This window comes from Nuphar pumila, chromosome 11 (assembly GCF_984573655.1).
Source record: "Nuphar pumila chromosome 11, dmNupPumi1.hap1.1, whole genome shotgun sequence".
NCBI classification, from domain to species: domain Eukaryota; kingdom Viridiplantae; phylum Streptophyta; class Magnoliopsida; order Nymphaeales; family Nymphaeaceae; genus Nuphar; species Nuphar pumila.
The window spans coordinates 104756461-104828549 of record NC_143259.1 but is presented as its reverse complement, the minus strand read 5'-3'; the positions used below and the strand labels follow the sequence as shown (position 1 = coordinate 104828549).

General features: G+C 38.8%; 2 protein-coding genes across 2 annotated transcripts; both read left to right on the top strand.

Annotated features, from left to right (window-relative positions):
- The first annotated feature begins 26713 nt into the window (after positions 1-26713).
- Positions 26714-32899, top strand: LOC149822675 (putative vesicle-associated membrane protein 726). The gene is made up of 5 exons (XM_089979966.1): positions 26714-27007; positions 29512-29653; positions 29740-29860; positions 32350-32412; positions 32504-32899. The coding sequence occupies exons 1-5, from the start codon at positions 26818-26820 to the stop codon at positions 32654-32656; spliced, it is 669 nt and encodes a 222-aa protein (XP_089836092.1). The 5' UTR covers positions 26714-26817; the 3' UTR covers positions 32657-32899.
- A 3037-nt stretch (positions 32900-35936) lies between these two features.
- On the top strand, positions 35937-48564 carry LOC149822674 (vesicle-associated membrane protein 721-like). Its single transcript, XM_089979967.1, has 5 exons — positions 35937-36162; positions 39380-39521; positions 39612-39735; positions 48064-48123; positions 48209-48564. The coding sequence occupies exons 1-5, from the start codon at positions 35967-35969 to the stop codon at positions 48290-48292; spliced, it is 606 nt and encodes a 201-aa protein (XP_089836093.1). The 5' UTR covers positions 35937-35966; the 3' UTR covers positions 48293-48564.
- The last annotated feature ends 23525 nt before the right edge of the window (positions 48565-72089 follow it).

The window sequence follows — 72089 nt, the reverse complement described above, 5'->3', positions numbered from 1 at the left end:
GTTCAACAGTGCATTTTGTGATGTAAAATATATTTAAAATATATAGCGTGTTACTTAGCTAGCTTGCACAGGAACTAAGCTGAATGCGTACCTGCTATTCATGTTTGGTTCACCAAACCTATTTTACGAGTTTGAACGAGCTCTTTACAAACTGTGCACAAGCAGCTGGTACAGTTTCTCAGCACCATCCAATCATTTTTCTTTGCTTGATATCTACCATGTGCAGCACCACTCTCAGGGGTAGGATTAGGTAGATCCAACTGTTTATCATACAAATACTTTTAATTTGTTCATCTGATAGGGGTGACTTGTGCATGTCACTAAGTTGATGAGACATCACAAGTTTGAAACCTGCTGATGTTGTCTCTTGCCGTAAGGTAGAAGCTTGGTGTACTCTCAAGTGGGTAGAGAGACTTCAAGGGTTTTACCAACCGGAGGCCAGTCAATGTGCGGTTGGTGATTGAGGGTTTTTCCTTTGAATTATCTAAAAATAAATAAATAAATGAACTTAATAAGTTTGTCCTAGGATTCTCTTTGTCTAGAGCAAATCGGGATCTGTTTAGCAAACTCTATAATTTGACAGTATGTGCCCAATGGGACAGAAGCTGTCTTAACAAAAATCCAATTACAGATTCATTAACTGCCAAAAAAAATTATAGTCACCAGAAAACCCATTACTATATATATATTGTTTATTACACGGAGAAACTGCACTCGGAGTGGCTGTGAAAGCCTTAATTAGCCTTCCCAATTTATGTCCACCATTGTTGCGGAGTAAGTCCATGGTGCCTCTTTGCACCACAACTCACAAATGCAATGTGCAGCTGCACCTGATCACCCTTTATCTTCTATTGTACAACCTGTCAGAGTGGGGCCCAACTAGGAGTGGCAAAAACTGACCCGACCTGCCAACCCGACCCGCCAACCCGCTTCTTAGTGGGGTTCGAGTTTGGCTTAAATGGGTTCGTGTCATAATTAAACGGGTCAACCCGTCTAACCCATTTATTAAACGGGTCGGGTTCGTGTTAGGGGTATGCTAACCCACCAACCCGGCTGACCCGTTTAATAAATGGGTTAGGCGGGCGGGTCAACCCGTTTACTAGAACCCAATCCGCCAACCCGTTTACCCGAACCCGACACACCAACCCATTATTACCTGACCCGACCCGTTTATTAAACGGGTTAACCGTGTCGTGTCGGGTTACCCGTTTAATAAATGGGTCGGGTTCGCGTTGAGGTATGCTGACCCGCCGACTCGAGCCGCCAACCCGACCCGATTGCCACCCCTAGGCCCAACAGTAGATTTATGTTGATAAGTTGAGTGGCATATTGCAATTGTGAAATGTGATTGCACTTGATCTCCACACTTAATCTCATACTTTGCCTTGTGGGAGGCAGGAGGGCTTGAACTCATCAGAGGAAGACCTCCCTGTGCATAAGCGCCATAGGTATGAGAGATTTTTGGGTCATATGTGCTTACGGTATCAAACTGACAATGAATTGAAACTCATATAACAAGTTCTTTTAAATCAACGTGTCCCTAAAGATGTGTTCAACATGGTCAATTTGTTAGAGATCAACCTTTGAAACATGTTTTTCCCAACAAAAAAGTACATTTTTTTAAGTTGTAAAAATCTGGTACATTTACAGTTATGAAATTTTGAATCACCAAAAAAAACTTGACGCTAGAGATTCTAGTGACTGGGTGCCAGCAAACAGACCATCTAGATCATCTCTAAGCTTAGATTCAATTAAAAAACATGAGCAATAAGAATATAGATGTGAAAAAAACTGAAAAGAATAAAAATATTATAAATTTTAGCTAGGGTTTCCTCTCTCTCTCTCTCTATATATATATGGGTTAATCAATAATTAAATCAGTTAAGTTTAATATTAGATAGATTCAACCTTATGCACAAAAAGGCAAGGTTACTTTTTTGAGGTTAAAAAGCTAGCTTTAATAGCTTGGTTAAGTTATTTTTTGAAAAAGGTGTTTGACTTTTCAATTTCCTTCACGTTAAAAAATAATGCTAAAAAAAGTAACCTTAATTTTTTAAAAAATATCATTATTTTAAAGGTGTTTTAATCATTTTCATTGAATCTATTTAATATTAAATTTAACTGATTTAATGATTGATTAATATATATATATATATATATATGTATCGAAGTAAGTTATATGTCCCCCCCCCCCCCCCCCCGAACAGGGCAGTTAGCTACATCTCATGATCGGGGGTCCCAAAGAGCACCACGTATGTAAGCATGTGCGTCTCGTATCCCCATGTTTGTCAGCATTAATTAGCGTTGGAGTTTGATGCGATTGCAAAGACTTAAGTACCCTCTCCTCCATTGGTGCAAAAAAAATGACGGTTCTTGAAAAGGAGTGGTTGTAAAGACTTAAGTGCCCCGAAGATGATTATTTAAGACACAGTCTCTACACTGCCGGATTATCCGAGAAAGAAATCTCCCCTGGAGGAGGCCATGAACATCAACCCTTTCACACTCTCTCTCCCTTCTATTTCTGCTTCTATGCACATCCAACAGAAGATCTTACATTGCTCCATCAAGCACCGACTGACCTGCACATTTACTGTTGTGGAGCCTGATTCAGAGTTTTTAGCCTTACAGGAGGAGGGTATGGGGGCTCCTCTCAGTGTGGGTAGCATCATTCAACTTGAAGAGTTATGGAGTCTGATTCAGAGCTTTTACCCTTACAGAAGGGGGGTCTGAGGGCTCATCCCAGCGTGTTCATGGCCTTTTGCCCTTACAGGAGGGGGGTCCGGGGGTTCATCAACACTCTCTCGCTCTCTCTCCCTTCTATTTCTGCTTCTGTGTACATCCATCACAAGATCCTATATTGCTCCATCAAGCACCGACTGACCTGCACATTGACTGTTAAGGGTCCTTACTGATGAGCTGCCTCTAAATTTATTCGACTCTGGGTCCTTACTGCACTTGAAGTTGAGTCGTTGTATTTTTTGTTATTCGGTGGGTGGTGAGGCCCTCCTCTACTCTCTCAAGACTCTTAGCTTGGACAATCTTTCTTTTGATGATTGTGGTTGTAATGTATCGTTGAAGTTAAAATGGGGAATGAAATGACAATAGAAATCGCTGAAAATTTACAGAAATAAATGCCCTCCTTCTAGAAAACTGAATAGTCGGTTCCTCTTCCTCGGACGGACATAAATGCCCTCCTTCTAGAAAACTGAATCGTCGGTTCGTGAAAATGACAAAACTGCCCTCCATCGATATCGCGGGAAAACGTTCCGCAGAGTTTGCGTATGTAGCAAGCGTTATGTTGTATGATACAAATAGTTCAAAAAAATCCTTTCTCGCTCTAAGCACTCTACCGGATATTCTTTGCTTTCATCTCGAGTTGCCGGAGCATCCTTTCCTTTTTACCAGAGCATCTGTTTCCGTCTTACGCGCAGTCGCAGCATCGTTGCCACCTTCTGTTGCGTATTAGTTGTTACTGTTGCTTACTCTACAGTTGGAATATCCAAATTCCCATCGTTTCGGTGAGTTTCGTGTAAGTTTTCTTTCTTCAATCTGAAGATTGGTTCTTATACAAGGATTTGTATTATGAACCCAAATATTCCGACGATTTCTAATGATGATGATCGTGTATTGTGTTGTGGAGGTTAGCAATGTCTGCGCCTTATCAGATTAGAGATACCCCATCGTTCTATGGGTTGTCTATTAGAGAAGTGATCCGCCAGTCTCATCTATCTAAAGTTTTTGAAAGATACCAAAATATACTTAAGATTGAGAACGATGAAGACAGGGAAAAAGCCTTGGAATCGTATTTTGCGGAGGATTATCCATCAGATATCGAGGCTGCGGACCAAAGGAAGAACTCTGAAGAACGAAAGATGCAGAACAAGGATGACGAAGAGAAGGCAAAGGCCAGAAATATTGATGAGAATATAAATAGAAGGCGGAGGATTAACGCGCAACAGATGGAAAAGAGGAAGAAGAAGGCGGAGGAGTGGGAAAGGGATGTTAGCAATATGCTGGCGGAGGCTCATAGGAGAAACTTGGAGAGTAGAGCAATGCGACACAAGGCAAGGCTACTGAAGGAGGCGGATGAGAGGCGAAGGCAAATGAATAAGGAGGAGGAAGAGAAGGAACAAAATATTTCTCAGTTTGAGGAAGAAAAGGAAAGGCGAATGAGGGAGTTGGAGTTCGAGGAAGCTAAGGAAATGCAAAGGCAGCAGAAGGAGAATGAGGAAAAGAAGGAAAGGCAACGGAAGGAGAAGGAGGAGGAGGTAGAGAAGGAAAGAGAAAGGAAGAAGCAGGAGGAAGAATTGCAGGAAAGAAGGAAACAACAACTGCAAGAGAAAGAAAGGCGGCGGAAGGAGAAGGAGGAAGAAAAGGAAAGAGAAAGGAAGAAGCAGGTGGAAGAACTGCGGCAAAGAAGGAAACAAGAAATCGAAGAGAAAGAAAGGCGGCTGAAGAAGAAGGAGGAGGAAGAAAAGGAAAGGGAAAGGAAGAAGCAGGAGGAAGAGGCAAAAATGGAGAGACAAAGGAAGCAGAAGGAGGAGGAGATAAAGGAGAGAGAAAGGAAGGAGAAGGAGGAGGATGCAAAAAAAGAGAGAGAAAGGATGCAGGAGGAGAAAAGGGAGAGAGAAATGAAGGAGAAGGAGGAGGAGAAAAGGCAGAGAGAAAGGAAGCAGAAGGAGGATGAGGAGAAAAGGGAGAGAGAAAGGAAGGAGAAGGAGGAGGAGAAAAGGCAGAGAGAAAGGAAGCAGAAGGAGGAGGAGGAGAAAAGGGAGAGATAAAGGAAGGAGAAGGAGGAAGAGAAAAGGCAGAGAGAAAGGAAGCAGAAGGAGGAGGAGGAGAAAATTGAGAGAGAAAGGAAGGAGAAGGAGGAGGAGGAGAAAATGGAGAGAGAAAGGAAGGAGAAGGAGGAGGAGAAACGCGAGAGAGAAAGGAATCAGAAGGAGCAGGCGGAAAAGGAGAGAGAAAGGAAGCAGAAGGAGGAGGAGGAGAATAGGGATAGAGAAAGGAAGCAGAAGAAGGATGAGAAAAGGAAGGCGAGAGAAAGAAAGGCGAGAGAAAGGCATGCGACGGTGGAGCCGGTAGAGATGGAGATTGAAAGGCAGTTGGAGGCAGTGGACCCACCAGAAAGTCCCAGGTTGGAGGGAGAACAACAGAAAATAGCGACCAAGGTAAATATATCTGTCCTGTCTGCGAAGATTTAATAATATGTTTAGCGATTTTGGTATAGCGATTACTGTGTTAGGTATTGATATTTATAGCGATTACTGCGATAGTATGTCTGCAACCGATATTATTTATAGCGGTTAGTAGAATAGTATTTATAAGTACAAATGGAAGTAATTTATAATTTGTAGGAATAATATGTTATTTTGTGTTACAGGGAGGTCACAGGAGAAATAGAGCACTAGGTGAAAAGCTCGGAGGTCGCTGTCAATGGCCTGTAGTTCTGTCTTGGTATGGTCAACTGAGTGCATATCAGAAGGACCGACTACGAAATATGCACTTCGGTGGCCTTTTGGACCAACAATATTTTGAAACTTGCTGGAATACCATGACTCACCTGGTAAATAAGTGGAATGATAATACTAACACATTCCAGTTTGATTCTTTTGAGATCACCATGACTCTAGAAGATGTGGCGAGGATCACTGGACTTAAGTGTGATGGCAGTGCTGTCCTATTACGACATTCAAACTATAACGCAAGGGAAAACTGCACTGCCCTTCTAGGAATGTCGATGGACGAATGGAGTCAATGTATTTCTGGTGGAAGCAATTCCACATCAATGAAGGTCTCAGTTTTTCGTAATAAATGGGAAGGCCACTCCGCTACTTGTGCATCTGAAACAGCTGACCAAGAGTTGCGCGGCTTTCTTCTATATTTTTTTGCTCTTACATTATTTTTCGATTGTTCTGGTTCGAGAATAAGTTCCATGTGGCTGCAGTACCTGGCAGACTTAGACGAAGTCGACAACTATGCCTGGGGTGCCGCTATGCTTGCACACCTGTACAGTCAACTCCACCGTGCGAGTAATGGTACAAAAACAGTTGGCGGATTTCGGCCATTTGTTCAGGTATTTGTTGATTACATACTTAGTATTTGTAGACAAATCTCATTGCAGTCTGTGGCGTTGCTAATAATATTTTTTTTGTTAGGCCTGGGCGTTGAAACATATTATCCCATTGCGTCCACGGTGTGGCCCTCCGATTTGTAGTTTTTCAAAGATCGGTCGCTGGGCCAGAATAAACGTCGCAGTTTATAATGCTAAGTCCATTTTAGATGGGCTGCAATTAAACGAGGTAAACGTTCTAAAATTGTTTACAATCGCGTCAGCATTTACCATTGAGTATTATAAATCGTTGTAATGTTCAGCATTATTAAGTATACATCGCTGCAGGATTGTCTTTCGTAGTGCATATCGTTGTTGCCATATCATGCGTAAATAAATTTTAATATATTTGTCATTCGTTATTAAAAATAATTACCAATGTACAGGTTTTGTGGAGACCTTATGGAGATGGGGGCGATGATGAAGACGTTGTTGCGGAGGCTGCCAGATTGTCTGACCGCGATTTGTGGCTATTCTGTAATTTTGAAGCCGAGTTGCAGCAAGGTAGTCGAGTTCTCCTACAATCTGGCTTGGGGCAGTCTATCCCAAATAAGCCTTTGGAGGTGAGAAGGAAGATGAATATTGGTGGGGGCAAGCACGTGAATTGGAGCGATCGCTACAGGGACAAATTATTAAATTGGAACTCATGTGGTTTCTCTGTCGTACCGTATGATCATGAAGGACGACAATTTGATCCCTTCTATTTCGAAAGCTATTGGGAACCAATGCGGTGAAATCGGAAGATTGAGAAAATTGTCAACCCATGCCTCCCAACTGTCCCTTCTCATGTTGTAGCCCAGCCTCTACAACCAAAACGTCGTCTCGCTCTGGTTAATATGACTAGTCCATCAGTAACAAATCATGAGGAAGACCGAACACTTGCTCCAAAAGAGAAGACTGTCTCTGCCGCAAGGTTCGAACTTATTGAGAGGGAGAATAAGAAATTAAGGACAGAAGTAAGCACTATGGGCATTCAATTGAATGCAGTGGTGGACATGATGACCAGTCTTCTTAGGCAAGGTTTCGCAACGAAGAGGCCACCCAGGATAGACAGTCCACCAATAAAAAGTGAGAGACAAGTCCATGAAATTTCATCAGATTCGTCCAGTAACTCGGAATAAATCCTAGATTTTCATTTTTATCACGCTATACATTTGTTGTAATTGTATAATGAGTTGCGGTAACGTGAAATTCTTTTACTGTTTAATTCTTTATTATTACATCTTTCCGACTTTGGGTCTCGGTAATAAATAAACTTTAAACGAAAATAGATGTTTCTTCAAAAATCGTGGCATTGCCTAACCTCTTTGGCATCGCTAAGATATAGCATTTCTGTTTAGCAATCGCTATATTTGTCTTCGCCTCGAAAGAATAGCGCACAAAGTATTAGCGATCTAAGCCATGAACAATAATTTAATGAGTTCTGACGGCACAAAGGTTTGTATCCATATACGATAATCGTGAAAAGGTATTTGTGTTAAATAATCAATAGATAAGGAAAGGATTTGTTGCCATCGCTGGATACTTCGTGCTTTGAGTCGGAGAGCGATCTGTGGCATCGCAACATAGTGATTTGTGGGTATTGTTCGAATGTCAAATCACATGTGGAAAACGTATTTTTGAATATTTAAAACTTAATGAGCGGCATGGAAAGACGTATTTTTGAATACTTCGAACGCAAGCATTTAATTTGGCGGCGGTTATAAAAAAAAGGCGGCATGCGAAAAGCCGTATTTATATTTTTTTTAAACGCAATCAATTAATTAGCTTCGTGCTTTGAGTCGGAGAGCGATCTGTGGCATCGCAGCATAGTGATTTGTGGGTATTGTTCGAATGTCTAATCACACGTGGAAAACATATTTTTGAATATTTAAAACTTAATGAGCGGCATGAAAAGACGTATTTTTGAATACTTCGAACGCAAGCATTTAATTTGGCGGCGGTTATCAAAAAAAGGCGGCATGCTAAAAGCCGTATTTATATTTTTTTTAAACGCAATCAATTAATTAGCTTCGTGCTTTGAGTCAGAGAGCGATCTGTGGCATCACAGCATAGTGATTTGTGGGTATTGTTCGAATGTCTAATCACACGTGGAAAACGTATTTTTGAATATTTAAAACTTAATGAGCGGCATGGAAAGACGTATTTTTGAATACTTCGAACGCAAGCATTTAATTTGGCGGCGGTTATAAAAAAAAGGCGGCATGCGAAAAGCCGTATTTATATTTTTTTTAAACACAATCAACTAATTAGCGGGCTGTTTTCAAAAAATGGCTGCACGTTAAAGGACTTTACCTTTGTTGGTAAGGACGGCGTTTCAGTATCTCCGTTGCAAAGGTGTCATCGATATCTCCGTCCAGGCATGGCGCCGAAGAAGGGGACAATCGGAGCAGTACGACCAGCCATGGCGTACAAGAAGAGGACGAGTGGAGCAATACGACCCGGCACGACGCCCAAGACGATGGGAGCACTACGACCGGGCACGGCGGCAACGGAGAGGACGATGGTAGCAAAACGACCAGGCACGGCGCCAGAGGAGTGGACGAGGGGAGAAAAACGACCAGGCACAGAGCAAACGGATAGGAGGATGGGAGCTAAACGACCAGGCACGTTGCCAATGGAGTGGATGATGGGAGCAAAACGGCCACGCACGGCTTTGAACAAGAAGACAACCACATTCACAGTACCAGGACTAGCGCTTAAGAGGTATATTTTTTGAAACGCCTAAACAGTTTAGTGAACATTTGCCTTTTCATGTCGTATTTGGACTAGTGTTGTTTACTGTAGACAATAATTTCAATGTCCAATCCTGAATACCACGCTCATGGTGCACTCAGTGCAACATCCACAGTCTCGGGTGGGCGGCAACGCCCTGACGAGTTCGTAGATGACATCGAGCAGATGCAAGATGAATTTGCAGATGGGAACAATATCAGTAATTTTGTAAGTATTTGTCCACTATCAATTTCTAGGTCATCGGTTTGCATGTTCTGAAGTTCGTAACTTTGTGCAACCAGACAATGTATGATTTTGTCAATTACATTCAGAGCAACCCAACGAGCAATACAGTACGCATCATCAGCCCGTATTTCATGGTATGTCTGAGCCGCTGTTGTTCTGTTTGCTTTCATGACGTACTCACATTTCTTGGTGGTTAAACCTTGCTATTTCGTGCAACAGATGTACGTCCGGCGAAAGCCATACGGCATAGGATTCGAAGATGCACTACCTTGTTGGAACAACGATGATGAGTGCATAGACATTTCGAAATTTGGAAAGGTAAGTGAACAAACCTCTTATCTAAGGTTTATTCGTAACATCCCCATCACGATAAGTCTCTGGAACGAAAAATGATTTTATCGATTCGCAGATTTTACTTCCTACACTCTGGCAACATCCAGACCATTGGGTCCTATACGAGATGAATTTTCAGCTAAAACAACTATGGTGCTACAACTCATTGGACTGCCACAGTGGCGTAGAACGCGATGCTATGCATTTGGTAAGCTTGTACCCAAAGGTGAAGTAGCTATTCGAGGTGGACCGGACTGTAATATATTATCCTTTTTTCACAGACGGGATTCCTTAACGGGCAAATGGGTGTCGACATTGGTGAGTGGATGTTGCTCTGTGCTGACGATGCTCCGTTACAAAGTAATGGGGTCGATTGTGGCATATTCGTAATGAAGCATATTGAAGCAATATACAATGGAGAAGAACATTGTTTCTACGCTGTATGAGCTTCGTATCCGATGTTATTGGGTATTCCTGTTATATATTGGTTTCACATTACCTGTTTTGTTGCAGGAATATATGCCGGGAATACGCGACGAAATATGCGGAAAATTGATTGAGTTTAAAACGAACGACAGACAGAATAGTATAAAGTGAAACCTATCGATTGCTCTGTCTGTACAACCTAACGAGCCCCTCCATCACCGTTCTCGTCGTCCTCCTCGACAGCAACCCAGTCGGTGCAGTCGCGCTGAGGGTGGCCAGCAGGAGCTCTGCCAAGTCCTCTTCCTCTCCCTAACGAGGTCTAAGCGGATTTGTCATTCCGGTGACGGGTGTTCATCTCGTTCCGTTGACGGGTGTTCTATGAAAAGTAAATTGTATTCAGAAATAGTTTTGTGTTGTATACGCATAACCAATGCTGGTAAAATTGTTCTTAAGCAATGAAGAATACTGTACGGCGAAAGATATTTCTAAATATCGCATTACGTGAACTTATCAATAAGAAAGGTTTGTTCTTAGAAATCGCTGTATTGATGAACCGACGGTAATGTACACCTAAGGCGATTTCTTGAGACGTACTTGTGGATTTATTTGAGACCCAAAGATTTGGTCCAATCGCATTGACTACGATTCAGAATAGCCCTCTGGCATGACATTGTTTTCATTAATGCGGAGTGCTTTTTTATTTAAGATTTGCTTTTGGTTTAATGAAACTGACGTATATACTCAAAAACTGACGGAGGGTGATAGAACGTTTCATTAATATTTGAATGACACAACACACAGTTCCACTTTGCTTCGCGAATAAGGAACCGACATAATCGACAATTCCTGCATAAACGACTTATTCTTGAATCGAGTGCATAGGCGGCTTCGACGCAGTTGTCGTATCCGTCTATACCTTTTTCATAGGTCTGTAAGATCATAATTGAAGAAACCGTCGTTTAAAATTCAAGCAATTTTCAAATGCTGGCACAGGTTTTCATGGTCGTAGCAGTGTAGTTTGACATTAGACCACCAAGCGTATGGCTTTGTACTATTCGTAAAATACGAACGCGACATTAAAGCGATGTTTAAGCATACAACATTTCATAGCGATGTTGAATATTATCATTTCGAACATTAGAAGTCTTTGTTCATTACACACATCGCAGTCTCACCCTGCGACTGTCAATCATGCGGGTTGAGCGCGCATCTTTTATCAATTACAAGCCTTTTAGATTTTCGCCTCCGTCAGTTTTTCCTCCGAAATTAGAAAGGACGTCAACTTTTTGCAGAGTTCTTCGCGGAATCCGGGTATATCAACCTGCAAAAACAGATTGTAAACTAGAAGCAATAGACATGCCCTTAATTCCCAATAACAGAGGTCAAGGAATGACATACAGCGTCGAAACAGGGTTCTGCACCATTGTATATCACTTCAATGTACTTCATTACAAATACGCCGCAATCAACGCCATTATCTTGTATAGGAGCATGGTATGCCGTGCGATAGATCCACTCGCTGACATCGACTCCCAAAATGGCTATGAGGAAACCGATCTGAGAATAATGCGACCGAAAGTAAATTCATGACCCCAATACACTACACGATACTCATATAGATGGAATCTTACGAGATGAGAAATGTCTAGCCATAAACCACTGTCAACTTCCAACGAATTGTAACACCATAGTTGTTTTTCGCGTAAATCCATCACGTATAAGACCCAATGCTTTTCAGACTGCCAGAGTGTAGGAATCAGTATCTGCAAATAGATCGAAAAAATGTTGTTACCACTGTCACGCTGTAATATTGCACTGTAGGTTTGTTTGCTTACCTTTTCACTTGTCATAAGGTCTCTGCAGTGATTACCGTTAACCCAATAAGGTTTGCCGTCTTGAAATCCACTGGAGTATGGCAAACGGCGTAATATAGTCTGCAAACCGAAAGAAACATTGCTAACACCAACGTTAACATACGAATCAATTGGACTAAATCAATAATGAAAAGCAACATAAAATACAACCGATATACCATGAAATATGGGTTGACGACTCTCACAGTCTGGCTTGGTGCGTTGCTTTTAATATAATTTACGAAATCGGATATAGTCTGTTTTCAGCAAATATGGTGTTGTATTGATCATACGTACACATGGCTTACGTTTATAGACAACTACTACTAGTTTCATACTAACAAAATTACTGATCATGTTGCATTGTGCGAATTCACTGCGCATTCGGTTGATGTCCTCCAGGAGTGATTGACTAAGTTTTCGCCCAACTTCGTCGATGGATGTTCGACTGAAATGAATGCGGACATTGCAACGACCGATATTTAAATTATATTATATAGTACACAAAAACAAATCGCAAAAAACGCATGAAAGAGACAGATTTTGCTGAACATGTAGACTATGTGTAGACAATATACCCATGATTCGCCATTGTTGGTCGTGTAGCTATCTTCGTCTGCCTCAACGACTATAATTTTCTATGTTCGAGGGCGGATCTCCAGGTTTATGAAGGAACCGTTGGTTTGGTTGTTGCTGGTTCACGAAGTAGAAGACAAACACACCTTCCAGTGCTGGTGCGACTATTTATGACCTAAAAGATGTACTGCTCAACCAACATGATCAATGAATACTGTACGACAACTCAAACATTTATGGGTATCCGTTGGAAAATACACATTGAGTAACCTTTTATTTATAATATATGGATACAACTTTTCACAAGATAACAATAATGATTTCAAAAGGCAAGTGGAGGTGTCGGGAACGCGAAAGATTTGCTGGAGAAGAAGTTGTCTGGAGGTATATGGCGATTTGTGGTTATCGTTGAATAGCGATCTGTGGCATCGTAGCACAGTGATTGACAGTCCTACGCTGCGATGCCACACATCGCAACACACTTGAACAATCCTTTGCATCACGCTAAGATTGACAGTCCAACAATAATCAACAATGTTCTACGCTGCGATGCCACATATCGCTATTCAACGATAACCACAAATCGCCATACAGTGATGTCATCATTCGCCTTCCTGCAGAAGCAAAAACCCGCTATCTATCGATTTGAACAAATTCAACCACGAACCGCAAGTCGTCAATGACAAACGACTATAAACTCTCAAAAAATCTGGCATTGTGGAGATCGGGTCATGCAAAGAGGCATGACAACTAAGTTAATAGCCCACACGAGATTCCTGTGTCCCAAACCTATCTGTCGACTGCATCATAGCCTGTCATGAAAGAGAAAATATTAAACACTGAATTAAGTTTCACAAGAAATGCATACCTCCTCGCAACATCGATTACATACCAAAAGCCTTGTAAAACTGTAGCGATCGTTGCCGGAAATCTGGTCGGGAGGAATGTAGGTTTGAACGTTTGCCGGTACTTCTGCAGGGTATTGCTGCATGATGGACATTACACGAGTTAGCTATTTGACAAGCTTCACGCAATGGGAAGCAATATAATGTTTTACATACCTGTTCATTCGAAGGGCTTTGTTGTTTTTTATTACAGGTTGGTTGTTTCTTAGTCCTTTTCTTGCCAACCAATTCTAGTGCACCCTTTGCCCTCCGACGACTGCGATCAGAGGCAGGTTTTCTTTTGATACCCTGCGCTTCATGAATATGTCCATCATAATCAACAACGTTCACTATTGACTTGTTGAAGATAATGTTTACGCTTCGGCGCAACTTCTCGAGAGTGTCAAGCGAGACATGATTTTGACCTACGTTGTTCGATCCCATTATCTTCGACTGGTATTCATTCGCTGCAACAGACTTAATGTGAATTAACTCCATGTTTTCAAGTAACTCCGTTACAGCTTTTCTCACACATGCATAGCCTTCTTCGCTTCTCGATGCCAAATCAGCAACATGCATGAATGACCTACACAGTTGTTGGTAACGGAAGGCTATGTGGCACTTCTCGTCAACACCAGATTTACTCGCATTGTCCATAACGAGCATTTCAATCTTCGCGCGTCTCGTCCATCTTCGCATTACGTAAGACTCAGGTATTTCTTGTATCTTCTCTTGATTGAGTGCCTTTAATGCATGACAGCATAGGATACCTTTGAATTCATACATTTTGCACGAACATTCTACCCTTCCGTTGTCGACATTGTACGTGACATGCGCTTCTTGCCTTTCCTGATGCTTTTCGCCCTGACAAAAAATATGGTATTTGTGCATATTCTCGGTTTGCACCAGTTCTTCTATTTTGCAATTCATGACATGCAACATGTAAGACCCGCAAATTTTCAGATAACTCTGAATAAATTCCTGAGGCATTCTTCAATAAAAAATAGCATTTTTATCGTAAAGCGAATCAAACTGATTCCTGCGTTCCAAATATACTTAGGATATTCGTATCTTCACGAATATATGCTCAAACGCTCTAGAGATCATAACTTCCTCCCTGATCGAAATCAAGAGATTCCTGCGAGCCAACTTTCTTAGTTGCATCAATACGAAGATAATGGCCTACTCAGATTTTTCGGAAAAAAAAATGCCGAAAACTCAACTTTTTTGTGGGACCCACGAAAATGTTGGTGGGACCCACAGAAATATTCTTCAGAAAATATCCGGTGGGACCCACGAAAATATCTCATGGAAATATCTCAGATGGATAAGATCAAACAGTCAGATGGATAAGATCAAACAGTCAGATGGATAAGATCAAAGGGAATTTCTGAAAAAGCTATGGACTAAAATGGAAATTCTGAAACTTGGGGCTCAAGTTTCAGAATCTATAAATAGAGGAGCCCCCCTCCTTTGAAAAATCGTCTAGCCCTCTCTCTCTCCTCCCTTTCCAAACCTCCCCTACATAGCCTAGCCCACCTGAGCCCACCTGACTTAGCCTGAGCCTGCCTGACCTGGTCCTAACCCACCTGACCTAGGTCTGAACCCACCTGACCTAGCTCAAACCCAGTTGACTTGACTTGAACCTAGTTGGGTTTGAAGTTAAAGTCAAAGTCCTTTTTGGTCCAGCTTTTGATTTGGATTTCTGAACCCAGACTTAGCCTACTTGAGCTGAGTTCAAACCTGCTGAACCCAGTTGACTTGGATCGAACCCTGTTTGGTTCAAACCACTTAGGTTGAGTAGCTTGACCTGCTCTACCTCTTTCTCAACTAAGTCAGCTTCATCTGACTTAGTCTGACCTCTCGAAGGAAGGCTCGAAGCCGAAGAAGCAACCCGGAGCCGTTTCTTCCACGATTTGAAGTAAGTTCGCTTCATTAAACCATCTCTCTCAAGTATTTGATTGTTTGTATATAGCATATACTTTTTGAAGTAGTATCTTGCTTTAGTTCTTGGTTGAGCCCTCTAGGACGCTTCGGTGTTCACGCGCTCGCCTCGTAACTATCGTCGGATATATATGTTCGAATACGCAGTATATGCGTTCTTCAAAATAGTATCTCACCCTAGTTCTTGGTTGAGCCCTCTAGGACACTTCGGTGTTCACTCGCTCGCCTCGTAACTATCGTTGGATACAGATCTAGGTGTATATCTGTTGATACTGCCGACGCGTCTTATATCGCACAGGCCATGTAATTTACCTTTGCCGTCGCGTCGTATGATGCCAAGGCTCCCTGCTTTCTGTACTTCCGATTACTGCACTTCCGATTATGCATTTACTTACGCCGTCGCGTCGAACGATGCCAAGGCTCCTGCTTTCTGCAATGTATTTACTTACGCCGTCGCGTCGAACGATGCCAAGGCTCCTGTTTTGTTATATATGTAGAATATTTCGTTCAGTTACACACCCTGAACAATAGTATATGCATTTCCTTTACGCCGTCGCTGTATAAAGCACAGGCTTCTGCTTATATTACATATATGGCGCGTAAGTGAGCGTTCAAACGGAGATCAACTCCAAAATCGCCCATGTGATTCCTTTACCGCTCCTCGTACAAGATTCTGCTTGACGAATGAAGCCCCTATTGGAAAGGCTTCGCCTTTTGGCAAAATGCTCTTTACGTAAAGACTAAATCAATTACGTATGGCCTGGCTATGGCCCAAGGTTCCTGCAACCTTGATGGATGCAAAGTACGCACAACAGTGCGCATCCATTTCCCGAGTTAAGCGTAGCGATTTCCCACCAAAGAGGGGAGATGCCGCTGAAACGAATAAAAGAAACGCACGCTTTCTCCGTAAAAGAGAGGAAGTGCTGCTGAAATTCCTGAAGGAGCTAAGAATGGCTCAGAAAGAACGTAGCAGAAGTACTACCCAGTTATGGAACGCCTTCTACGATGTAGAAGGGTTCGTCGCACCACTGCCGGTAGAGCAGAGAAGGTGTTGACAGAATGGTTGGCAGAAGAGCTGCCAAAACCAGTTAAGTGGCACAATGATGTCCTTTGTGTGAACGATGTCAGAATGACTCGTCTCCCTGACACCTGCAAGGGCATCATACTTGTAAGAGCCGTTGCACCAAAGTAGTGGTAGCGCCTTGACAAGGTCCTGAGCTCGTTGCATAAAAATACGCCGAGTAGCCGATCCGTAGTGATCGAGTCATGTGCATGCTCATTGAGAATTATCAGACAACCAGACTCGTAAGGGCCGCTGAGCCGGAGTGTGTTGTTTCCACCGAAAGAGGTGAAGTGCTCGTCAAGGCCGAAGTGCCGAGAGCATAGTTAAGCATGCATATGAATAAAACCTTTGTTCCACGGTGAAAACCGTATGGTTGATTGGGGTCGGGTACATACTTCTCAAAGGCTGCCCTATAGGCATGCAATGTTCGTCAAGTAATTGTAAGACCGGCAGGCCCCTTTCAGAATTTCTCACCGAGGAAGACGGTGATGGCGCAGCCTTGAGTGACATATATTTCACCCGAACCTGATAGAGTTCATTGATGGCCTTCGTCACTCAGAGGTATGGAGGTCGTGGTTATCCTTAAATATCTAAGGATTGAACCCAACTACTGCAGTAGCAGAATGCATTCGGATACCTAGTAAGGATCTCTTCCGGTATGCTGTACCGTCCTACTAGGGGGATGGGGTCAACAGGCCTCTGGGGTATCTAAAATACATAGAATAATCAACCCCCAGATCGTCGCGTTGTCGCCCAGATATGAGTCCCCTAAGCCCAGGGGGAGGTGCAATTATCGAAACAAAGCATTAGTTTAGGTACGGCGCTACTTTGAATGTATGAGTGGATGACGTTGTTGAGTCAGTCCTGCATAACCTTTGTGAAGGTGTCATGGTCGGTATACTACTGGACCGATTGGAAAAGAACACCATTGATATCCGTACGACTAAGTGAAGCTCGGAGAGCTGTCCTTAGATTCGTAGGATACGGATGTGCCAAGCATAAAGGCTTGAGCTAGACATCCATTCGTGACTCTGAGGAAGTCAAGGCTAAGTCGTAGAGACTTGAGAGGTTATTCTAACTCACAGCCCTGAAGAGGCTTATGCGAAGTCATGACTACTTGCGTGGATGTTCAACTCATAGCCCTGATGAGGCTTTTGCGATATACGCTAAGTCATGGAGGCTTGAGCGTCGTATTACGAACTGCGACCCTGAGTGGTCTATGCATTTACTTGAGTTGAATAAATGTATAACTGCATGCTTACCAGACCATCAGTGGCTCTGACCCCGTTTTATGGGGATTTCAGGTGTTGAACCTGCGTGGCGATATGCGGAGCAAGGCGGCATCGAGTTCCAGGGTTTCTCTAGACAGAGTTGTACTGCTTCCTTTTTATTTGAACCTACACTGCTTTTCTAAGCAGTAGTGTTGTAATAAACATGTGGTTTTCGATAAAATGGAACACTTTGGTGGTCAATGAGTTGCTTGGCCACATACCTGCAACGTGCTTGGAGTTTTCTAAAACCGACGACTCATTATCGTCTTATTCTGCTGCTAAAAGCTTTCTAAATTCCGCTGCAAAGAAAAAAAAAAGAAATTCATGAAAATTTTAACTTAGCTTTGTTTTGGAAATCCGGGGCGTTACACAACACCTCTTTCTTGATCCATTCAAATACAGTTAGTGTATACAGAGCTGCAGGTCGCATCAATATTTTCATGCCAAAAGTTAAAGGTCGTGTATTGAAGCATTTCACGTCTTGTTCAAACTCATTCTGTCTTAGACTGTCTACAAATAATTCATATTGTTCCATGAAACGAAACATTGTTAAACATGAATACAGGGTTTTCTTCAGCGTGACATGCATAGATTCGGCTCTTTGTGTGCTTATCATACCTGCACAAAAGTATTGTCTTCCATATACCAATGCCCACTTCTCTTTTTCTGCATATAAATTTTGTAACCACAGACAGTCAACAAGGTCGTATGTCTTAATCATTTTGTTCCAATCTGACTTAAAGGTGACCTCGTCTACGCTATGAAGTACTCACCTTGTAAAATGTTTGTCAAACCTTGTATTATGATTAAATATGTGTCCTATGTTCTTTGTTGCATTTTAAAAGATATGCCACAAACACAGGCGATGATGTGCATCTGGCCACACATGAAGCACTGCAGCCGCAATTGCGTGATCACCATCTGTAAGTACAGTTTCAGGATGCTTCCCGTTCATTGCCTGTGTAAATACTCTGAACAACCACTCAAAGGTCTCCTTGGTCTGGTCATACACAAAAACACCGCCTAATATACAACTCTGTGCGTGATGGTTCACTCCCACAAACTGCGCAAATGGCCACTGTTCAGTGTTAATCTTTACTGTAGTATCAAACACAAACACATCATTGAAGCATTCATAATCTAATCTAGACCTTGAATCTGACCAAAACATATTCACGGTATATCCATCTGCCTCCACTTGCATTGCACTAAAGAAACCATGTTCATTGCTTGATTTATTCTGTAAGTAACGAACCAAACAACATATTTCTCCGTTCTTCATGTTATCTGTCCTCTTCCTGCTCAAGTGGTTTCTAAGATCCAAAGGTGTGAATGGCACATTTTCGCGACCACCATCAATGCGGGTAAACAAATTGTATATCTTCCTTGGTGCAATGCCGGCGCTATAGGCTATTTCAGCCATTGCAGCATGAGCTACAGTTACTTTACGATGTGACCTTAGCATAGGAGTCATAAATGATGCAGATAAATCATGATTATGATCACTGATTAAAGTACGCACGACAAATTTCCCATTCGGATGTCTTCTCAAAACCAATCTCGCCTGACATCCACATCTTGATTCTGGCGTGCTCCTAGTTGGATTTCCCATTGATTTCTTCCAACCTTGCTTGGAACAGACATATGTCTTTCTAACCAAGACACCCTGTTCATTTTTTGACCAAGAAAACCTTCTCACACTGAAGCCAACTTTTAAGGCATAATCATTGTAAAATTTATATGCATCTTCTTTGTTATTAAAATGCATTCCTTCTACAGGAACATAGTCAAGTGCAATTCCATGTACATTCCCAGTTCCTACGGTTTTATTAAGTGTACTGACATCAAAATCAGGATCATTATTGAATTGCATTTCTTCTCCTGGAACATTGAAGTCAGGTGTACTTCCGTGTACATTCCCGGTGCATACACTTTTATTATGTGCGCTGTCATGGTAGTCTACCTCATCATTGAATTGCATTTCTTCCACTGGAACATTCAAGTCAATAGTGGGTCTAATGCCTGCACCCTTCTTTTCATGTGCATCGTTAGTGCAGATGTTCAATTCTTCAGTTGGGACATAAGTATAGATATTCAATTCTCCAGATCTTTCTATTGATTGAGCTACATAGTCTTTATTACAACCTGATGATAAGCTCAATAATGTTTTAAGCAATATATCAATTTGTGTTTGCAGCAACATGGCAAACAAGTCGATATTATCTCACAAAAACGAGAGTCTGTTACTAATACAGCGGTTTGAGATACAATGCATATGATGAGTGAATGTAGGATACCTGATGGGGTAGAGGCCCTTCCTAGCATCTGCAAACAAGCATTCCTGTCAACAGGTCCCAGCGTCTTACAAATATCGATAAGTTTCCAACCTTCGTAAGAACAAGATCTACCTGCAATAACCAAACAAAGCCTTAATGACACACAAGACGACATGCCTTCTTCATCGATAGCATGATGCTGGGAAGCTACTCACGCCGCCTTGATGGAACTGGTTGGAATGTTTGTGCATCATTGCTTTCTTCCTTAATGCCTAACAACAACGACAAATAAAAGAAGACAGTGGAATGTTTTGTAAGCAATATATCAATTTCCGTTAGCAAGCGGCATAGGTTTACTACGATTTAATCAGGATGCATATAAGAACGGATACCACTAGGGTTACGCAAGTCAAAGCAACGATTTAATGAATGAAAGTATCAAAGCAAGTGCGGTTTGATGTTTGCTTATGCTGAGCATCGACGTGTCGCTTACCATGCCAATAAAATAAACATGTCGTACATGTGTGTTGACGATAACGCTCTCATAATATCCACGAGGCTCTAAAGCGAGTTCAATAGAAGTCGCTGAGAGAGCAACGATATGCATGCGAAAATCGCCCCGCCATGCGTGTCAAGATGTGTTTCTGCACCCAAACGTTTTCAAAGTCTGTGTACAAATATCTTACAAATACATATTACAAAACATATAATATCTTACAAAACGATATGTATAGCGATTTGTCAGATATTGAAAATCGATACGGCAGTTCAGTATTTATAACTTATAACTCGACGATACAAAAACATACTATCTAAAAGGTCGATAAATATATCACACAATAAATTACAAATCGATAAGGAAGAACTTGAACATAATAGCAAACAAATCGATATTAACTAACAAAAATGTATCTCACAAAAATGAGAGTCTGTTACTAATACAGCGGTTTGAGATACAATGCATATGATGAGTGACTGTAGGATACCTGATGGGGTAGAGGCCCTTCCTAGCATCTGCAAACAAGCGTTCTTGTCAACAGGTCCCAGCGTCTTACAAATATCGATAAGTTTCCAACCTTCGTAATAACAAGATCTACCTGTAATAACCAAACAATGCCTTAATGGCACACAAGACGACATGCCTTCTTCATCGATAGCATGATGAGATGAAAAGCTACTCACGGTGCCTTAATGGCACTGGTTGGAATGTTTGTGAATCATTTCTTTCTTCCATGATGCCTAACGACAGCAGCAATGAAGAGAAGACACTGGAATGTTTTGTAACACAAGGCTGGCACGAGAAGGCGACAATGTGTTGTACAACAGGATAAAAAACAAGGCGGAAAGCTCGACTGGAGACGAAGGCAAAGTTTGTGTTGATAATGGGAGCAACTGTTACAGCAGATGGCGCAGGCGAACGTCTCCACTTTAAATGGTTAACATCAAACTTTCTAGATGGAGGACTTTTTTGTCCTTTTCCCCACCCGTCGTTTCACAACTTTTGAATGGAGGATATTTTTGTCATTTCCTCGAACCGTCATTTCAGGGCAAGAAAAGCAAGTAAGGGTGATTAAGTCTTTGCAACAACACCAGAGTCCGATGCAAAGTTATGTCAACATACACGGGAATACGAGCCCCATGTGCATGAATACGTGGCGCTCATTCGATCCCCCGAACACGGACGTGGGATTCAGTGAATCATCGGGGGCGAACATACACAACCCTCTCTATATGTATATATATAAAGTAGAATATGCATACCAACAAATTGTGTTTACTGGTATAAACCAACATGAGTTATCCAATCTCTAGATAGGATGACTTCTGTGTTGCCCCTTCTTTCCCCTCCCACCACCACCACCTGCACAATTCCACCGCCCATCGTTCCTTCCCCGGTGCCCCTTCTCTGCCTCCCCACCCTCCTCTACCTCCCTTTTCGCTGCCCCAACCTCCTGCCTCTGATCCACCAAATCTATCCTTGCCTTCCTCACTTTTTGTCCTCACCTCCAACCTTAGTAACCTTTAGTCCTTACCTCTAACTCGACCTTTACTGTGTTCTCTTTGTCCCAACCTCCTCTCCTCGCCTCGAGCGGGTGGGAGCCATCTTGCTGCTCGTCAGGCTTCTTGGGGCGGCAGCCTCCGGGGGAAGCCAACATCAGCCTTGTAGCTGGGTTGTGGGTGGTGTGGAGGAAGGTGGGGGCAGTGTCGGGATCAGGTGGGGTGGGGTGGAGAGAGATATAAATAGAGAGAGAGAGAGAGAGAGAGAGAGAGAGAGTTGAAAAAAAACCCATAACATCGAAAGAGTTTTTCTTGAACGAGCATTGAATGACGCTCGTTTGTTGATGTATTGAAAAAAGAAATTAATGATGGTCCTTTATCACCGCTAATTTTTTGGGTGAAAAAATAACCTTTAGTGACAATCACTAACCGTCGCTAAAGGTCATTTTACTCAAAACTAGTGTGCATCAGTGGTGCATGGTCGTTGATGTTAAAAGTCTCTCTCTCTCTCTCTCTCTATATATATATATATATATATATATATATATATGTTAACTGCGGTGTGAACTAAGCCATGTCACATGGACACCATTTTGGTGGTGTGTTCCTAGTTACATGAGCAAACACGTTCTGACATCTCCAATGAATATTTAAAATAATATTTTAATAATTTTTTGTTTTATTTTGAAAATGTATTTTTAATGTTAAAAATATAAAAATAGTTTTTTATTGATTAAAAAAAATCAAAACCCTAATCCTAACTAACATCATTTATAGACATGCTAATTGAAAAATAAAAAATAAAACTTCAAAATTTATGACAAAAAATCAAGTATGCATTCATGAAATAATGTTTAACGTTGATTAAAAAAGAACATAGAAATACCAAATTAAACATGTATGTCATTTCATTCATTAATAGAATCATGCTTAATGATAATTTAAAAGAAAAAGAACACAAAAAAAACCCAAAACAGTAATTAAGCATTTACATCATTTGAAAAAGTTCAAATCAATACCTTAATTCCTAAAAATATTCAAACCAAAATCAAGCATTCATTGCATACCTATTGCTAATTAAAAAAATGCATAAGACCTTAAAACCTTAATTAAATATTTATGCTATTTTAAAAGTAAACTAAATAAAAAACTTAAACCCTAACAAATATCATACATTATGCCAATTGAACAAAACATATAAAACCCCTAAAATTAAAACATTCATGGTATTATCATACACTACGATAATTGAAAAGAAAAAACTACATAAAAAAATGCAAAGCCCTAATTAAACATTTATGTCATTTGAAAAAATCTAAATCAACACCCTAATTTAAAAAAACTCATAGATTTATGCTAATTAAAAAACCCTAATATTCTAACTAAAATCATGCATTCATTACATGCCTAATGCTAGTTAAAAAGTACAAAAAAACTATAAATCCCTAATTAAACATTTATGTTATTAAAAATAAACTAAATAAAAACCTAAACCCTAAATTGAAAAAATAAAACCTACTAAATCAAAACATTCATTTGATTATCATACATTATGATAATTGAAAAAAGGAACACAAAAAAACCCTAATTAAACATTTACGCCATTTCAAAAAATCCAAATCAGTACCCTAAATCTAAAAAGATTCATAGATTTATAGTAATTTTGAAAAAAAATAACAAAACCCTTAACATTCTAACCAAAATCAATCATTCGTTGTAAGCTTAATGCCAATATAAAAGAAACAAAAAAAAATCCCAAAACCTTAATTAAAGAGGTCGTGTCCCGAACTTTTACTGGGTGGTAGTAGAGTCAGAGTATTTATTTTGAGCCAAAATGTTGATCCTCTGTCTTCATGTATGACAGTGAGGGCCCAATTAAGATGTGTTTGCTGCAGTCTTTCCAAATCACCTGTCAAAGTTAATAACCAACAAAGGGGTTTGGCATAGTGGGATGGGGCCTAGGCCGTTAGGCCGGCAGTTTAGTTTCAAATCTCAAAGGCATCACCTCTTGCACAAGCCGAGGCGTGGCGACTTCCTCGAGGTAAGAGGTAAGCCCACAGAGTTTTACGCTGTCAGGACTGTGATCGTAGGTGCGGCAAACAGAGCCACCGCGGCTAGGTCTTTGTTTATGGGGGCGGTTTCTCTGTGTAAATATTAAAAATAAACCACCACAATAATCCATGACCATTTTTTACTGTTAAACTGCTTCCATAATCCTAGTAAGAGGCCATTTCAATTGGAAGCATATTAGGTCATGCTGAACATGAGCCTTTTTGCTCATGCGGACATCATGGCCCTCTGTTTGCATTTTGGATGAATGCCACGTGGTTTTGTTGACTTTTGAGCTTTTTAAAATGCAAATCGGATGGCCGCGATGTCAGCACGAGCAAAAACGCTCATGTTCAACATGACCTGATCTGCTTCCCTTTCAATTGGACAGTTAGGATGGAATATCTCCCTCTTCCAACCATGTGTAATCATTGAAATGACCAAAGGGCAATGAGCATAAGCTTAGGTTTTTTACTCTATGTCACCAAAACAAACCATACAGCGGCCCACAAGAAGGTTTCTTAATGGATAATGGTTTGTGATATGGATTAGCCAAGAAAACAACAAGATAAAGGATCATAGCTCCAATAGCCTTTTTCAAGGAGGCGATCTAGCAATAGTTCAATAGAACAGAGTAGCAATATTTAACCAGCCTTCAATCAACTTTTCCCTCCCTAAGAAGTTCTTGAAGACTGCATCAAATTGTAATCAGCCCTAGACACTAATCATTTACTTTTGTGCTTTTGCTGTTGTTGTTGCTGCTGCTGTGACTTGGCTGGTATCGATGGTCATGTCAATGATTTTGAATCGGCCAAAAAGTAATTAAAAAAATATTATCTGTCAATTAGAACGTAACACATGTTAAAGCCAATAAAGTAATATTAAAATAATATTTAAAAATAATTTTAAGTATTTTTTATATTTATTAAAAAATAACCAATTCCAGGATGAATGATATCAATTTTCTGCCGATACTAACTGACAAGATGGATGTGAACCACAAATAGCTAGTGGTTAAATTTACTTCTTGACCTTCTTAACACCTTTGAAGAAAACACCCAAATCCTTTCAATTGAACTTCTTCCTCTCATGATAAAATCTTTCATTGCCATATGAAAACCAGTGCCATTCATTGCCATCTTGAGATGAAAGCCACTTGGTCTCTATTCATCATCTACCGAATTATAAATTCACTCAGTCTAGTGCCTAGCCGATGCAATCTTTCCTTTTACAAGATAATAGTCAGGTCGGGTGGTCTATGGAGCCTACAACTGCTACGCGAGCCCTCCGTGATGACTCTTCTTCGATCGAGCCTACCACTTCTGCGCTACTACGCTTGCAAAGAAAGGCATCATTAGCTTAATTACCTAAGAAAGGTTACCTGTCATCGTTACCAAAGACTTAGCAAGAAAGAAAGCCTGTCAAGTAGAGATTTTTCTGCCAGGGTGAGCTGGTGTGGCCACTGCCTCTCGATAGGGATGACAGTGCACCCCGGTCTCGTTTCAAAATCCAAACCTCCATCCCCGCATGAGGATGGATTTTAACCGCCACCCTCACCTCCATCCCCCGGTTCAAATGGGGGCTAGGCGGGGTGGAGTCCCGTTTTCCCTTAGTTTATAGTCATCCCTTACAGGATTGGGACGAGGATAAGGCGGGGCAGGGAAAAACGTAAGTCCATCCCGGCACGGGGATAGATTTTAACTTTTATCCCCGCCTCCATCCCCATTTGATGCCCTTCATCCCCTGTCCAAACGGGGCGAGACGGGGCAGAGCCCCGTTGTCCCCCAGTACACTGCCATCCCTACCTCGAGATGCCTTCTGCATGATCTCTTTGCTAGGCATCAATTGTCAGATCATGTAGTTTAGAAAGAAAAAACCAACCGAGGGTGCGAGGCTCCATTTGTCTGGCAAGAGCAGTTAATGAACGTCTGTTTTGAGAGGTTGCAAGTTCGAACCCCAATGGTATGGTTGTATAATAACTGGTAGCAGTCCGCCAAACCCCCAGCTTTCTCTGTGAAAAAAAAAAGTTTCGTTGAAAAAATTATGATGTTTTACAAGAATTTTGGGCCATCGAATATTAGCAATTTTATTTAAGAGAAATATTTGGAAAATTCATTTTGCACCATCTGATAACGGTCATCATCCAACGCCCACGAGCACCGTCTTGACAAAGGTCAAGGTGGGCCCCATGCATCGGATAATGCACTGGATCGCCAAACCTGTCGTTGGGTTGTCAAAATAATGCGTCGCTCCGCGTTCCTTGTGACCTAGATTTCTTCCCCGCTAATCAACGACCCGATCTTTTTATTAAGGACGAAAACATGAAGGTATTGACACTAATGCCATGACTTCCAAAAAAAATCCAAATGATTGACTAAATTGCCGGTTTTGCACAGCACAATCTTGAATATGACCCATTTGTCCCGGCTGTTGCCTTTGGCTGCCAAACAAAGAAAATGGATACACTGTAAGCTTGAATCGACTATTTTAAATAAATTTTAAAAATGCAAAAATAGATTTTAAATTATTTTAATAGTTTTAACACGTGTTAGGTTGTGATTGACATGTAATGATTTTTTATTTTTTCTGGGTTCGATACATAATGATCCACTTGAGTATCGGTATCTGTCCCATTAAGCTGAATCGGTGGCCAAACGATTCAGGGCCGATGCCGATACTGACAACATTGGTTAAGAAGATCATTTTGCAAATGTGAAGAAGGTAGGGACTAATTTCCAAAAAAGTTAATACATTAATAATTATTTTTTAAATTGTCTGTAAGGAGGAGACTAATTTGCAAAAAAAAAAAAAAACTCATTATTTTTTACATAATTAGGATCCACAGTCCACACATTCATTAGTCCTTCAATAATTTAGATGAGATAAAATGGTAATTTCATTAATACAAAGATACCCTCGACCGACGACTCGCAATTTCGAAAAATTTCGCTCACTTCAAGCCTTAAAGCGTTCTCTCTTCTCACGCTCATCTGTTACCGATTTAGCGCTTTCCCTCCCTTCCCCCTCTTCCGTTTCGCCCTCTCAGAGTCTATCTCAGACAGAGAGAGAGGATGGGCCAGCAATCTCTGATCTACAGCTTCGTCGCTCGAGGGACGGTGATCCTCGCCGAGTACACTGAATTCACCGGAAATTTCACGTTGATCGCCTCCCAGTGCCTCCAGAAGCTCCCCGCCACCAGCAACAAGTTCACCTTCAACTGCGACGGCCACACCTTCAACTACCTCGCCGACAACGGCTTCAGTACGTCTTCTCTCTCGCTCGATCCTGAATTTTTCTAGCGTAAATCTCGCATTCTCGTGAGTTTCTGTGTCGAATGACGTTTCCGCGTGAATTCTATGTGATCTGTGAGTGATTCATGCGATCCCTTGCTTGGATCTCGAAAGTTCGACGTTTTTCGTGCGATCTAGGCCTAATTTCGCGTGCGTTTACTGTTTGAGGTCATGATCTGGATATTCGTCTTTCTTCGATTCAATTCTGGTCGATCTTTCTGTTTTTTTACTTGTCTGGAGATTTTCGTTGGTTTTTGTGCAGATCTGAGTCACTCAATTAGTGTATGTAGCTCAAATTTTGCTTTCTTTTGCGGATTAGGTTTTCTGTCCTTTTCACGAACTTACTCAATTATTTGTTCTTCTTGCAAATGAAGTTCGATCTCTTTTGTCTCTGCTTGAAAAGTGTGCAGTTGATATCAGTTCTGACTTCTGATGTTATGAGTCGATGATCGAAACCGTTGGTGCTGAATTTGGTCCATATGGTGGAACTTTATGTAGTTCGTGCATAGTTCTCGCTTACTTTTATTTGTGTATATCTAGATCTTATTAGTCCATCTTTGTGGATTTATATAAAACATTTCCGTTCTTGTACGAAGAGTTCTTTTCTTTCAAGGTCATTTCATTCGAGTCCAGTCTGGGTTAATTCTGCAAACTAACCTCATGAGCCAGCTTTGAACTCTTGAATTTTGCTTTTCTCTTTCATTTTGAAAGCTATTATTTGCTCATCCTTATCGGTTTGCATAAAATCTCTGCTCCTTTTTGTATTGAGGCTTTCGCTAGTGGATGGTTTTAATTAATTTTATAGATTGATGTCCCAAACTTTTTTTTTGGTGGCTCTATGCCACACTTTTCTGCTTCATCTCTTACTCTGGTATTCCTTTATATGGGTTTGCTGAATGTTGCACAGATACTCCATTTTCACTCCCATTTGAACCTCCTTGTATGTAAGTCATACTGGAAACTTCATAAAAATGGCCGTATCTCCATATCCACAGCCACGTCTGTACCATTTCTGATATACCTCATGTTTATTTAAATCTTCACTCAAACTCGGTACTTAATTGATGTTTAGGTTGTGTGTGTGTGCCTACATGCGCTAACGCTGTTAACATTTCTATTGGTCCTTTTATAGCTGAAATAAAAGGCTTTTTTTTTTTTGTCAGCGAAACCTCAGTTCATTTGAAGATTTAGTCAATGACTGAAGTTTTTTTCTTAATTAAAAATGTTAAAATTGATGCCGTCTTGAGTTTCGACGTGACCCTTAAATGATGCAGATGTAAGGGAGAGCAGCTTTTCCATCTATAGACAGGAGGCACACTTCCCATCTAAATGGAAATATGTTTCCTTTTGTGCTTCACATCTAAAGGAAATACTTTTATGGTACTGTTCACGTTTTGCAAGTATATAGCGTTTCCAGTAACCCTGGTTCTTTATTTTCTGGTGACAGAAGAGCTGTCTTATTTGTTTTGCTGCCTTAATTTGATAAAGTTACTTTTCACTTATTTGCATCTATTGGGTAGAGGATGGAACATTTTCAAACAAAATTATGCTGCTTAACACGTGGTAGTGGTAGCACTCATGGTGAATGGTGTTGGGTTGTTGTTGTGCTGGGTAAAGTTTTCTCTATGCTGGAAGCAGTAGTTGAGATGTGTCTCAATGGAGGTTGTGGTTGAGGATCCGGTAATGGTGCGGCTAGTATTGTTGGTGGTAATGGCATGGTGGAGGTCGAACTGGATCTTGTAATGGGGATGATGGGGTTTTTGTTGGTGGCAGTGGTGGTGGTGCTGCTGCTGCTGGTTGACACAATTTCCGGTGGCAATGGTGATTAGAGTTCTATGGGCTACCACAACCCTTGGGAGATGGTCTAACATTTCCATACATTCACTGTATCAAATTCAAATAATTTTAGATGTGTTTAATATCCAGCAGAATGATATGGTCTAACATTTCCATACATTCACTGTATCAAATTCAAATAATTTTAGATGTGTTTAATATCCATCAGAATGAATTTCATGCGTTCAGTGAAATCCTCAATGAAGTTAAACTGGTCACCACTCAGATTCCTGTTCAAGGATCATCTTTTGTGGGGTCAATAAGCAACTCATGTCTACACAGTTGTGCCCTTCTATATAGTTTTATAAGACTCTGTCCCCTCACTCTATCCGTCTGATATTGACAGCAGTATCTGCATTCAGGTAAATGGGATGCATGATGACATGTCAGTACATGAAAATGATATGTTTGCTAGAGCATGCTGAGTGGTTTGACTCATCTCTGCCACATCAGTTGTTTAGGTTGGATATCAAAACTATGAAAGATTTTGATTTCTTATGTTCATTAATTTTGTTCAAAATGTTGCAATATGTACGTTATAATCTAATTATGTTGCTTGCTTTGCAAGTTTCTTTTGCATATTACTGTCACCTTTGCTAACCATTTCCTGTCATTTGACCTGTTTGTTTTGTATTTCAGCGTTTTGTGTAGTTGCAGTCGAGTCAGTTGGAAGACAACTGCCAATAGCTTTCTTGGAGCGGGTGAAGGAAGACTTTAATCAGAGATATGGTGGTGGAAAGGCTGCAACTGCTGTCGCCAACAGCCTCAACAAAGAATTTGGGTTTGTCAACAAGATCCACTCTATCAAACAGAATGCTCTGCTTACTGCTAACTCATTTTATTAATTAGTCCCTGTTTTTATTCCAGATCAAAATTAAAGGAGCATATGCAATATTGTGTTGACCACCCTGAAGAGGTAAGCAAGCTTGCGAAGGTGAAGGCTCAGGTTTCAGAAGTTAAAGGTGTGATGATGGAGAACATTGAAAAGGTACAAGGATTGCTTTCTGTTTTTGGTGTTATGTACTTACATTTTATACGATGCCCTATCATGTAACTTAGGTGCCTGTTTAATCAATGCTTATGTTGACCAGGTATCTCATGTAGGACTTGTTTACATCAATAGCAAGATGTATTTGTTTTGATAGTGATCAGCTGTCATTTGATGATACATGCATAGCATCTTTGTGGTGAACTAGTTATTTTTGGCCAAAATAAGTATTAAATACAAATTTGTGCTAGATACATGTCTTGCTGTCTGCGTATCTTATCTTGCTGGTCATGGTGTAAAGTTTTCATTTTTCAAAGCAAGTTTGCCTTCATTACTTGGGTTCGTTCAGTTAGGGTGATAATGTGGCGGTTAAGGGCAGATTCCTGCCTTGAGCACAAACCTAGGTAGGTAAGACTGTAAAAGCCTGTTTCAGCGTTGATGGGAACACAAACCATTAATACTGACTTCATGCACTCAGCCAAATTATTAGCGCACTTCTCTTGCGCATTCTAGTACTGTAAAATCTGCAACCATTTTAACATTTGCTTCTGATGATGAAAACGTTGACTTTGAAATCCTGCCTTCATGGACAGGAAACAGTGTATATGTAAAAATATAGGTGACACTGAATATTGATTGAATCAAGTTTTAGCTGGATCTAAGTTTTGGAATAGCGCCAACAATGTTACCACAAAATAAGCTCATTTTAACATGCATAGAGTGCTTCACTTATCTATACTTCTAATTAATTTCTGCCATTAAGTTTAACTAGATATAGTAGCTAGCATAAGGAGTGTCTTCGCTCAGAAGCACACCAGCACGCTTGCACACACACACACACATAAGAGTGCAACCATGTGATAACCATAACTTATGGTGGTACACTTGATTTACATAGATTGAATCTTCAAAAACAAAACTCCAGTAAGGTGCTCCGTCGCTCTCCCTCTTTTCTTAGCCACCATCTCGTCCTCTCTCTCTCTCTCTCCCATATATATGTATGTATCAGTGTCACCAATATTGCGATATTTTGAAATATTGTGATATTTTTTATAATGAAAAATATGGTGATATTATCAGTAATTTCAGGTCAGCTGATAATATTGGAAAAATATCACCAGAAATAATGATATCGCGATAACGATATTTCTGCTATATTTTTTAAAAAAAATCTTACTTTATATATCTTAAGTCCAATTTTTGTATTTTAAAAACTTTTACTTATTTCCTTGCATTTTTTCAAGAAAAATGAATCAAAACTCATTATTTTCTTATTTTTTGTTATTTTTATATTTTTAATAGTTTAAAACTCCCAAGATTTTTCCCAAGAAAACCCGTTGCCGAGAAATTATTTTGAACGATACAGGTGACTATATATATCTATATATATCATAGTCACAGATATTGCAAATATTTTGAAAATATTGCGATAGTAAAGCTGTAAACTAAAGGTAAAATATTGCGATATTTTTAAAAAAAGATATTAAAGGTAAAAATATCATGATATTTAAAAAATATCATGATATTTAAAAAATATTGGCGATTTATATATATTGCGATAATATCGCTATCGCAAACCCCAACAGCTGTTAATTTTTCAGAAGTGTTAGTGCAGGGGTACTTTGGGATTTTAGAAAAAAGGATATGTATGCCATTAGTGGTTTTCTGGAAGTTTACTTTTGGCATCTGTTTTTAGCTTTTCCCATTGGGGTTTTAGATCTTTTAGCGTGTAAGGAGTCTTTGACCTTGACCCTCGATACTCATACCCTTGTGAGTTGCGATAGGGAAAGAAGGAAAGTAAGGGAAGGAAGAAAAAAAAAAAAAAAGGAAAGAAAGAGGAAGGGAAGGAAGAAAAGAAGGGGGCCTCGGTGGCTGCCCTGCGACAGGGGAAGAAAGCAGGAAGGAAAAGAAAGAAAAAAAAGGAAGGAAGGAAAGAAAGAGGAATGGAAGAAAGAAAAAAGGGAGGAAAGAAAGAGAAAGGGAAAGAAGAAAAGTAGGAAGGGGGTGACTGCCTTGCGACAAGGGAAGAAAGAAGGAATAAAAGAAGCAAGGGAGGAAGGAAAGAAAACAGGGGTCTCTCAGGGTTTATGTCATTATGGCTTCTTTGATTTACATCTATTTTTTTTTCAAATTTTTTATTTTATGATTTTTTCCAAACTTATTAGAAAACCTATAATATCCCAATATTATACCTCTCCAAGGTGACTATGATATATATATATATATATATATATATATATATATATATATATATCATAAAAAAAAAAATTTTCTGTCATACTCGATACCCGCCCCCCCCCCCCCCCCTCTGCTTTGTGACATAAGTTGAGAAAATTTTCCCCTTTTGCTTCTCATCAGAAAAGTTAAGCATAAAAAAAAACCTCTGGCTGCCATGTGAACATGCACAAGGTGCAACATGACACTGAATAAAGTTATGCTCAAACAACGCATAGTCTTGTAATACATTTATTGTTGAATATTTTATGCAGGTTTTAGATCGAGGAGAGAAGATTGAGCTTCTGGTTGACAAAACCGAAAACTTGCGGTACCAGGTAGAGCAGCTGTTTCTCATTCCATCTACTCTTTGTAGTCATCACCATCTTATTTGTAAATTGTCTAAAGTGTCTGCCTGTTATGTTGCAGGCCCAGGACTTCCGAACTCAAGGCACAACGATGCGAAGGAAAATGTGGCTTCAGAACATGAAGATCAAGCTCGTTGTGTTGGGCATTATCGCCGCGCTGATCCTTATCATTATTTTGACAGTTTGCCATGGCTTCAACTGTGGTAAGAAGTGAAGAAGATGAATGAGGATGGAGTTGGAATTTTGGATTGCTTCTGCTGTGTAGTCTGGGTGAAGGCAGCATCTGCACATATATAGAAGATGATTGTAGGGCAGGTTCCACATTTCTAGGCATATTGGTATATATTTACATCAGAAAACAGCAGCTCATCTGCAATATATGTTGAAAGGGTTCAGACCTCTACGGGTATTGTGCATGCGTGTGTTTCCGTCTATTGAATTTTTTTATTTGGTTCAACTGCATTTGTTTAGTTTCTATTTTTTATTGTTCCATTTGATGAGTGATCTGAGTGACTCGTGAGAGCACCTAAAAGTTTTGTTTGGTAATGCGTGTGGTTGATCGAATCACTTTGGTGCATTCTCATCTCTACTGACAATTTTGGGAAATGGAAAGTGTAGATTTAACAATCATCTATTATATATTCCATCACCTGATGTTCTATGTCGAAGTTTGGGGCTAGGGCCTGAAAATTTTTAAGGTATGAAACTCGAGCTGGCTCGGTAAATCTTGAACATGTCCAAGTATTGGGCCTGGGCTCGTGCAAACTTTTTCAAGGGAAAACCCCTGCGTCACCTACTGCACATTGGCAGCCATCTGTATGTCCTCTATCTGTTGGAAAAATACACCTGGCTTCAACCTTGCAGTAAGGGATGCCCTTAGGGCAGTGGCGGAGCCAGAAGTTTTTCGTTGGGTGGGCCTACTTTGGGTCTCGGGGACAATGCTATGGTCTTGAACGACGATTCATTTATTCAGACCGGTGGCGGAGCCAGAAAATTTTTTTTGGAGGAACACTCGTTCGTGGAGAGATAAAACTTAAATAAGCCTTTGAATTGAAATAACAATTGTTACAAACACAAACAACTAAATTTATGAACATAATAAGATAAAACCTTAAATTGTACTTTTAAACTAAAATAAAGATTGTTGACTTAAGAAGTACAAACAATTAAATTTATGTTTTGCTTATTTTCTAACTTGGTTCTCTTTTTTGAGTTACAGAAGGTTTATCAAAGATTGACCTTTTCATTATAAACTTATCCATTCTTATGAAAAAAAAATAATGTTCTATCAGTCAAATCTCATTGCAAAAAAAGATCAAGCAAAATAAAAATGATGATCTTCCATTATGCTAGGTATCAAACTATGTTGCTCAAAATCATAATCAGAAAGAAAAGATCAAGAGATTATATGGAAAAGAAATTAATAGTTACTCAAAATTTAGAAAAATATAAATTTAGTTCAAAAGTACAATTTAAGGTTTTATCTTATTATGTTCATAAATTTAGTTTATGTTTGTAACAATTGTTATTTTAATTCAAAGGCTTATTTAAGTTTTATCTCTCCAGGAACGACTATTCCTCTAGCAAAAAATTTATGACTTTGCCATGAATAAATGAATCGTCCTTCAAGACCATAGCATTGTCCCCGAGACCCGAAGTCTGCCCAACCAACAAAAAACTTTTGACTCCGCCACTGCTGCTGACACATGAGGGCTGCCGTTGCTTTATCGCTTTTAGGGGCACATAAGGCTGGGTGGCCATGTCTTCAATCCGGAGTTTTACCTTCAGGGAGGTGGACTCATTAAGTGACTTGGTTCTTGGTTAGGGTTTTCCTTTATCATGAAAGAAAGTTGTGATGCCTGTGACTCCAATACGAGAAGAATCAAGTATCTGCCCTACTGGCACATGGGGGCTGCCGTTGCTTTATCGTTTTGGGGGTCACATAAGGCTGGGTGGCCGTGTCCTCAACCCAGAGTTTTACCTCTATGGAAGTGCACTCATTAAGTGACATGGTGCTTGGTGAGGGTTTTCCTTTGTCATCAATGAAAGCTGTGATGCCTGTGACTCCAATATGAAGATAACCAAGTAAGCCTTTTCATGGTCCTGCTGAGATATCCAAAATCATTCCTTTGTCACGTTCTCAGCTGAACCCAAACAGGACCTGGTGCAACATAGGATATACATAGCCCCATCCCGATCCTAGGTTGTCTTAGCCAGAAACGGATCACGTCTTACCAGATCCAAACCCACACCATACTGACCACTAAAATACTAATTACCGTTGGGTCCAGTGCTACCCTTAGCAGCTGGAATGGAACTACAAGTAGTGGCCTGCAGCCGTCCACTGGAATTGTATTCATTATTTTTCCTGCTGTATTCAACAAGTGGGAGTTTGTCTATTCTCATAAAAAAGGAGTTCCCCACATGCAGAAACTTGAAAATAAAATAGAGAATGTGAACCAAACGTTCAAATAATGAGGCGTTTATTCCTAAACAAAATTATGTAGTTAGCAGTCAAGTGTAAACGTAAACTTTTGTGCCTCCTTAACTCTACTTGAGAGACTAGGGATGGCAGTGGACCGGTTAAAATGGGCCCGGCTCTGCCCCGTTTAGACCGGGGATGGGAATGAAGGCAGGGATACAATTTTCCTCGCCCCACCCCACCCCATCCCCATCTCTGTCTCTGTCTCTGTCTCCATCTCCAATCCCCGTCTTGCCCCATCCTCGATCCTTCTTTAGGGATGGCAGTGAACCGAGGAGAAATGGGGCCCCACCCCGCCTCGCTCCGTTTGAACCGGAAATGAAGGACATGAAATGGGGAAAACCCATGCAGAAATAAAGGACGGGATTTTGAGACGGGGCAGGGGTGGAGACCTTGTCCCCCACCAATCCGCCATCCCTATGAGAGACAGACTCTCTCTCTTATATATGTAGGGGTGTCAATGGGTTGGGTTTGACTCATACTGGGCCTGTACCAAATTCTATAGAGTCAGGGTTTGGTGACAAATAAGAAGGTTCCATTAGGATCTAGTCAGATCCAAAGGGTCCCATTAATATACAGAGATTAGTATAGTTTGTGAAAATTTCATACTTGACCCAAGTTTCGATTAAGATCTGCAAATTTAAATGTAAAAAAGATAAAAAAGATTATTTTAATGGTTATGTTTTTGGTCCAGTTCATGTAATCCTTATAGGATCTGGGTATGGTTTTTCTTATGGTGGGTCTGATTGGAACTAGGTGCAGACCCAATACCAGTATCTCAAAACTAGGTTTGGGTCTGGTTTCACTTGAGTCTAAACCAAACCCGTGTGTTTGTATGACTCAAATTTTGTTTTTTAAAAATTGATGAAAAGATCATTAACAATACAAGTAGCTAAGAATGAGGAGATAATAATATCAAATGTACCTTGTATAAGAGCTAGTAATTAATGTTTTCCCCCAAACGCAGCCTAAGATACCCCCACAAGGGATCACAATTGGAAATCTCTCTCTCTCTCTCTCTCTCTCTCTCAAGGAGGGAAGGATGGGCGAGCAATCTCTGATCTACAGCTTCGTCGCTCAGGGGACTGTTATCCTCGTTGATTACGCTGAATTCACCGGCAACTTCATGTTGATCGCCTCCCAGTGCCTCCAGAAGCTCCCCACGGCCACCAGCAGCAACATGTTCACCTACAACTGCGACGGCCACACCTTCAACTACCTCATCGACAACGGCTTCAGTACGTCTTCTCTCCCGCTCGATCCCTAATTTTTCTCGCTTAAATCTGGCACTCTCATGAGTTTCTGTGTGTGTGTGAATGAATTGATGGTTCCGCGTGAATTTTATGTGAGATCTGTGAGTAATTCATCCGATCCCTTGTTTGGATCACGAGAATTCGAGGTGTTTCGTGTGATCTGGGTCAAAGTCCGTTTGCACTTACTGTTTGTTATCACGATCTTGATATTCGGCTCTCTTCGATACAATTCTTGTCGATCTTACAGTTTTTTTTTGTTTGCTTTTTCTGTATTGATTTTTCTGCAGGTCTTAACTCACTCTATTTTGGTGTCTAGCTCAACTTCTACTTTCTTCTGTGGATTTGGTTTTACTTCTTTTTCACCTATAACTCAAAATTTGGTTCTTGCCGTTCTCTTGCATTTATACTTGAAGAGCATGTAGTTGGCAGTGGACCGGGGCGGAGGACAAGGTCTATACCCCCGTCCCGTCTCAAAATCCAGACCTCCATCCCCGCATGGGTTTGAATTTTAACCTTCATCCCTCTCCATCCCCAGTTGGAACGGGGCAGGGCCCCATTTCTCCTCGATCCATTGCCATCCTTAGAAGGATTTGAGACCGGGTCAAGGCAGGGATCGGATTGGGGTGGGGGAAAGTGTAAGTCCATCCCCGCCTCCATCCCCACAAAGTAGGGATGGCAGTGGACCGGGGGAAGGCGGGGCCCCACCCCGCCTCGCCTGTTTGGACCAGGGATGAAGGGTATGAAACGGGGATGGAGGCGGGGACGAAGGTTAAAATCCATCCTGGTCCGGGGGTGGAGGTGAGGATGGGCATGCACTTTTCCCCGCCCCACCCAGTCCCCGCCATGATCCCCACCTCATCCCTGCCCCAACCACTTTTCCCCGCAATATCCCCGCCCCGCCTCATCCCTGTTTGAACCGGGGATGGAGGACATGAAACGGGGATGAAGGCGGCGGTGGAGGATAAAATCCATCCCGGCCCGGGATGGAGGCGGGGGTGGAGGATAAGATCTTGAGGCGGGGCGGGGGTGGAGACCTTGTCCCCCGCCCCACTGCCATCCCTACCACAAAGGTTTTGATTTTAACCCCCATGCCCGGTCCAAACGGGGCGAGACGGGGCAGGCCCGTTTCCCTGGTCCGCTGCCAATGGTATCAGTGTTATTAAAAATTAAAATCTGTTGACTAAATGAATCGGTTTCTCGGGACGTGACCTTGGCATCGAATCAAATAATTCGTGAATCAGACAACTCTTTACCATCAGATGACACGTGTCATTTGAAAATACAATTTTTAAATATATATTATTTTTTAATCAATTTAAAAGAATATTAAAATACCCATCTCAATCAGCCGTTTAGAATCGCTGCTGAGCCAATTAGATCTGGATCTTAATGGGCCGATTCAGGCCGAGTTTATTAATTAATACTGGTTGCATTCATTATGAGTGTAGGGTCGGGTTCGTTTTGGGTAATTTATTAGACCCAATTACAAATCGGGTTTAAATGATAGATCCGAACTCGATCCAATCTAACAGATTTGGGTATATATCAGGTTGGGTCCAGATCTAAGTATTAGGAGCACACACAACCCACTTTGATTTGGGTTCAAGTTTGGGTCTGAGTATGAAAAATATAGACCCATATGGGCTAATGGGTTCGGATATGATCTGCTCAGATCTTAAGGGATTAGGGTTTTTAGCTTGGTCTCAATATGAAATAAAAGGCAATTCGTTTTTGAGGAAACAAATGACCCGATAGTCGACAAGGGCTGCACTCATCTGGTAGGGGTGACTTTTGGATGTCATCAAGTTGACGGGCGTCACAAGTTCAAAATCCCATGGGTGGCATCCTTTGCCGCAAGGTCGAAGCCCATACTCCCCCCCCCCCCCCCCCCCCCCCCCCGAGGGCAGGGGTACCATAAGGTTTTTACCAACCAGAGGCCAGCCAATTTGCAATTTGTGATGGGTTTTTTCCCTTGGATTATCCCCCTCCCCCGAAAAAAAAATGAGACGATAAGCTTGGGGGAATCTCAATTGAGAAAAGGTTCCCTGGATCTCCAATATAATTTCTAAAATCTAAAAGGGATCTAATAGTGTGTCGGGTTGCAACGATTTCGGTTCAGGTCGTTCATGCATAAAACAGGTTCGGGTGGTTGATTCAGGTAGAAACAGGTTTGAGTTTGGGTCAGTTCAAGAATAAAACGGTTTGGGGTACATTAGCAGGTTGGGTTTTGGTCGGTTTGGTCATATTATGTAGAACCATTTAGGTCCGGTATAAAAAGTGGGTCGGATCCAAATGGGTTCAGATTTTCATTTACAATATCCAATACCCGACCCATTTTCATTATGGGTTTGTATTGTTTACCCAATCCAAACCCAGGGATCTACTAAAATCAGGTTGGAAACTTCACAAATGGTGCATCCCCATATCTGCAGCCGTATATATGTGACATAGTTACTAGTGCAATCTATATCACAAGGACACGCCATTTTGATGGTGTATTCCTAGAGACATGAGTGGACACGCTTAGACGCATGGACACAGACATTGATGAATCAATATTTTATTATTAGTTTAATATTATTAATGTTTTAAAGTATTATTTCAATAAAAAAATCACTTTTTACAGTAAATATCAAGAATTGTTTTTTATTGATTAAAAATTAAAAAGTTCTGTGCCCTCGTGTCTTATTTTCCCAAAAACTTTTGAGCTTACCCGCCGAACCCATGTCAGGTATCCTCATATCCACCTGTCTTTGTGATATAAGGTACACGTATATATTTAGTGGAAATTTGTGCATTTGATGCAGTTTTTTTTTTGAATCGCACATGCAAGTTGCAACATATTTGATTTCATATTTATTTAAATCATTACTCAAACTTAACTCACCTATGTCATGTGTATGCCGTACTTTAAAAAAACTTGAGTGCAAGGAATATATATATATATATATATATAGACTTGATTAGGTTTTACTGAATCTAGTTTTGGATAAAGATGGACCTCAGTGCGGTTCACTTCACCTAATTCAAAGGAAGCCGTGTCCAAGTGTTACACCCGCCTGAGTGCGGGTGCGATGTGGGTGCGGTGCCCTGTTAGAAGAGTCAGGGTGACATAGCTCAACACTTATTTGAAGTTTGGATCTATGCGTAGATGCGTGTGCTTGTGTGTGTCATTTGACCTGTTTGTTTGGTTGTATTTTAGGCTTTTGTGTAGTTGCAGTTGAGTCAGTTGGAAAGCAAGTGCTAATATCTTTCTTGAAGAGGGTGAAGGAAGACTTTAATGAGAGATATGGTGGTGGAGAGGCTGCAACGGATGTTGCCAACAGCCTCAACAACGAATTTGGGTTTGTCAACAGGATCCACTTTACCAAACAAAATGATTTGCTTACTGCTAACTCATTTTTATTAAATACTAGTCCCTGTATTCGTTCCAGATCAATATTAAAGGAGCATATGCAATATTGTGTTGACCACCCTGAGGAGGTAACCGACCTTGCAAAGATGAAGGCTGATCAGGTTTCAGAACTTAGAGGGGAGCTGATGGAGAAGATTGAAGAGGTACAAGAAGGATTGCTTTCTGTTTTTAGTGTATATGTACTCACATCTTACATGAATACGTTCACCTTTGTCATGATATGTTTTCCATATTCCCCTTCCTCTTTTTTATTAAATTGGTAAATTCATGCTGGTCTTTGGTGGAATTTAGGCACTTATACCAAGTATCTCATGTTGGACTTCTTTACAGCAATAGAAAGATGCATTTGTTTTGGACATATTTACCAGAAGCTTGTTGCTACATGGGTAAGCTAGCTTCTCCGGAAAACGTGCTTCGAAAGCAAAAAACTCTTCTCCGAAATGAGTGGAAGCTTTGAGAAACCTGCTTCCTTTTCATGGGAAGCAGACTTCCAAAATTGATTTATCCTTGCTTTCTTAACGTTTCTCCCTCGCTTCTTATCCTCCCTTTTCTTTCTTATGCTTTTCATATTAAAAATTTAATAACTTTTTTAACAAACTTATATTCATAGTTATCAAAAACGCGTCAGGTAAATAGTGCAACAAAGAAAAAGAAAGAAAGAAAGAAAAGAAAATGAAAGAAAAAAAAGAAAGAAAGGATGAAAGGAAGGAATGAAGAAAGAAAAAAAGAAAAAGAAAAAGAAAAAGAAAGGAAGGAAGGAAGAATGGAAGAAAGAAAGAAGAGAGAGAGAGAGAGAGAGAGAGACAAAAAGAAAGAAAAAAGAAAGAAAAACATTTATATTTGTAATTTTCTGTAGAAGAAGAAGAAGAAATGTTAATTTCACTATTTATTTACAATTTTTTGTTTCTTATTTATTGTTACTTTATCAATAAAGTATTTTCATTATTTATTTGTATTTTTAGATATTTTTAAAGGTTTTTTTGAAGTTAAAAGAAAAAAAATTGAGACTTAACACCCTTAAGTTTTGGTGGAGTACTACGCTATGCCACAAAGCTTTTCACAGTATTGCTTACATATTAATTTTATGTCACTGTCTACTTATTTTCATGGTTTTTATTTGCTTCCACTCCTGTTTTATATTGTTTCTTATGCATTTATTTTTCATTCTCAAGCCATTCATAACTGCTTCACAACCATATTCCACTTCCTACTACTTTTTGACACTCGTTTCTTCATTTCTTGATAGTCAGTTGTCATTTGATCAATACATTCTAAGCATTTTTGTCGTGAACTAGTTAATTAATTTTGGCCAAATGAGTATGAAATACAGATTTGTTGTAGGTACATGTCTGGCTGTCTGCGTATATTATCTTGTCGGTCATTGTGCCGCGTAGTCATTTTCCAAAGCAGTTTGATGTGCAATTTTGCCTTTCATTACTTGGATTGGTTCAATTATGGTAAGAATCCTGTAGTTAAGGGCAGATTCTTGCCTTGAGCACAAACTTATGTAGGTAGCTTAAGTGTCTGCTTCATTAATATTGATTTGATGCACTCGATTATTGGTGCACTTCTTTTGCACATTGTAGTAATGAAAAAACTGACCATTTTTCATATTTGCTTCTTATGATGAAAACATTGATGTAGAAGTTGTCTTGTGAGCTTTATGTAGAGGAAAGTGTGTAAAAATATAGGTGATGTATGATATTGATTGATTCAGGTTTTAGCTGAATCTATGTTTTTGGAAAGCCCTGAAAATGATGTCACAAAATAAAAGATCATTTTGACATACATCGAGTGCTGCAGATATTAGTTAGATTTGGAAGAAAAAAATCAAAACCATATCCCCATCGGATTATAATCAGATATGGTTTTGGCTTACCAAATGGAACTAAATGGAGTTGAATTCAATCAGATATTGAGTAAAATCTAACTCATATAATCATTTGGTTGATATGGCTTAATAAAGTCATGACCATGTAGGAATCTACAACTACGAAAGTGCGAAATTGGCAGGCTGAAGTGTGTAGTTACACTCAAAATCGCCAGGGACAGATCAAACTTCTCAACCTCTTACACTGTAGTAATTCTCTGTAAACCCAGAGAATTTGATTTCCATTTTTCTGTGTGAATTCACTTTTTTATACTATGCGCATTGAATTTTTTAGATATTTATAATCTTGGAAGAGGTTCAAGTTTGGGACACACCCTTGGGAGAAATCCCTTCAGCCCAAGAGACATGACTCTTGGTGTCAAGATATGAAACTATATTTTATATGTATATTAATTATCTTTATTTATTTAAGTTTGATTGCTTAACCTTTAACCAATTCATGTTTTGTATATACCTATTTGGTAGAGAGTGACTATTGAGATGGCCTCTTAAGAGTCATCTTATGGCCACACGACCTTACATTTCTCACTTGACCATAAGGTATATCCTGTGTTTCTATGCTTGTTCTCAATCAGAACCTTGCACATATACTTTCTGAGTGATATTTTATTCACACTGTCCATGTGATCTTATGCACTCACCGCTAAGACATACTGGAGTCTCATTTGACTCACATGTCAAGTGAAAACATCTTTCGTGACTGCCTTGGTTAACAAATCCGCTACCATGTCACATGAAAGAATATAATTCACTGCTATTTCATTTTTCAGAAACATATCATGAATATATTGATATTTAGCTTCTAGAGTTATCTGCTTTTATTTGAATTAATCTTATAGTAGCTTTATTATCATAATAAAGTTAAACCGGATCTCTCATAATATCCAATTTCAAATCATTTAGATAGTAATTTATTCATACATGCCATATTACAAGCAATATACTCAATTTCTTGGGTATGTTGTGCCACACACCTTTGTTTCTTGCATGACTATGCAATTGCCTCACCTCCTAACATAAATACATAACCAGAGGTAGATTTTGCTTCATCTCTATCTCTAACAAAATCAACATCTGAATAACCCACAAACTTTAGCTTATCTGACAGATAGCATAGCTTGAGTTTCTTAATTTTCTTTAGATATCAAAAAATCGTTTTCACTGTTTCCCAATGAAGGAAACCAAGATTACTTTGATATCTACTCGCTAGACTTACAATAAAGTTTAAATCAGGTCTACTGCGAATCCTTGCATACATCAAGCTTCAAATTCCCTGGGCATAAAGAATATTTAGCTTTTCTTGTTCATCTTTTGGACAGTCATTCTTAATTAGCTTTAGATCTTTTATTACAGAAGTACCCTTTGCCTTAATACTTTTTATTCTAAATTTCTTTAGAATGCGATCAAAATATTTTTCTTGCCTTAGATATAGTGATTTTCTATTTCTTTGTATTTTAATTAAAAGGATATATGAGACTTCACCCATGTCCTTCATTTCAAATCAGAAACTTAACTATGACTTGGTCTCATTTATCATGTCTATGTTATTTTTTACAATTAATATGGCATAAACATAAAGAGATAACATAATAAACTTACCCGCACTGTTCTTGGCATATACATAATGGTCCACACTATTTACCTCATAACCCATCTTGGTTATAACATTATGAAATATCAAATATCACTGTCTTGGTGATTGCTTAAGTTCATACAAGGATCTATTTAACTTATATATTTTATCCTCTTGACCTTCAATTTCAAAACCTTCTCTTTGCTTCATAAAAATAATTTCATTTAGTTCACCATTTAAGAAGGTCATTTTCACACCCATTTGATATATGTCAAGATCAAAATAAGCTACCAATCGATGTCATTTTGGCCACAAGAGAATAAGTTTCTTCATAATCAATCTCTACTCATTAAGAATAGACTTTTGCTATTAATCTTGTCTTGAACTTATTAATAGTTTCATCTCCCTTGAGTTTTTTCTTGAGAACCCACTTTCTATCAATTGCTCTAGATCCTTTAGGCAATGTAATTACTTCTCAAACTTCATTCTTTTCTATAAAATTCAACTCATCTTTCATTTCTTACATCCAATGATCATATTCATTAGAAGCAACTGCATCATCAAAACTCAAGTTATTAAGAGTTTCATCCAAGCCCATGGAATAACACAATTCCTCACTTAAGAACATATAATAATCATTTAAATAAGATGAACAAGTTATTGTTCTTTTTTGTATAGTTATAGGTTGTGAAATTTGTTCATCATTTACAACTGGATTATTATACTCTAACTCTTGAGTAGGTTTATCAGAATTATTTATGATATTCAAAAGGACACCATCATCTTCAGAATCAAAACCACTTTCTTTGGTTTTCAAAAATTCTAATTTCTTGCTTTTTATTGATTATTTCTCAGGCTTATATAGACGATATCCCTTTGATTCTTTTGGATACCCCATGAAGATGAACTTGATAGTCATGCTATCTAATTTATCCCTCATCTGATAAAAAATCAACACATGAGTAGGAGACCCCCACTGTCATAAATGACTCAAGTCTGTCAGTCCATAACTCATGAGGTGTAAGCTCTTCAGCTTTAGAAGGAATCTTATTGAGAATATACATGGCAATGCATATTTCTTCTCTTCAAAATTTATTGAAAAGATTTACATGTGCCAACATAGATATTGTCATATTCATTAGGGTTTTATTTTTCTCTCTGTTACACAATTCTATTGAGGTGTATAAGGCATCGTTGTATGAGGAATTATGTTATGATCACTGCAGAAGACCTTCAACTCATTAGAGTTATATTCACCTCTTTTATCAAATCTAATAACTTGAATTTTTCTTTATAATAATTCTTTAACTTCATGTTTATATGCCTTAAACTTTTTTAGAGTTTCAGATTTCTTAGAGATTAGGTAGATGTATCCATACCTGAAACAGTCATTTATGAATGTAATAAAATATAATTTCTTTTCATATGTTTCTACTATTAAGGGTTCGATATATCTGTATGCATTGGTACTAGTAAGTCACATGCCCTGCTACCCTTAGGAAAATGTTGCCTAGTCATTTTTTTTTGATATACATGATTCACAATTTTTAAATTATACATTTTTAAGTGGAGGTAATAATCTCATGCGAATTATTCTTTCATTTTGTTAACATTCATGTGTCATAATCTTAAATGTCATAAATATGGATTTACATTAAGTGCACAATTAATATAACTAGAAACATTCATTGCATTCTTATTGAAGGAGTTACATTTAAATGAAAGAAATCATTGTCAACATCATAGCGACTCCTGAGCTTCACTTTTTTATCTTTTCTAATAGTGATCTTGTTACCCCAAAACGGATTTTTAAGTCTTTCTTAGCAAAGTCTCTTACTGCTAAAAGATTTTTTCTCTTTGAAAGTACATACAGTACATTTGTCAGTAGTAGACTAGTCCCTTTTATTTGGAGCATATAGGTTCATATTCCAACTATATCATTGTAGGTGTTATTTCTTGTATACACCTTGTGATCCTCAAACTTTAGCTTTTCTATTTCCACAAGTCCTTCCTTTTTCTTGGCTACATGTCGCATCACCCCTGAGTTAATCCACCATCCTAGAAGATCATCATCTGTGATTAGTGACTCAGATACAGTGCATGCTACTTCACGCTCTCCAGTTACTTATTTTCTTGAATTCTCTTTCTTGGATGTGTTTGAGCAATCTTTCTTGAAATACCCAACTTTTCCACAACAAAAATATGCAAGCTTGGTCGCAGTCTTAGAGTTCTTAGTTTGCACTGGACGCTCCTTTTTTAACTTATTCTTTTTGAATTTTTTCAAGAATGGACCCTTAGGCTCGAACCTTCATAGAGTTTCTCTAAAGGACTCTTGGGTGTTCATAATTTTTACCTTCTTATCTTTGTTCATGTGCTCTTGCTCAAGAGCTAGTTGTAGTGGGAACTCAGTTAGAGTTAGACTTTTTTGGTTTAATCTCATGGCAACTGGAATCATTTTCTAAGTTAGAGGAAGACTCTTTAGTAAGATGGGGATTTGCATTTGCTCAGAAATATCATTTTCAACTATGGCCAAGTCCTTAGCCATTAACAACATTCGATTTACATGATCGTCTATATTATATGACTCATTCATCTTGCATGAGTTGTATTGTTCAAGAAGGAGCTGAGTGTGAATTTTCGAAGTCATATCATACTTCTTTTTAATCTCCTCAATAATTTTCTTTGCGGTGTCATAGTCTTCAAATAGCTGAATAAAATCATCTTGCATAAATGTGAAGAGAGTTGCTTAAGCAAGTTGATCATCTTCTATAAACTTATTATAAGTTTTCTTCTCTTTTTAACTAGACTTATTACTTAGTGAATGCTTTCCTTTTGTTAACATATGAATGGTCATGTCATGAGTTAATAAATACTCTATCTTCCTCTTCCACATTCCAAAATTTATCCCATTGAATTTTTCAATTTTGGACAACTCAGTCATGACTATTCAGCTTGCTATTAGCCTAATTATAAACAAATATTAGGATTAATAAGAACTATTCAACTAATATTTGCGAACGTAACTAGTTTCAATCTTTCTAAACTAGTTTAGCATGCAATAAGATATTTAAATATGCAAGAAATACACAAAAAAGCTAAATTTTTAAGCACTATTGTTAAAAATAAGTAATAGGTGGTTTTAAGAAAACCATGACCACCTTTCTGTAATTTCAGAAAATAAAAGAAGAGGTTCCGTGTAAGCAAAAACACATAAACCTGTTTCTGTAACTTTCTGAGTTAAACAAAAAGTTTTGACCATCTTTCTGCAATTTCAAAAAAGATTAATAGCCTTATTCTGTAAAAATTTAGCAAAGAAAAACACTTTTTGAAATTTTCTGAGTTTGTCAGAAATGGATAACAACTTTTTTGTAATTTCAAAAAATTAGAAGCCTATATAATCCAAAAATACAAAGGAAAAACCTCAAATAGCAAATATAAAAACTTTTTGAGTTAAACAAAAAGTTTCAAGCCTCTTTCTATAAATTTAGAAAATAGAAGACTACTATTCTGGAAAACAATAAACTATGATTTTGTTTTTGCAAAATTCCAATAGGTTGAATCCTTTTTAGAATTTTCAAAATCAACACTTTTTGACACAAATTTTTTTACAGAGTCCTCTAAATGTAAATAGATAACAATTAGAAGACCTAAAAAGAAAATTTATTAAAATAACCAAATTTTTTTAACAAAAGGGTCTCTCGACCCTTCCTCTCTTTGAAAAAAAACTGAAAAAGGTTAACCTAACCATTTCTTTTTGTTTTTTTTGTTCCTCTTTTTCCTCTCAATGACTTAGTCGTTGCCTCTCCGCCGTTGCAAGCGATCTCCAATGAGTCGAACCCTCTCTGGCGGAGTGTCGCCCCTCACTACGGGCCGATCTACCTTTCTTCCTCATCCAGTTAAAAAATGAAAGCGAGCAACTACACCCTCTTCCTCTTTTTTTTTTCTCCAAGTAGGATAGGAATTTAGCCCTTCCAGCAGGCCGATGCCCTTTCTAGTGGGCCGATCACCTCACGGTCTATCATGAAAGGCAGAGAGAGAAAAGAGGAAACTAAGCCCTCTTTTCCTTGATCCTTCTAGGGATTCATGGGCTACAAAGGTGTTCGGCCACCGCTTGCGTCCCTACCGATCTCATAACTAACCACCACCAGCTGGTCACTGATTTTCAGAGGAATCCCTATTTTCTTCCTTTCCCCTATTTTTTTTAATATGTGCAGGTAAAACCCTTATAAGCCGGTCTTCGATTTATGATGATGCTCACAGGAAAACCTAAATAGGGTAGTCTATATTACCCCGATAATTCGATTATCCCAAACAGTGATTTTTTGTCACTTGTTTGATAATGAAAAAAAGCAAAAAATGTCTAACTAACCTTAATCTCTTTTTCCTAATTGATTTGTTCGTGTTTTTTTTTCCAGTGATGCACGAGTTGTCATTTGTGCGCACACGTTCACAGACAATTATCCGTCGAACCTGCTCTGATACCAATGTATGAATCTACAATTGTGAAAGCACGGATTTGGCCAGTTGAAGATTTCACCATTACACTCAGAATCGTCAGGGACAATCATAACTTTTCAACCCAAAGAATTTGATTTTGGTTTTGTGTGAATTCACTTTTTTCACTATTCACACTGCATTTCCTGGATATTTATAATCCCATAAGAGGTTCAAGTTTGGGACACACCCCTGGAAGAAATCCCTTCAACCCAAGAGACACGGCTCTTAGTGTCAAGACACTAAATTGTATCTTATATACATATTATTTATCTTTATTTATTTAAGTTTGACTGTTTAACCTTTAACCGTTTCCTATCTTGTATATACTTATTTGGGAGAGAGTGACTGTTTAGATGGCCTCTCAACGGTCATCGATCTTTCAGACCAAGCAACACATTGTCCAGTGATACATGAAATTTTGTACAGTCATCGACCTTTCAGACCAAGCAACACATTTTCCTGTGATACATGAAATTTTGTTGGATGCTTATTTTTTAGGATTTTGTGCAGGCTTTAGGTGAAGAGAACATTGAGCTTCTGCTTGAGAAAACAGAAAACCTGCGGTCCCAGGTAGAGCAGCCGTTTCTCATTCCATCTACTCCTTTTTAGCAGTTATTGACTTAATTATCTTAACTGGGTGCCTCTTATATTGCAGGCCCAGGACTTCCGAAATCCAAGCACGAAGATGCCATGGAAGATGTGGCTTGGGACAATTTGCCCGTGCCTTCAACTGGAGTAACAAGTGAAGAAGATCAATGAGGATGGAGTTGGAATATTGGATTGCTTGTGCTGTAGCCATGGCAAGGGCGAGGCCATTTTTTATGCAGTCCGAGTTGCATGCTTAGCATGGACACCACACCCATCTCAAGAAATATCAAGATGGATGGCTGTCAAGCCGGTCGTTGTATGCAGCACCATGCAGTGCTGCTGCATATAGTGTGAAGTCTTTTACATGGGAATGTTATTCAATAAAAACTGAAAATCAAGCTACATCAACTGTTTGAAGATGCATCATTTTTTTAAATTATTTTATAATATTGTGTTCTCTTTTATATCCATTTTCCAAATGGCCAGTTGTTGTTACTCTTTTTTCAACCCTTTACTAAGCAGCACTCAAAATGGCTCGTGGTTAAACCAACTAGACAATTTCGACTTCTTTGCATCCCAAAATTCCTCTAAGGTTCTGAATGGTCCATCAAGAAAAACAGATGTTTATTGGGTAATGAAATTGTATTGTGGATGAGAGCTTACCTTGTCACTATGCTCATGGCCCTGTTGCCAATCTAACATCTCAAAATCAAAATTATATCTGTATATGTCTATGTTCAGATCAACAAGAAGCTCAGGATATATTAAATTCAGAGAACCAAATACTGCAATTCATTAGAAGAATTAAGATGAAAAAGAAAACTCACTTGTTCGCTTTGTACTCACGGTGCACTTTTCTAAGATCCATGGTTTAAGGAAAGGACCCGATTGTGGTCGTTGGAAGAACTGATGTTTAGGTTATCAGAAGCGAGCATTTAATAAAAAGGGATTATCTTTTTTTTTATAAGAAAGGCAAACTTCTAATTTCACAAATTTTTTTTACAACATATACATACATTGTTTACAAATCGGCGTTTGGGACAGCTGAATTCAAATGATGAGTTGTCATTCCAAGACCCACCCTCTTAGAACCGTTAAACATGAGCATGCTGAACCATCACATCTGTAAGCACGACACTGAGAACGTTATTTGCTTGCTTCAACGTCTTTCATTCTCTCCACTCAGGTACCGTGATGATTCCCTGGGGTCAAGGGGTAAGCACACGGAGTTTTACACTGCTAGGACAGTGACCCTAAGCACGGCAGGCAAAACCAGCGCTGCTAGGTCTTTGATCCTGGGGGCGGTTTCTTCATGTAAATATAAAAAAAAAAAAACATGCATATTGAGATGACATCTATTATCACCACATGTAATTAAGTTTCTTTCTTGTCCTAAATATCATTATATTTCATGAAAGAAAAGAATGGCATCAAACCTCTGGTTGTCAAGTTTGCAATGGATCATAAGCTTGATGATTTACTCACACTACCCCTATACTTCTCATGTTAGATGACATAAGAATCAGTCCTCTTCATCATTGTGATGAGCCAACAGAATGTGGCATTGATGCACTATGGTGCTTCATTCTCAAGATAAACAGAACATCCATGTAAATGCATTTGGAACATATATATTCCCTATTGAGAGAGAGAGAGAGAGAGAGAGAGAGAGTTTAGTTTATCTTCTGAATGTACAATACTGCATTTGCATGTGCAACTGAAGTGTGCCAGAGATGCATGTTAATGAGGAAACATGAAAAAATCATAAATAGGTCAGGTCAAAGACGAGCATCTGATAAAAGTACAGCGAATTAGAACCAAATATAGGTGGATTATTTAGTGGGAGTTTTCTTCTCCTGATTCCTTAGATTGGTCAAATACTTTTAAATTGTGAATCATAATGCAGAACCCTTCATCAATTTCTCGTAGCTGTTCACTGTTATTGCTAGCAAAAGTATGTTACTCTTTTCTTACTATCAGAAATGGAGATACATCGCTACCAGCCTATCACAACTTTCAAGATTTTCTTGACAAGCAAAAATCTTGCGATAAATTTACTTTTTTTTGGAGAAAATATTGGGAAAATCTCGAAGCATGTATAATTAAAAACACATGTAGGCGTTATTAATTGAAACATTATAATATAACCACAAATTTGCGATAATATCGTGGTTGTCCTGAATTTTGGAAAATCTTGTGACAATATTGGGAATCTCACGGCTGGTGAAATCTCATGAAATTTTTTAATAATTTGGGACTACTATCAACTTCTTTTCTTAGGGTTCATATTTTGTGCTATTAAAGTCACAGAATTTGAAGCTGAAAATTATAGGTTCAAGCTTTATTGACTCAATTTGGTGACATAGATTTGCTAAAGATTAAGCTTTGGATCATGTTATTTTGATTTAAAATTTTATTTTTTTGAGGTACAAAATTTTAGTACATTGTGGACCGTTGATTTTGGCAGCCCTTAAAAAGTCTGTTTGCATGTCACAATCACTTTCTACTAAATAAACCTTGTAGATGGCATCAATAAGGTTTACAAAAAAAATCTAAAATTATGAAAAAAGAAAGTGATTTATGGTCAATAGTTACTTGCCTTCAATAGCACCAAATATTAACCCCTTTTCTTGTCCCACCGCCATTGACAGTATAGTGTAGATACAGTAGATCTGCTGGGTCCCACAATAGTCAGTGCTCTGCGTGTCAGACGCACAATTTATGTGAACTTATGTTATTCCCGTTGAATGGGTACAGATGAGTAGGGTACAGTGCTTTATGACTCCCAATATTGTAACAGATCATGGTGCATTCATTGGTGCTGCTTTGTCAGGAAACTTTTGCAAATTTATTTGGTGTGGCGGGATGGGTATAGCAGAGTACTCCCGTCTTGAGAAGAGAAGAAACCATCGTTTGCAATTAAGGAATTCCAAAGTCTCTCTCTCTCTCTCTCTCTCTCTCTCTCTCTCTCTCTGAGTCAAGTCTCATTTTTGTTAGGTCCACAAAAAATGTGGATGTAGGTGTTTTTTTGTCAAATTTGAACTTGTAGATGTGTTCACAATTGTTTATTTACCAAGAAACATGTTTTTGAATTGAATCAATTTACCAAAAAATTATAATCTTTTTTTATTAAATTTTAGTACAATATGACCCGTTGATTTTTTCACCACTCTAAAAAAAATGCATATGCACATGAAAAGGACCTAATTGAATGCATGTTAACCAAGGTTATTAAATGCGATGAGGCGAGGCGTTGAGTCTGCGGTTTGCCTCTGAGGCGAACGCCTCAGGTACTGAGGCGTACGCCTCTCACAACATGAGACTCTCAAGTATCCGTGGTATATCTAAAATATCGTAAAAATATGTGGCATTTTTGTAGGGATGTTAATGGATTGAATTTAATGCGTATTCGACTGCATCAGAACGACCTTTGTTTAATGATCAGATTTGGAAAGCTGAAACCCCATCTGCTCATAATCAGATTTCTTTTTTTATATTTACCTTAGGCGCATCACTGCAACGCCTCAGTACCTTGAGTGTGCGCTTTGCCTCTGAGGCGTACGCTTCAGGTACTGAGGCGTACGCCTCTCACAACACTGATGTTAACTACTAAGTCGATTATGATAAACACATATATTTCTTTAGATCAAGCAAGATTTACTTGGAGACATGTTTTATTTTAGGACCTAACTTGGGGCCTAAAGAAAATGGGATCTGACTAGAACATTCAATACATATATGGGTTAAAAATTGGTGCTATTGGAGCCAAGGAGCTATCGAGTACAAATCAACTTTTATATATATATATATATATATATATATATATATATATATATATATATAGAGAGAGAGAGAGAGAGAGAGAGAGAGAGAGAGAGAGAGAGAGAGAGAGAGAGAGAGAGAGAGATTGGACTTTATGAATGTGCTCTACAAGTAACATGAGTTTTGAATCATGTGACTGTAACATGTAAGTGGGTTTTTTAAGGGCTTTAAAAATCAACAGCTCAAGATGTACTAAAATTTCATGAATGTGTATGAGTTCATGTGTAATATATATATATATATATATATATATATATATATATATAAAGTGGTGGCTGTCCATGTTTTCCTTAAATATAACTGTGAAAATGTGTTCAACATATTTGATTTTATAAGAATCAACTCTTGGATCATCCGATTCTGATACGCAGCTAGGTTCTTATAATGTTTAAAAATCAACAATGTAAGATATAAATAAATATACAAGGCTTAAAAGATCAGTTTTTTTTATCGAAAAACATGATCCAAGTATCGTTTCCAAGCAAATCAACCTTGCCGAGCACATCTGCAGGGTCAGAATTGCGAAAAATAACCCAAAAACATGGTTCTTTTAAGATAGGCAACTACCACTATATATATATATATATATATATATATATATATATATATATATATATATATATATATATATATATATATATATATATATATATATATATATATATATATATATATATATATATACAGAAGCATAGCTAGGGGGGGCAGGACTGGGCTGTAGCCCAGTCCTGCCTCCCGAAACAGTTAAATTTTTTTTTTTTTTAAAAGCCCAGTCCTAGCCCAGCCCTGATTCCATATGAAATAGATTTTTATCCATTTTTTAGCCCAGCCCTGACTGCAGCAAATAGTTTGATTTGTCCATATGAAATAGATTTTTATTAATAATTGTAGCCATTTTTTATTTTATCTCAAATTTTTTTTTCGGGGCCGCTGACCCCGAACCCCCGACTATCACACAAATTTTTTTTCTACACCCCTGTTAGCCCCCCCCCCCCCCTCACATGAATCCTAGCTACGCCCCTATATATATATATAGTGGTAGCTGCTTAATCCATAGGGGTTTAAACAAAACGCACGCAGCACACTTTTTGTGCTAAAATCATCTTTAATAGCACTTTTGAAGCACCGCTAAATGTCCCACCCAGTTCTGCTGGGACCTTTAGCAATGCTTTCAAACGTCTCTAAAACACCCCAGCGGGGCATGCATGGTATTTAAAAAAAAATAGTGGTGTTTTGAACTGCCACTAAAGCCCTTGTTTTTTCGTTTTTGTGCATTATTGTGAAAAAAAAATGTTGTCCATCGTGCGCGTGATGGCCACTCAGAGTAAGTGCATTTTCATTAAGCACCACATACTCTCTCTCTCTCTCTCTCTCTATATATATATATATATATATATATATATATATATATATATATATATATATATACACGCCCATAAAAAAAAGTGATCAACCACACACGTCTTTTTTTATACAGTGAATTCTCATAGTAAGGTATCTGACCTGAGAAAATCTACTAGTTGTCTGCCGAGATTCAATGTTTGTGGAACCAAATTAAATGGTGTGGACCTAGGAACCCCCACATTATGATATTCCCATGTCTATTTGTTCGTTTTCAATGCATGATAATGCACTAATGATTTTCTCATGACAACTAGATAACTCCCTTTCATGTTCCATACGACCTTGCAAGTCATATGGGCCCCCTTTCTACTTTTCAATTTTAGCAATTATTGTCTACTTTATTAGTTCGTTTTTACTCCAAACACAAACAAAAAGGACCAGCTTTTCTATCTCCTTTGAAAGTAGACAACCATATTCTGCATCTGCTTTGATTTGCTGCCTTTTTTTTTCAAAATTTTGAATCATACAAACTCCATTGTGGTGGGACCCACATATTACACGCACGGTGGACTAGCAGATCAATAGGTTAATTTACACCTCACATTGATGGAGTCAAGTCACAGATTTCAAGCCTCACCAAACTTTAAATGACAAAAATATTGAGGTAACATGTTAGCTTGCTAAGACAGTTTAACAATAATGCTTGTCTACCAAAGTAGTCTAAAACCTGATGTGGGACCCAAAGGTTGATAGTGGATCTACACCATCCATTTTTGGATATCTAATTCTTCATCTGGGGGCATGTGGAATTAATCCTTGATAAAAAAAAAATATTTACTTGGCCAAGACAATTAAGATTGTGGGCTTGACAACTCATTGCACATTGAAGCATTGGCTTGTTAGGGTCTATCATGTTTTTCTTACCTTCACATGTTCCCCTCAACTTATCTGTCAATTGTCGACATAAATTGATGCCCCTACACATGGGGTTAGTGCTATCATATGCCTCTAAGGCATCTTGGTTCTAAAAGATACAATATAGACCAGCCAGGCTTGCAATGGGCTCAGGCTTGTCTTGCCAAGTAGGACCCATAGGCAATTGCCCAGAAACTTCCCTTTGGAAATCAATGCTTGAGGGATGTGTATCTGCCACTAAATGTAATAGTATCATGGCTGCAGTGTGCACATGGGAGCCAGTGTCTCCATGAGTACATGCATTGCACATGCCTCTTACTCATGCATGATGAAAGAAAGCAATAATCAAAACAGGGCAAGAGACAGAATCTCAATGAAGTTTTCTTGTTTTTGAATGGCAAGCAGGGGTTAGGCAGCCCCCCACCAGGTATTATTCAACGTACCACTGGGGTTTTGAACCTGCAACGTCCCGGCCACAGGGAGACGTGCACTGACAGCTCCCACCAACCACGCAGAGCCCCTGTTGGTGAATCTCAATGAAGGTTGCTACATTGAATCTTTGTAACATTTAGCTGTGTATCATGGAGATCACTATCGACAAGGGCTTCAGTCATCTGGTAAGGGTGACTTGTGAATGTCACCAAGTTGACAGGACGTTACAAGTTCGAAAGCCACTGCTGGTGTCCCTGCCAAATGGTCAAAGCTGGGTGTACTCTCTGGTGGCCTGGGAGGACCACAAGGGTTGCACCAACCGGAGGCCAGCCAATGTGCAATCAGTCGTTCCACCAATTAGGGTTGATAAAAGAGCCCCAACAAACCAATGTGAGGTGTTCAAGCTTGGTTCTTTTTTACGGCAAGTGAAGCTTGAACTAAACGAGTGATGTAAACCGAAGGAGCTTGATTTACGAGAAACTACATAACTAGTAATAAATGGAGCTACTTGCAAACAAAAAATAGAAAAATAACTTGAAAATCAATAATGTAAATAATTCAGAAAAAATACCAGAAAAGAAAATCATGAATAAGTTTCATATACCAAATTGATGTAAACCGGGAGAGCCTGATTTACAAGAAATTCTAACCAACTAAGGGATTATCTAAGAAAAGCTGAGAATAACAAGAAATAGCTAGAAAATGCAAGAAATTAATGGAAAGCAAAAAATAAATCAAATAAACTGAAAATAACATCTGATTTATTGGATTGACTATCAACCTCAACTCTCAATTGTCTAACCTCTTAGGCCACCCATATATTTATCAAAAAAGAATCATAATCTCAACAAACCTAAACTACCATGTCTGATAAACACCAATTAAGAAAGCAACTCTTAATTCTACTAAACTACTAAAATCATATATGAATCATTTACAAAGATCCAATATCCATTATAATAACCCCAAAAAAATATCCGAACTAAATAATATGAATCTCCAATAATCCAATGAGGGATCACTATAAGAAAAATGCAGATTAGCGACGGACGCTATCCATCGTTAATCCATCGCTAACGTGTTTAGCATTGGATTAATGACAGAAATCAGCCGTCACATAATCCTGGTCGCTAAAATACGACAGAATTTATCTACCGCCAATCCGTCGCTAATGAGCGACGAATAATGTATGTCGCTAATCCGTCGCTAAATAAGGACTGATTTGGTTTTGCGAAGGAATGTATTCCGTCGCTAAAATTTAACGGCGAATACGTATCCATCGCAAATGTTCATCACCAATTGAGCGAGAGATTAGCGACGGATTAAATTTCATCGCAAAACATCGACCAATTTAAATTATGACGGATAATATCCGTCGCTAATCCATCACAAATTAAAAAAATAATAAATTTTTTTTGAAATATGAATATCGAGAAAAATTTCTCATTATACAATTTATATAACCTGTGTATAAAAAACAAAGTACACATAAAAAATATATATACAAAGCAGGTAAAATAAATTTAACACAAGATATAAGTTACAGTACAGTCCTTGTCAAGTTCTAATTAGTTACAAGTACGTGAAACAAATTAAACAGATGAATCTAATCCTCACCAAGATTCGGGGCATCATCCTCTTCATTGTCTCGATCTGCCCTTCCATCCATGCCTCCATTAGCTTCTCTACACTGATCATCTCCAGCATCCTACAAGAGAACCGGAATGTTAGTATTGATAAACAAAATATAATGAAATAAATTATATGCAATGCACCTAGTCTAATACAATCAAAGTAAATGGCTGAATGACACATAGACTAGCAATAAAGTGAAGGACAATAACAAAATTCAGATATGTGTTCTAAGACTGACAAAAAAAATCATAGTGATTCAATCATGCAGATATGTATTCTAAGGTTGCAAAAAAAATGTCATAGTGATTCACACATGCATATAATATTTATAAGGCTGCCAAATAAATGTGTTATGTATCACAATCATAAATATATGTGTTATAAGGCAGTCAAAAAACTTTCATAATAATGAAATCATGCTTATATGTGTTCTAAGGTTGTCAAAAAACTTTCATAGTGATTCAATCATGCATATATGTGTTCTAAGGCAGTAAAATTTTTTTATAGTAATTCAATCATGCATATATGTGTTCTAAGGCAATAAAACAATTTCATAGTGATGAAATCATGCTTATATGTGTTCTAAGGTTGTCAAAAAACTTTCATAGTGATGAAATCATGCATAATGTGTTCTAAGGTTGTCAAAAAACTTCCATATTGATTCAATCATGCATTTATGTGTTATAAGGCAGTAAAAAAAACTTTCATATATGCTAATATCATGCTCATATGTGTTCTAAGGTTGTCAAAAAACTTTCATAGTGATTCAATCATGCTCACATGTGTTCTAAGGCAGTAAAAAAACTTTCATAGTTATTTAATCATGCATATATGTGTTTTAAGGTTGTTAAAAAACTTTCATATTGATTTAATCATGCATAAATAATGCTTGTATGTGTTCTAAGGTTGTCAAAAAACTTTCATAGTAATTCAATCATGCATATATGTGTTATAAGGCAGTCAAAAAAGTTTATAGTGATGAAATCATGGTTATATGTGTTCAATCATGCATATACTAGCTTGAAATCTAACGACATGAACAAATTACATGAATCTTTATACCTGACGAGCACCGAAGCTCATGTTGAATTCAAAGAAAGTTCTCATGTTTCAAAAAAAGTTGCACAACTCATTATCGACAAGGTTGAGAATGACTTCATGTAAAAAGTCACGCATTTTGTCCTCAAGACGCAGACAAACATTATACCAAGACATAGCAGGGTCAATAGAACGGTGGGAGTTGATGCTGGCGGGAGAACTCTGAGAGCCCAGACTACAGGAGGCAACAACTGGTGTGGTGTTCATGTTACTCCCAAACTCGAACACACGACCCTTTTTGGGTTCATCGGTTGCAGTCACCCATGCTGCAGGATCAAAAGACGGATGCTGAGTGGAGTCATCACCATATCACTCTATCATCTGTTGCTCGTATGACTCCTACAAAGTAATGATTACAATATGAATTAATAATTAAGAATTACAATATTTATGATAATGTAATTCATAGTAACTTGTATATTACAATGTTTATTAATATAATAACTATATACCGATATCGTTCTCGCCTTCTCTGATACAAACTCTCTCGTGCTCTTACGTTTGTGTGTTTCAACAAACACATCCTTGTAAGGCACAATGCTTCATTTTTATGCTTCCTGCAAGGTTAAATGATAAAAAAATCAATTAAAAAGTATGCATAAATACTTATAAATTCGACAATATATATATTAATGAGTTACCATTTTCTTTTGGTGACTCTCAAAAGTTTTAGATTCACCTGTGTGTAGATGGGCATCGAGCATCTTCACTCGGTTTTATGCAGCCTTTGCTGAGCGATTTCAAAATTTAATGCTCACCCACTTATCACACATTCCCTCCCAATAATCTCTCCTGATAGTAGAAGGGTCATGACCCTTGCACTGCAGTGGATCATCTATTCCATCAGCTGCTTTTATTGTTGCAGTCTTCATATTATGTAGCATGTCGGCAAATCGATTGACAACTACCTTCTGCCATACTATCATCGCGTCCTTCTTCTCGTTCGCAGTCATGAAGCGATACAAAGCCTACAAATACTTTCAAAAAGTTAACACACATGACTATAAAAAAAATTAAATATGAAACACATTAGTTATGATAAACGATTGCATACCATAAATGAGGACAACAATTTGTCCAACACCTCCTTCAAGTACTCTTTTCATTGAGCGATCGATCCTGGAAGATGCTGCAGTAGTGACTTCCTAATTTATCGTACTACTGGTTGCTCGACCACTGTGACCTCGACAAACCATATTCTAACAAATAAATATTTTATTTAGATCAGTTACACAACTCTATATCTTCATGGATACATAATCAAATAAAAAATAACTCCATGCAATACATTCAAACATTGTAATACATTCAAATCATTGCAATATATTATAATACATTCAAATAATTCACATCAAATCATTGCAATACATTGCAAATCATTCACATCAAACATTGCAATACATTCAAATCATTTAAATCATTCACATCAAACATAAGGTATATATTACAAAATGTATTTCACTAGCTCGAGTATGCTTCCTCATCACTTGTTTGATTTTCATATTCTTCTTCTTCCTCCTTCTCCTCTTCGTCCTATTCTTCTTCATTGGGTGCTCATCCACTTAGTATATCATTTGGATTACATTCTTCCATACGTGTGCCATCAGACAATGGAGATGTGACATGCAGACCATATGTGACATCATGACCATAAAAGAAGTCATATATATCATTTGATTGATAGTAATCACCCTCTTCAACAATCTTGTATTCCTGTAACTGATCATACTCGGGATATAGTTTAGACTTCACCCTGAAAACCGCCCACCATTCATTTCTATCTGACTTCCTTGCATTCAGATATGAAGTACAGTAAACTTGTTGAGCTTGCGATGCTAATATGAATAGTTCATATGTTTCAAACCTTGATTTATGATTCACTTCCACAATGCCTGAGGCTTTGTCGACTCTTGTTGTTGTGGGATCAAACCAATGACACTTGAATAAAGTTATCCTGTTATTTATGCCTAAGCAAGTCAACTTCATTATTTCTTCTATAACACCGTAGTAGTCAAGTACATTTTCACCGTAACTGCTACCCTTGACACACACGCCACTATTTATCGTTGACTTGTTTACACCATAGTCTTCTATATGGAATCAATAACCATTTACGATGTATCTGTTCTAACATTGCACAACTTTGGTTTGACCATTTTGTAAATCACATATTTCTTGGTCATTAACATCACCATGACAGACCTACAAGCATAAACAATTACTGTAAACACGACCAATTAAATAACATATTATTGTTTACACGAAAAGAATACATGAGGTGACAAATACTAGCCAACACGAGTATGGGGTTGATCTACCCCCAAATGGATTAAATTTATTTATACATAAACCGAGCCTAACATTTCTCACTTCCATTGCAAAGGTCTGATGAGTACGATCAAAGTGCTTTCAAGCTTTCATGTCAACAGGATGCATGATCTTGTCTTCATCATGTCGAACTTATTTGCATGCTATCTCATGTGTGTAGTTGTCCTCAAAGACGTATATAATTATTGCAATCTAGGGGTGAGAAGGAAGTAGCGGGGCAACTTGTATGACACTTCTTTTGACTTCATACTATCATTCCCTCTTGTCTTTGGCTTGAATCGAGGATGCCCACATGACATACATAATCTGCTATTTTCTTTATCTTTGAAATATAACATGTAATGATTTGGACATGCATCTATCTTTTGATACCCCATACCTAAAGCGTTGGCCGTAACCTTCACATGATAGAAATTTTATGACAATTTCACATCGTTGGGCAATATACTCTTCACAATAGAGCACAAACGGTCAAAACATGATTGACTCAAATTATACTCGGACTTCAAATTCATTAGTTGAAGAACTGTAGACAAGATATTGTGACTCTCGCAACCATTCCAAAGTGATTCATCTGCATCTCTAAGTAAATCATAAAATCTACTAGCTGCATCGTTTGCTGCTTCTTTCTCTACCCCAGTTGGTACATCACTAGGACCCATAGCAGAACCCAGTTCTGGTCCTATGACATCAAATATCAAATCCACATATGAATTATCGTGCACCACATCCACCCGTGCATCAAAATTCTTTCAAAATTCTTCACCATGAAGCATCCAATTCTGATAATCACTCATAAAACCCTTCCTGTATAGGTGATGTCTAACGCCATGAGGTTCTACAAATTGATTGTTCTTACACATCGTGCAGGGGCACCTGATCCGACCTGTGAGATCTACTATACTGACACTTGTCATTGAAAATTTAATAAAACTGTCAACACTATCTATATATTCAAGCAATACCTCATTATCAACTATCCTACGGTACATTCATTCACAGTTTGCAGTCATTTTATCTTATGATGGTACAAATATTATCCTAACAAGTTAAAAGAGAATCATAAGAATGCTATGATGAAGAAAATATCTAATTTATCATGCATTCATTGTGAATGTAATGATTTGATATATATATATATATATATATATGATGTCATTCAATCACAAGAGCTATAATGTATGCATTGATAACTTAATATTTTCATGTACAAAACCATTTATTTGAAGCATGTTTGAAGCATTGATAACTTATCATTCATTTTCATGTGCAAACACATTCATAACACGATACATTCATTTGAAGCATATTTTCATGATACAATTTCACATGTAAGGCATAATCAAATTGAAAATAACTTCATGCAAGAATGAATACAGTCACATCAAACATGACAATACATTCAAATCATTTATATCAAAACAATATCAAACATGTACCTATAGCTAACACACTCCAATATCTCGCTAACTACTACCATAACTAGCATGAAATTCGAACTTAAAAAATAAGAATACTTATATTTTTATACATTAAAATCATGCTCATCATGATCTTCGAAATCCATCAAAGCAGTCCTAGATATCCACAACTAAGTGAGTGTGTGAACAGAAAAGTGTTGCATCCAAGAAATCAAATAACCTGTGATGCGCTTGCATCACTTACTCACCACGGATATTTACCTGATTTGCATTGGTTTTGTATTTGCATTTTTTTCTGAGTAACAGATTTAGGTACATTTAGTTGTAAGTAAACATATCCAGATGAATTTCATATTTTGTACACGATATGAGGCCTAATTGGGTCCATAAATTTCATATGTGTGTAGGCAATGTGAGGCTCAGGTCACATGGCACAAGCGGCATCCGTTGCAGAATCTGTAGGAGACACTATGTTAAAATGAAGTTTATTACCCGATGACAAGAGGGGTAACGCCCCCTGTCGGAAACAAGCCCGGACACGAAGACACAACCCTTTGTTGAAAGTGAGACAGCCAGGGGCGCTGTCCTTATCGTCAGTAAGGTTAAGGTAGGGAGCAAAATCCCTTGCCATAACATTCACAGAAAGCAGGGGTGGGACCCCCCGAAGGGAAGCATCAGGAGGCAGGGGTCGAGCCCCATGCCGAGGCAAAAATAGTAAAGCAGGGTGTTCCGCCCTCTGCCGGGAAAACAAACAAGGGGCAGAGGGCATCAAAATTATCAAGGACAGGGGCGACAGAGCCACCCCTTGTCAGGGAAAACAAAAGGGCAGGGGGCTTCTCCCCCTGTCAATCATAACGAGGATAGGGGCAGAGCCCCACTACCGAAGAAGTCAAGAGGATAGGGGGCGATTTCAAAAGGACAGAGGTGAGGCCCATTGTCCTGCCGGAGAAAACAAGAGGACAGGGACAGAGCCCCCTATCCTACCAAAGAGATCAAGGGCAAGGGGAGGGCCTGGCAGAGGCGATCAGGGCCTCTGCCAGCCCCTGTCTACTACAGAGGGGTGGGGAGAGCCCGACAAAGAATATTGGGCCTCTGCTGGCCCTCCGACAACCAGAGGGGGAAGGGAGAGGCTCCGACAGAGGTTGGCGGCCTTATGCCGGACCTCCGACGATGCTGATTTCAAGGGGAAACAACAAGAGGGAAAGGGGGAGGGTTACCTGCTGGAGGCACCGACGATCATCGCGGGCAGGGTCGACGCGAGGAGAGTAGGTTGGGGTCATCGGCTCACCGAAAATCACAGTGGGGGAGCAACGAGAGAAAGAATGAGAGAAGAGGTCGCAACCTGGGTCCCCTCTTGCAACCACTTGAAAGCTCGGGGGGGGGGGGGGGGGGGGGGAGCCGTTTCAGGAAACCCCAAAGGGGTGAGGTCGGAAAAGGGTTGCCGGATGGGGCTCGCCGATCAGAAAAATGATGAGAACGAGAGAGATGGGAGCGGAAATAAGAGGGGGACTGAGTCGAAGGGGGAGGTCAATGGGCGGCGAGCGAGGGATGAAACAGAAAGGGAAAGAAAATGGCTCACATTAGGGTTTTATGGAAGCAATTAGCGACAGAACAATTCCATCGGTACTTAGCGACGAAGTAGCGACAAAACATTTTTGTCGTTGATCTATCGCTAAGTTGCGAAGGAGCTTGAGACAAAAAATTTTTGTTGCTAATTCTGCAAATAATTCGAATTTTAGCGAAGATTATTTTTGTCGCTAATTAACATTTTTCTTGTAGTGGATGTGGACTCAGATATGTATCACTTCACTCCTGCAATGAGCCAAGTTCAAATTGGCTCATTTATAAATAAATATACATTGTTCCAAAGTAATTGGCTTTGTAACCTATTGAGCCAAGATCAAGCCTCCTCTTCTATGGAAAGAAGAAAAAATTTATTTTAAAGCTGTGAGCAATCTGATTTAAACTCTAAATGTATTACTTGCAAACCAAACACTTCTACCATTTATTTTACTTTACGTTATGTCATATAAAAATACCTATAATATACTTATTGTTATTTCATGAGCTTGTACGAGTTGAGCCGAACGGAACACCTGTTGTTCATGTTCGGCTTGCCAGGCCTATTTACAATTTGAATGAGGCTCCTTATGAGCCGAGCATGAGTGGCTCACCTCATTTACCAGCCCTACCACCAAACAAGAATAAAGGTAAAATAAGAAAAATAAAAGCTCTTCTTATTAGGTAACAAGTGATGATTATGGTTAAGAAAAAAAAAACTATTAGAACCTGTATGAATTGACAGGGAAAAAGTCTATAAACATGGTAGGTTTGTCAATATGTGGGTTCACACAAAAAGCCTATTGGGACCATTGATTTGCCAATACAACATTGCAAGGCACCCCCCACACTATTCAAATTCTAATGACAGAATAGGATGAATTGGGGCCCACGGAGATGCCAATAGATAGTGAGACTTTTGTCCTTCTATACCAACAATTCTTTCGGTAAAGGAAATTGGGTTATTGATCAAACAGTATGTCTGAAAAAAACAAGTCTTGAAGTTGACTACTTAAATGTGTAAATTTCTGAACTATTCTTGTTTTGCTGAGACCAAAAATTACACCTGATTTTGTACATGATAGATAAAGGCTACACTTACCAAGGGTGACTATATCACTGCTTGCGGTTTGCAATAGTCACAAAATCTTGTTATTGGGATTTTCTCAGCAATGGAGAATCTCGCAATAAATTCAAAACTTTTTTTATTCTTGGAAATTATTGGTGGTTTTAAAATATAAAAATATATAATAAAACGTTAAAAATATTTTAAACCGTCGCGTTCATAACATGATGCCATCGTGGCAAAATCTTGATATTTTCAGAATAAACATCATTTTGAAAAGATCAAATTTAGTAGTGAATTGGTTTTTGAAAAATCTTGCCATAAACAATACTTGGAACTACTCCCCTTTTTTTTTTCCTGAAAACCAGTAAAAAGTTACACTACTCTTTGGTAAAATGTTCAATAAAGGTAAAAGTGAAAAAGGGAGAAATGGCTTCCAAGAACTTTACTTTTTGGTTAGCACCATATGATGATGATTATGTGAGTAACTTGTCCACATCAATTATTATGCACCATTTTTTTAAGCTTTTTATCCTTTTCCTGTTACTCCAAAATGGGGTTGTTCAAAGATTTGGGGCATAAATTCAAAGGTGGTGAGATAAAGTGAGAAAAGAGCAACCATTTTTTCTTGTGTTTGTCATCATCATAGTCTAAAAAGGTGCTGTGGTTTTTTCAGATAAGCTTGCTCCTTTTGAAATTGCCCTGTTGGTTGTATAGTGCTTTCTTTGTTGGTATCAGCTGCAAAAGCAAGCCAAGTAAATTCCAAAGAGCAAACTTACCCGTGAGATATGGACACAATGTGCACCTACCAACGTGGAAAGTGGTCTTATCTCCCTTACTATGTCATCGGTAAGTGCCATATAGGGTCCTGTGTCTTAAGAGACACGACACGAACCTTGGGCATATCATAGCACATCACGTATGGGTGTAATTGCATTAATTTTAATAATTGTTAATATTTTGTTTATATTTTAAGAAATTAAATAATTAAAAAAAATCCATGTCCTCATGTCATAAATTTTCAAAAAAATTGCAAATTTGCTTTTCTTGCTCACGTCGATCGTTTCGATGTGCCCTAGTAAAACAATATGAAAAATGGTTTTATCTAGCATTGTTAAAATCGACAAGAATTGGTCTGAATCGACCGAATCAGATCAAATCGGTTCTTTTCTAAAACAATACGAGCTTGATTTCACTCCCTTTTAAGAATCAGCTGATTTTTTTCCTTGAACCGATCACTTAATCTTACTTATAAAAGGTAAACTAACTAAAAAATAAACTTTGAATTAATTGGAAAGATTAAAAAATGATCTGATCCGATTTGATTCAATTTGGATTGATTTTAAAGTTTATTTGTGAAAAAAAAAACGATTCACTTAGTTTTACTCACATGATCTTTGTTTGGGGGGCTCAGTTCTTGCTTTTCTAGCCTTATCTTTTACTGTAGACCATGTAATCTCAAAGAGAAAATTCTCCCAACCCCAACCAAAACCAGCATGAAATGGATACCAAACAAGTTATAATAATTCTTCCTGGATGACAATAGTGTCACAAAAAACATAGATTAATCTAAGTGACATTTTCGAATTATATCATTTCACAAGGTTTGGCTTTTTGAATTTGACCTATCATGCTGCTAGATTTGTGTAGTTTCCCATATAAATCTAATAGCTTGTTTGTTGAAATTGTGGGTAACGTCGATTTTGAATTATTTCCAACTCGTGGACCACAAAGAGAACCGAACTTGCTATAATTTTTTGTTGTTTTGTCTATATATTTCAGCCGTATATGCCCTTCTTCGGGGGTTAGATGTATCCATCTTGTATTCATTGGATGTTTTCTTTCATTGTCTCACACGTGTACACACGCACACAGATCTATCTATATACTTAGAGAGAGAGAAAGAAAAAAAATTCGCTACAAATGAAGGTAAGGAACTAATGAACTAGAAATCATAGGTGAAAGTTGTATCATCTCAATCTAACCACATAGATGTTTTCAGTATGGTGTGTTTGCTGAGGATCGTGCTTTTCTTATGTATAAATGTCATTTTTTTGGGTTATGAAATTTGGGCTGGGCCGTTGATCTTTTTACCCCTCTAAAAACCTAATTACTTGTTATAATCACATGATTCAAAACAAGTTTCCTATTAATTACATCCTTTTAACACGATCTACAAAAAAAAATGAATTTTTTTGAAGAAAAGAGTGACTTCTATTCATTATACCTTCATTAGTGTCCATGCATTTATATATATCTTAAATCATCCTAAACTGCTTCAAAGGATAAAGTTTTAGGTGTTTGCTTAATCCAAACTCAGAGACTTATTTCATATATCTCACTTAGTAAAAGACACGCATTGAATTAAGCATTTTAGTGTTTAAATGTGTGTTTGAAGCGATTGAAAATTGATGACTTATAGGGCACAAAACTTGGTGAAATAGAAATCAAGGTTACTCATCTAATTGATTTAATCTTGTTAAGGAAGACTAGCTCAAATGTGAAAGAGTCCGACTAAAGGAAGGACCCCAAATGAGACAACAACTCCTATTGAGATATCAAATGTGAAGCAACCTCAAGATGGAGAAAATGTCACCTGTGTTAGGACTCTTAATGAGGATGTGATAAAATCAAAGGTAAGCTGTATTGGGACTCTAGGTTCCCCAAATGCATGTAACTCAAAACCAAGGTTGTTAAATGCGATGAGGCGTAAGCCTCGAGGCGTTGAAGCGTAAGCTTCATGATCAAAATAATAAAATATATAATATTAATAAAATAATAAAAATTTTAAATAAGAACTACTAATAAACCACAATATAAAATAAATTGTGTCCTCACAAGATCAATTAAGTTTCAAATCCTCATAGTGAAACTTTGAGATAGAGCTTCCCTCTACATTGGTCAAAACTAGAGCTTTAACATCATTTTTACCCAAAATCTCAAAAATTAAGAAGAAAAATTATGGAATCAAATCGACCATCATGCCAAAAACTCATCGGAATCCATCTAAGAACGAAGAAATAAAGAAAGAAGATGAGCAAACAGGGGAGGAAGGGTGGTGGTGCTACCTCAGACCATGCAGACGTATCCGGGCTTCCAACCGATGCCTATCGTCCCAAGCAAGAGGCATCCGCTCGTCGAAACTCACATGGATGACGGTGAGTCCGCTGCCGCAGAGCAACGAGGCGGTCTTGTTCGATGCTCCGCCGGCCTCGACGACGATCCACACCAGGTCGCCGGGAACAAGCATCAGTGTGTGCATCAACCTGGTGAGATGGACGGTCTGGAAGGACCGGGCCTTGTCGTTACTCGCCACCTCACCCCTCTTTCGTGCATCTTTTTCTGTTTTTGAATTTTAAAATCAAACAATAAACTAAGAGAACGAGGCCTGATTCCCGATAAGGAGAGAGACGAGGCCAACAACAACAACAAAAATGATCTCACGAAATGCTCTCCAGCCCGGCCCTAGTCAAACTCAACCTCCGTCATCCTTCCACGTACAGTTATTCGTAAGCACTCGCACTGATACCCACTACCGGTTACTCCCTCCCCTTTCTTCCCTCCAATGGTTAATCCCTCCCCTTTATATAAACCCCCTTCCCGGTTCCCACTTCCTAATGAATCATCACTACCACCAACCGACTCTTCTCTGCTCTTGAGAAGTTTTACTAAAACTGAGTGATGGCAGCAGCAGCATCCGCTGCGGCCATGAATATGGGTAGCGGGAAGGAAGCGGATCGGATCAAGGAGCCATGGATCCCCGAGAAGGATGAGGCGTTGCAGAAGCTGGTGGAGAAGCACGGGCACCCGGAAGGTTTGGGAAGTCCTGCAGGTTGAGGTGGTGCAACCAGTTATCACCGTAGGTGGAGCACCGGTCCTTCACCCCGGAGGAGGATGCCACCATCATACGAGCCCACGCCCACTACGGCAACAAGTGGGCCACCATGGCATGCATCCTCTCCGGCCGCACATACAATGCCATCAAGAACCACTGGAACTCCACCCTCAAGCGCAAGTGCCCCACCGCCGGCAACCCTCCGGCCAAGCAATCCAATAGCTCCGGCGGTGCCAACCCCTCTTCTGCCGTTGCCGACGTCTTCTGTCTCAGTCCGAGCAGCCTGTCGGGCTCCGATTTGAGCGACTCCAGACATGATGCGTACGCCTTAAAAGTGAAGTGCGTTTCAACTTGAGGCATGCGCTTCACATGAGTGAAGCGTACGTTTCAAGCTTGAAATGCCTCACTGCAATGCCTCAGTACCTTGAGCGTGCACTTCGCCTCTGAGGTGTACGCTTCAAGTACTGAGACGTACGCCTCTCACAACACTGCTCAAAACAGTTCTTGCTTAAACTCATTTACGGTATTAGAGCTCTCGCCCTTATGTGACCTGGTTCATCTAGTTCGTGTTGGTGTCATCAAAATATTGCGATCCTGCTTCTGTCCCATCAACGTGTGTTGCTATGGCTATAGAAAATAGTTCCATCATAACAGGTGTGAATGATCTCTTCTCTTTGCTTTGTCTGTAAAATTGTCTGCGAACAATTTTCTCTAATGAGAATCACAATTTATTCTCTTACTGAAAAATTACAATCTTATGTGGTATGTTGATGGTTTAAAACCCCATCCAAATAAATATTGTAGTGCATAAAGAAAAACTTGAGTTAATTAAGTGGGAATGCATGAATCAACTACTGTTGAGCTGGATAAACTATTATTGATATGCATCTTATGCTCCTTGTCTGATACAGACGCTTAGGAGAACTTATGAGGCACACTCCAAAGCTAGAGTGTAGTAATTGAAAACCTAGTTGCAAAGTTTGAAAAAGGGATCTGATAATATTATTATATATTTTCATAAAACGAAAAGCATCACCCATCATCTGGCTATGGCAGGGTAGCCTATATCCACTAATGATCTCTTTATGCATATAAGCCATGAGCAATTATGGTTTGTTGAGAACAATGTTGAACACTAGAGACGATCCTGTCACACTCGAAGATCTTTTGGGCATGTTATTGGTTCATGAAGCCCAATTATATAAACTTGAAGAACCTGAGCACCCATGGCAAATTTAACCTACAAACAGTCCAGCCATAGTCAAGTTCTAAAAAATCATGATATGCGCGGTACTCAAAACCGATTCAACTCCTCACGAGGAAGAGGAGGAGGAGGACAATCCAATAGAACTGGTCAAAACCGTGGGTATGACCAGTCCAACTCTAGTGGTTCTATAAATCTTATCATATGTCATGCATGTAGAAATCAAGGATATATTGCTGCTCACTGTTGAAAACAAGGTTACAGTGCATTGCAGTGCAAAGTATTTAAATTTCAGAAAGATCCGCTTAGTTCAGAAGCATATAATGTTGGATCGATTTTCGGATCACGCAATTTTACAATCAACATCATGGCATAAAGCAAGAAATGCAGCAGTATTGAAATCATGATTGACAGTCGATCGAAACAATAATAGGGAGCAAGCATGACGATTTTCGCATAAAACCAAAATCCAGACAACAACATATGCACGAACAAATACACAGAACACAATAAAAACAAGAAAAAGCATGTTAATACTGTGTAAAAAGCTTAGGCGTACGAAAGTACTCTCCTTAGAGAAGATCTGCCCCCACATATAGTGCAAACAGGGTCCGACGTCCTTCCCCAGGATACAATAGCCTCGACGATCAGAACGGTGCACTCCGACAGATCGTCCTTCGAAAACAACTTCTATGAACCGATGTTGCAGAAAACCCCCTTTCGGGATAACTCAGGAGAGAGAGAGAGAACTACAGGGAAAGAGAAAACCGCAAAGCTCTTCTTCAAAAATCAGTGCATCTAGGATCTGAGTAACCCTAGCCTTAACCACGCTTTTATAACCCACAAACGGTTACAAAGTGTGGAAGGAACCCGTTACAGAATCCGAAGAGACGTGACCCGTTAACGGAAATCGAAGAGTCAAGATCGGTTAACGGAATTCGAAGAGCCATAACGGACATGGACTACGAGGAGTCATGACCCGTTATCATTTCTCATAACCCGTTAAAGAATCCAAATATTCACAGAAACTTTGAGCAAAAAGATACTTTGGTCTTGATTGGATATGGCCCTAAAGGGTCAATTACCCGAGCCCGGCCCGGCTCGGCAAGGCACGGCGGGCGGGCGCGTGTGTGTGGTAGTCATTCCAACCTCTTGTTCTCAGGAACAAGTGTAAGAGTTTACATTTGGGTTATAAATCCTACAACAAACTCAAACACCATCAATATGAAACTATTTCACCTCATCAAAACCAACTTTTTCCAAAAGGAAGGAAAACAGCCCACGTTTCATATTTGAATTCTCTCTCCCCTCCCTTCTTACACCTAACATATAACACCACTATAATGAATCACGTTGATGATAAAGCCTGAGTTCCAGATTTTGGCACCACCTACATCATTTTTAGATTCAGTATATATCTCCTTCACATATCAGGTTGTTGATGTTATGACTAAGCCACTTTCAAGTTTCAAGTTCATACTACTCAGAGACAAGCTGAACACCCTCTCTAGGCCGCCCTCTCTAGGCTGTTGAGCTTGAAGAGGTTCGTTAAGGAACATGCAGATTATGAACAGGATACTAGATTGACATATCTGAAATATAAAGAGCGCCACTAATGGAAGGACTCCAAACGAAACAACTCCTATTGAGTTATCAAATGTGAAGCAACCTCATGGTGGAGAAAATGTCACCTGTGTTAGGACTCTTAATGAGAATGTGATAAAATCAAAGCTGAAGTGTACTGGAACTTTGAGTTTTCCAAATGCATGTAACTAAAAACAATTCTATATAAAGGCTGAAAATGTAGAGATAGAAACCGTGGACGTAGACTCACCTAAACTGTTGTGTCATGTATGCTTGCTTAAACTCATTTAAATTTGAAGTACAATATTTAGTGAATAAGCCATGATTGAACACATCTACAGATAAAAAACACATGTAAGTGTGTTTTCTAAAAGTATTTAGAAACATAAACTGTTTAAGAGCTACTCATCACTCCATATGTAAAAAGCTATTGTGGTTTTAAAACCATCATATCATACTGTGGTATATACACTCGTGACCGCGTGGGTCACTGGAGTGACTTTGATCATCACTAATAAATCATAAGGTTCAATTTTTAAAATAAAAAAAAAAATAATAATAACAACTCACAATTCGTGATGATGAAGATGGTTTTAAAATTACCCAAAACATCATGTAGGCAACAGCTTTAAAGCTGAACATAATAAATAAATTATGTTGAACATAATTTAAGCATTAGTTATTACTTTTGGAGATTAATTCTATGTAAATCAAAAGCATGTGTCACCATAAGTTAACAGTAGTCTTTCTTTTCAAAAACCCATATATATATATCGTGATTCGTGCTGTCATGTGCGGATTGGACATGCTTTTTAGAGTCTTTATTGGTTTGGTTCATCAATGCTGATAGAAAATTTGAAAGCGAAAGAAAGGAAAGATCCTAATCTTCTTTGTTTCAACTGGACCATACCTATCTATTAAATGTTTAACTTGTTTGAAAAGCGTCATTGATGTCATTCCCCAAGTGTCCGGTTGTGCTCCACCTTTTCTTTATTTTGGGATTGCAGATTCTCATTATGTGCACCCATGTCTCCCTTCTTCGTAAAAAGGACAAATCCCTCCTAGTGCAAGCAGGGTATAAAGATAGCAAGTAGTTGTCATACTCAAGTGTGGGCACCCCCATATGAGAGAGAGAGAGAGAGAGAGAGTCATGTGAGAACAGTGAGGAAAGATAAAAGATACTAGTTGTCTACCTCCCCCAAGTCCTTTCTCATCATGGAAGAAAACAAGGGAAGGGTTAGGGGGGTGGGCTCACATATTGAGACCCACAAGGAGCTTGATTAAATCTAATATTAATATTAGTAGCCCACCACACACATCTAAAATGGTGTGTATCATGAGGGCAGATTTATTATGTGAAGCTTTCAAATCTTTACTCCAACCAATGTTTGGATATGGTGCCATGTCCTTTGGCTTCACTTAGTGGGGCATCCCAATTGTCAGCGTCTGCCTGTCGATGTGCATACATGTGCGTCGGGGGTACGTCTGACTAGAGGGACCATGACCATTCTTCATGATGAACACGTATCTTAGGTAGCGGTGGAGCCAGAATGCTCTGCTTTCAAGAACCTCTCTCTCTCTCTCTCTCTCTCTCTCTATATATATATATATATATATATATATATATATATATATATATATATATATATATATATATATATATATATAAAGAAAAAGCAACAGCCTATAATTTTTATAAATTTT

What these genes read in the sequence shown, in the direction of transcription:
- LOC149822674 (XM_089979967.1), top strand. Translation starts at nt 35,967, where the DNA reads ATGGGCGAGCAATCTCTGATCTACAGCTTCGTCGCTCAGGGGACTGTT. An exon ending in CCTCATCGACAACGGCTTCA is followed by an intron (nt 36,163 to 39,379) that starts GTACGTCTTCTC and finishes GTTGTATTTTAG; the next exon opens with GCTTTTGTGTAGTTGCAGTT. An exon ending in TGATGGAGAAGATTGAAGAG is followed by an intron (nt 39,736 to 48,063) that starts GTACAAGAAGGA and finishes GATTTTGTGCAG; the next exon opens with GCTTTAGGTGAAGAGAACAT.
- LOC149822675 (XM_089979966.1), top strand. Translation starts at nt 26,818, where the DNA reads ATGGGCCAGCAATCTCTGATCTACAGCTTCGTCGCTCGAGGGACGGTG. An exon ending in AGCCTCAACAAAGAATTTGG is followed by an intron (nt 29,654 to 29,739) that starts GTTTGTCAACAA and finishes TTTTTATTCCAG; the next exon opens with ATCAAAATTAAAGGAGCATA. An exon ending in TGATGGAGAACATTGAAAAG is followed by an intron (nt 29,861 to 32,349) that starts GTACAAGGATTG and finishes TATTTTATGCAG; the next exon opens with GTTTTAGATCGAGGAGAGAA.